This window comes from Stegodyphus dumicola, chromosome 2, assembly GCF_044657685.1.
Source record: "Stegodyphus dumicola isolate Sdum_Otavi_A_Nest chromosome 2, ASM4465768v1".
NCBI classification, from domain to species: Eukaryota; Metazoa; Arthropoda; class Arachnida; order Araneae; family Eresidae; genus Stegodyphus; species Stegodyphus dumicola.
The window spans coordinates 56,700,583-56,772,671 of record NC_140769.1 but is presented as its reverse complement, the minus strand read 5'-3'; the positions used below and the strand labels follow the sequence as shown (position 1 = coordinate 56,772,671).

General features: G+C 34.7%; 2 protein-coding genes and 1 non-coding gene across 4 annotated transcripts; all 3 read right to left on the bottom strand.

The window, feature by feature from the left end:
- Window positions 1-23,012: 23,012 nt before the first annotated feature.
- Window positions 23,013-24,358, bottom strand: LOC146998447 (PI-PLC X domain-containing protein 3-like). Its single transcript, XM_085810673.1, has one exon. The coding sequence runs from the start codon at window positions 24,341-24,343 to the stop codon at window positions 23,432-23,434; it is 912 nt and encodes a 303-aa protein (XP_085666799.1). The 5' UTR covers window positions 24,344-24,358; the 3' UTR covers window positions 23,013-23,431.
- A 2,147-nt stretch (window positions 24,359-26,505) lies between these two features.
- LOC118195682 (PI-PLC X domain-containing protein 3-like) lies at window positions 26,506-63,405 on the bottom strand. Of its 2 annotated transcripts, none has more exons than XM_035367011.2 (4): window positions 63,187-63,405; window positions 44,679-44,797; window positions 40,699-40,939; window positions 26,506-27,619 (listed from the first exon to the last, which is right to left on the bottom strand). In XM_035367011.2, exons 2-4 carry the CDS (start codon window positions 44,785-44,787, stop codon window positions 26,626-26,628), a joined length of 1,344 nt encoding a protein of 447 aa, XP_035222902.2. In that variant the 5' UTR covers window positions 44,788-44,797; window positions 63,187-63,405; the 3' UTR covers window positions 26,506-26,625. The 2 variants fall into 2 exon arrangements, with proteins under 2 accessions (XP_035222902.2, XP_035222901.2); XM_035367010.2 differs by lacking the exon at window positions 63,187-63,405 and adding an exon at window positions 51,680-51,836.
- Window positions 63,406-67,279: 3,874 nt separating this feature from the next.
- On the bottom strand, window positions 67,280-67,352 carry TRNAS-CGA (transfer RNA serine (anticodon CGA)). Its single transcript has one exon. It is a non-coding gene; the product is annotated as a tRNA-Ser (tRNA).
- Between the last annotated feature and the right edge of the window lie 4,737 nt (window positions 67,353-72,089).

Here is a 72,089-nt window from a genome sequence, read left to right as displayed (position 1 = left end):
TTTCCTCTTTACCAAAGCTTCTTTACGCGGCGGCTTTGCTTTCTTGTATTTCTTAATTGCTGGAGTCTGAACGTTTTCATTTCTTCTTTTCGGTACCGTCGCATGACTTGTAGAAGGGCTAGGTTTCTCTTCAGTTCTCTGCTTCTTGGGTGGTTGAGCGGGTGACGTTACTTCTTGACCTTCCACTTCTTTTACGCTGGAGTCCTGCAAGAAACTTTTAAGGATTTCAAAATCATTTTGATTATAATATTTTTTCACCTGATCGGGACTTGCTTTACAGATTTCCCCGCTCTCGTTCTTAAAGTACAATACGACTCCCTTCATTTCCTGAATTACATAGGGGCCTTCAAATTTTGGAGCTAACTTTGCAGTAAAATTGTCTGGGGCACTTGATAAAGAAAATTTCCGCTTCAACACTTTATATCCAACTTTAAAATCTGCTTCACGGCGTTTTCTATCATAGTATAATTTTTGTATATTGCCGTATCCGAGCTTTTAACCGCCTGGTCAATGAGTTTTTGTACATCTTTTTGTTTAAATTCTTGCTCTCTTTGTTGCACAAAGAATAATTTATCTAATGGCGTAATTAACTTCCGTCCTAAAAATAATTCTGCTGGAGTTTTTCCCGTAGTATCGTGATTTGCCGTTCTTAAAGCATAAGCTAACTCATTTATGTAGCCATCCCAGCGCTTGTGATGTGTGCTAACATAACTTAGAATTATTTTTACAATATTTTTATTAACTCTTTCTGCTATGTTTGCCCGTGGTCTATACTGAACCATTTTGATATGGCGTATGCCAAGTCCAGTGAAAATATTTTCAAATATTTGGCTAAGGAATTGTTTACCGTTATCGCTAATGACTTTTATCGGTGCACCGTATTTTAAAATGGATCTGTGTAAGAATGCATCTGCGACTGTTTTGGCTGACGCGCGTTTAAGTGGAACAATTTCTGTCCATTTTCAAAAATGATCTACAATTACTAAAAGAAAACGATTTTTATTTAACTCACTTTGGGGGAAAGGACCAAGAAGATCTATGCCTAAAATTTCAGTCGGAAATGTAGCGCGAATGCTATTTAAGTACCCGGGCGGCTGTAATTAATATCATTTATTAACTGACATTGATTGCAGGACCTGACATACGCAGTTACTATTTTGTATAATTGCGGGAAATATACCGCCTCGCGTACCCTTTTAAAAGTCTTTCTGACCCCTAAATGACCCGCTGTTTTCGCGTCGTGTAATTCCTTCAAAATGCTTAATGGAAGCGAGACTGGGATGACTGGTTTGTACTCGAGATTTTCGTTTATTGTTTTCGTATAAAATAATAAATTATCTATTATTTCATAGTTTTCTGCTCTATTTCTTATCGCATCGATATCTGTGTGCTCAAAGCTTTCGGGGTCTTTCAAATATGCATAGATACTTCCAAATTCAGAATCTGCTTTCAATTCAGCAATAATTGTATCTCTAGAATCTAAAATTTTTGCAGTCAACACTGCGCATTTGAGTTCATGTCCTTCATCGTCCAGTTTTATACGAGAAAGTGCGTCAGCTACATTGTTTTCCTTACCTGGTTTATATTTAATTATGAGATTATATTCTTGGAGTTTTAAAGTCCATCTTATTAACCTGGGCGTTAGGTTTTTCCCCGAGTAAAGTCTACCAACAGCCGCATGATCCGAAAAGACTGTTACTGGCGCTTTGCCGAAATAAACTCGAAATTTGTGTACAGCCATTAATACGGCTAATGTTTCTCTCTCTGTAGCTGTATAATTCCTTTGTGTAGGATTCAACGTTTTACTAAAAAATGCCAAAGGATGGCCATTTTGCATGAGAACAGCACCTACAGCATAGTCCGACGCATCTGCTGCAATATCCAGGTTTTCGTCCTCCTCCGGGAATTTCAAAACAGGGGCATTGATGAGCGCTTCTTTTAACCTTTCAAATGCGGTATTTGCTTCTGCTGTCCACGTGAATTTACTTTTCTTTCTTTTAATTACTAACAAGGGTTCAACAATATTAGCAAAATCTTTTATGAATGACCGATAATAAGAACATAACCCAAGGAAAGAAGAAAGTTTCTTGGCGGTATTGGAAGGTGGGAAATTCTTGATGGCTTTTATTTTTGAATCTTGAGTTTCTATACCCTTTTGCGAAATTTTATAACCCAGATATTTAAGTTCTTTAGTTGCGAACTTGCATTTTGAGTCGTTAATTGTAAGATCGGCCTCTTTTAATAATTTAAAAACTTTTCTAGGTCTTTAATATGTTGTTCCAACGTACTACTCGTTACAATTATATCATGTAGATAGATTAAAGTCGATTTTCCTAGGACAGGCTTTAGAACAATGTCCATAGCTCTCTGAAATGTTGACGGGGCCCCACACAACCCAAAGGGCATGAGTAAAGATGCATAAGTGCCCGATTTTCTTATAAACGCGGTTTTATGTATGTTTTCGGGTCTCATAGCTATTTGATAGTAGCCAGACGTTAAGTCCAACGTAGTCATGTATCTTGTAGAATTAATCTTTCTAATAATTTCCTCTATAACCGTCAAAGGGTAAACTGGGAATTTATTAACACTATTAAGTTTTCTGTAATCGATAGCAAACCTCTAAACCCTTCTATCCGAAGGAGGAAACTCGTTCTTTTTCCTACATAGTACGACTGGACTTGCGTAGTCACTATTTATGGGCGTTATTATTTTGTTCTTTAACATTTCCTGAATATGTTCTTCGATGATTAGGTGTTTTTGTTTATCATAACGATACGGTTTAGTCCTACAAGGTTTTTCAGCAGTTAACTGTATCTCATGCGTAACTATTTGACAGCTACCAGGCCTTTCTCAAAACAAGTTTGAAAAATTACTCACCACTTGCTGGATGGCTTGACTTTCATGGTCATTCAAATGGCTAAGGTCAACTTGCGGTTGTTCCACGGGTTCCAACACCCTCTGGTCCATCTCCAGCACAATAGAACTGTCCTGAAAATTCAATTTGGCCCTCGCGGCCCTTAACCCCTTAACTGCCGCGGGCGTATATATACGCCTTGCTCAGCCGATGCGTTAACTGCCCCAGGCGTATATATACGTCCTTCCAAACTGCTATCATTTGCTTTGCGCTGCTACAACTAAAATTATTCGCAAAGTTAACGCATCGGCTGCGCATCTGGGGCAGTTAACGCATCGGCTGAACAAGGCGTATATATATGGCCGCGGCAGTTAAGGGGTTAAAAACTCCATACCTAAAATAAGAGGATTTTGCAAATGTTTTACTACAAAAATTAATACTTTGAGGCTTTCCTCTTTTACCTGTATGTTTAATGATAATTTCTCGATGCAGTGACAGGTTTTTCCTTGCGCCGCTATAATTTCTGTGTTTTTGTTTTTAAATAATCATAACCTATAAAATTTCTTTTTGAAAAATGTTTCGCTCATAAAATTACCTTCTGCTCCTATATCGATGAGGGCTTCTACTGGTACATCGCCAACCAGGACTTGTATAATTGGTAGATGTGAGTTCTTTACGATGACCGTATTTAAGTGTCTTTTTGAGGGTTTTTTAAAAACTTCCGGGGTCTGGACCCTCGCTTTCACAGGCCCCTCTACTCGTGTAAAGCTTTCCTTTCAACATCTGCCTTCTGGGTACGCGGACGTATGTTTTCGAATTTCCTTTTTGGGCCTTGACCTTCGAGGTTCGATGAGTTAGCTTGATAGCTCTTTCCCCCATAAGAGCGGTTTGCATTTCTGGTCTGCTCATTTGAAGATTGCCTTCGGGTACTTTAAGAATACGATGCCCTTCTAGCTTTTTCCGCTATTCTGCGATTTTGAAACTTCACCGCCAATTCGAAGAGCTCCTGCAATGTGCTTGGGTTTCTAATTTCCAAGTAGTCTTGAACAGCAGGTAACAATCTTGGTAAGATTATTTCAATAATCTCCGCGTCGGGTTTCTTCCCATACAGCATATCCGTCAGTTTAAATTTTTCGCAGAATAACTCTTCTATATCCCGTTGATAGAAACTATATAGTTCGGCTTCTAGCCTTGCTCGATCTTTCACTATGGGGAAGGCCTTTAATAACGATTTTTTGAAATTTTCAAATGTATATGTCTGGCTTCCAAATTCCCCTAATAAAAATTTGCCTATATAATCTTCCACCATAGCGCGCCTTTCCTCTTAGTGCAGATGTGGCGATAGCAACTTTTTGTCTTTCAGGCACAGGGTAGAGCTGAAAGTGATTGTCGAGGTTTTCTAGAAATATCGCCACCGAATTTTTTCCGTCGAAATTGACGTTTGGCTTGATTGACGCTCTCAACGTCTGGACCAGGTATCCAAATCCTTCCAATTGGGTTGCCATTTCTTGTTGTTGTCCCTCGGCTTCCATCCGATTTTCGGCCATTTGAGTTCGACAAGTGTTCGGGCGCCAATGTAAAGTTGCGCGCCTCCAACCTGCACGCAACAAAGTGGTGACTGCTGAAACTGGAAATTAGACAGAGTCTTGAGAAGGGTTTAAGTCCCTTTTTATTCAACTTTAGAAATTACAAATGCGTGCTCTTGACGCTCACAAACTACGCCCACCCGGCGGTAAAATAAAGATAAGAAACTAAAAAGAGATACTAACAAGTAACTAACTACGAGGCTCTCTAAACGTAACTAACCTCACCGCGTTCTAAAGTACCGCTGATAATTCAGCAAACTCTGAATATTACTTTGAAAGATTAACAATTTGCCTAGGCAAGTACACAGGCCGAAACGCGTGGTTCTTCAATTTCTGACTAACTACTTCCGCGCTCATGAAGTAAGAAAAGCACACCTTCGAACTCGTTTCCTTTCTATTTAACTCAGAATACTTCCGCTGATAATTTGAATCCTTGCGCGTTCTACTAAAATTTACATACTCTGGCATTGGCAGTTCCAGGGGAAAGTAAGGCTTGACAGGAAAGATAGTTTAAACTTAAAATAAATGTTAGTTAAAATAAATATAAACCCTACAAAGTAAAACAAAACTAAGTCTCAACCGAGACAAATTGACTTCCGTCAAAACATAGAACTTCGTATTTACGCATAACATTTCGGAACAAAAGAAAAAAAAATTTATAGAAGATTTTAACTTATCTTTGAGTTTTTGATGATTGGAACTCCGACATCCTCTTCTGGCAGAACTGCTCCCACGATATGGTATTCATCGATGTCAGTCGTCTGCTTTGTGTCCTTCGAGTGTCGTCCATGTTGATATTTCTTTTTCGCCCTCTGCATGCTGGCCTCTTGGAGTGGTAGTCGTCGGGTTGCTGTCTTTTCCGTTTTGCCCTGGACGGCTGGTCTTGGAGTCTTCCGGTCTGGAATCATGCTTGAATTTCTTCTGTTGGTGTTGGTCTTTTCGTTCCTCCTGCTGTCGTTTCGTTGTCGGGAACGGCGGCCTTGTTTGCACCTGACACTTTGGCCCTGGAAGCGTTTTCCTCGATGCAGAATTTCTACTGCCATACGTTGTAAGTGGTCTTTTCCTCTTTACCAAAGCTTCTTTACGCGGCGGCTTTGCTTTCTTGTATTTCTTAATTGCTGGAGTCTGAACGTTTTCATTTCTTCTTTTCGGTACCGTCGCATGACTTGTAGAAGGGCTAGGTTTCTCTTCAGTTCTCTGCTTCTTGGGTGGTTGAGCGGGTGACGTTACTTCTTGACCTTCCACTTCTTTTACGCTGGAGTCCTGCAAGAAACTTTTAAGGATTTCAAAATCATTTTGATTATAATATTTTTTCACCTGATCGGGACTTGCTTTACAGATTTCCCCGCTCTCGTTCTTAAAGTACAATACGACTCCCTTCATTTCCTGAATTACATAGGGGCCTTCAAATTTTGGAGCTAACTTTGCAGTAAAATTGTCTGGGGCACTTGATAAAGAAAATTTCCGCTTCAACACTTTATATCCAACTTTAAAATCTGCTTCACGGCGTTTTCTATCATAGTATAATTTTTGTATATTGCCGTATCCGAGCTTTTAACCGCCTGGTCAATGAGTTTTTGTACATCTTTTTGTTTAAATTCTTGCTCTCTTTGTTGCACAAAGAATAATTTATCTAATGGCGTAATTAACTTCCGTCCTAAAAATAATTCTGCTGGAGTTTTTCCCGTAGTATCGTGATTTGCCGTTCTTAAAGCATAAGCTAACTCATTTATGTAGCCATCCCAGCGCTTGTGATGTGTGCTAACATAACTTAGAATTATTTTTACAATATTTTTATTAACTCTTTCTGCTATGTTTGCCCGTGGTCTATACTGAACCATTTTGATATGGCGTATGCCAAGTCCAGTGAAAATATTTTCAAATATTTGGCTAAGGAATTGTTTACCGTTATCGCTAATGACTTTTATCGGTGCACCGTATTTTAAAATGGATCTGTGTAAGAATGCATCTGCGACTGTTTTGGCTGACGCGCGTTTAAGTGGAACAATTTCTGTCCATTTTCAAAAATGATCTACAATTACTAAAAGAAAACGATTTTTATTTAACTCACTCTGGGGGAAAGGACCAAGAAGATCTATGCCTAAAATTTCATTCGGAAATGTAGCGCGAATGCTATTTAAGTACCCGGGCGGCTGTAATTAATATCATTTATTAACTGACATTGATTGCAGGACCTGACATACGCAGTTACTATTTTGTATAATTGCGGGAAATATACCGCCTCGCGTACCCTTTTAAAAGTCTTTCTGACCCCTAAATGACCCGCTGTTTTCGCGTCGTGTAATTCCTTCAAAATGCTTAATGGAAGCGAGACTGGGATGACTGGTTTGTACTCGAGATTTTCGTTTATTGTTTTCGTATAAAATAATAAATTATCTATTATTTCATAGTTTTCTGCTCTATTTCTTATCGCATCGATATCTGTGTGCTCAAAGCTTTCGGGGTCTTTCAAATATGCATAGATACTTCCAAATTCAGAATCTGCTTTCAATTCAGCAATAATTGTATCTCTAGAATCTAAAATTTTTGCAGTCAACACAGCGCATTTGAGTTCATGTCCTTCATCGTCCAGTTTTATACGAGAAAGTGCGTCAGCTACATTGTTTTCCTTACCTGGTTTATATTTAATTATGAGATTATATTCTTGAAGTTTTAAAGCCCATCTTATTAACCTGGGCGTTAGGTTTTTCCCCGAGTAAAGTCTACCAACAGCCGCATGATCCGAAAAGACTGTTACTGGCGCTTTGCCGAAATAAACTCGAAATTTGTGTACAGCCATTAATACGGCTAATGTTTCTCTCTCTGTAGCTGTATAATTCCTTTGTGTAGGATTCAACGTTTTACTAAAAAATGCCAAAGGATGGCCATTTTGCATGAGAACAGCACCTACAGCATAGTCCGACGCATCTGCTGCAATTTCCAGGTTTTCGTCCTCCTCCGGGAATTTCAAAACAGGGGCATTGATGAGCGCTTCTTTTAACCTTTCAAATACGGTATTTGCTTCTGCTGTCCACGTGAATTTACTTTTCTTTCTTTTAATTACTAACAAGGATTCAACAATATTAGCAAAATCTCTTATGAATGACCGATAATAAGAACATAACCCAAGGAAAGAAGAAAGTTTCTTGGCGGTATTGGGAGGTGGGAAATTCTTGATGGCTTTTATTTTTGAATCTTGAGTTTCTATACCCTTTTGCGAAATTTTATAACCCAGATATTTAAGTTCTTTAGTTGCGAACTTGCATTTTGAGTCGTTAATTGTAAGATCGGCCTCTTTTAATAATTTAAAAACTTTTCTAGGTCTTTAATATGTTGTTCCAACGTACTACTCGTTACAATTATATCATGTAGATAGATTAAAGTCGATTTTCCTAGGACAGGCTTTAGAACAATGTCCATAGCTCTCTGGAATGTTGACGGGGCCCCACACAACCCAAAGGGCATGAGTAAAGATGCGTAAGTGCCTGATTTTGTTATAAACGCGGTTTTATGTATGTTTTCGGGTCTCATAGCTATTTGATAGTAGCCAGACGTTAAGTCCAACGTAGTCATGTATCTTGTAGAATTAATCTTTCTAATAATTTCCTCTATAACCGGCAAAGGGTAAACTGGGAATTTATTAACACTATTAAGTTTTCTGTAATCGATAGCAAACCTCCAAGCCCTTTTAACCGAAGGAGGAAACTCGTTCTTTTTCCTACATAGTACGACTGGATTCGCGTACTCACTATTTATGGGCGTTATTATTTGGTTCTTTAACATTTCCTGAATGTGTTCTTCTATGATTTGCTCTTTCTGTTTATCACAGCGGTAAGGTTTAGTCCTACAGGGTTTGTCGGCAGTTAACTATATCTCATGCGTAACTGTTTGACAACTACCAGGCCGTTCTGAAAACAAGTTTGAAAAAGTACTCACCACTTGCTGGATGGCTTGACTTTCATGGTCATTCAAATGGCTAAGGTCGACTTGCGGTTGTTACACTGTTTCCACCACTCTCCGATCCATCTCCAGCACGATAGAACGTTCCTGAAAATTCAGTTTGGCCTTCGCGGCTTTTAAAAACTCCATACCTAAAATAAGTGTACTTTGCAAGTTTTTTACTACAAAAATTAATACTTTAAGGCTTTCGTTTTGAACCTGTATTTTTAAAGATAGTTTTCCAATACAGTGACAAGCTTGTCCTTGCGCTGCTATGATTTCTGTGTTTTTATTTTTAAATAATCGTAACCTATTAAAATTCTTCTTAAAAAAATATCACTCATAAAATTACCTTCTGCTCCTGTATCGATGAGGGCTTCTACTGGTACATCGCCAACCAGGACTTGTATAATTTGTAATTGTTAATTTTTTTACGATGACCGTATTTAAGTATATTCTTGAGGATTTTTTCAAAACTTCCGGGGTCTGGACCCTCGCTTTTACAGGCCCCTCTACTTGTTTAAAGCTTTCCTTTCAACTTTTGCCTTCTGGGTACGCGGACTGTTGTTTTCAAATTTCCTTTTTGGGCCTTGACCTTCGAGCTTCGATGAGTTAGCTTGATACCTCTTTTCCCCATAAGAGCGGTTTGCATTTCTGGTCTGCTCATTTGAAGATTGCCCTCGGATACTTTGAGAATACGATGCCCCTCTTGCTTTTTCTGCTGTTCTGTGATTTTGGAACTTGACCGCCAATTCGAAGAACTCCTGCAATGTGCTTGGGTTTCTAATTTCGAAGTAATCTTGAGCAGCAAGTAGCAATCTTGGTAAGATTATTTCTTACCTTCGGGTTTCTTCCCATACAGCATATCCGTCAGCTTAATTTTTCGCAGAATAAAGTCCGTCAACTCTTCTATATTCCGTTGATAAAAACTATACAGTTCGGCTTCTAGCCTTGCTCGGTCTTTCACCATGGGGAAAGCCTTTAATAACGATTTTTTGAAATTTTCAAATGTATATGTCTGGCCTCCGAATTCCCCTAATAAAAATTTTCCTATATTTTTCCACCATAGCGAGGCCTGTCCTCTTAGTGAAGATGTGGCGATGGCAACTTTTTGTCTTTTAGGCACAGGGTAGAGCTGGAAGTGATTTTCGAGGCCTTCTAGAAATATCGCCACCGAATTTTTTCCGTCGAAATTGACGTTTGGCTTGATTGACGCTCTCATCGTCTGGACCAGGTATCCAAATCCTTCCAATTGGCTTACCATTTCTTGTTGTTGTCCAGCAGCTTCCATCCAGTTTTCGGCCATTTCAATTCGACAAGTGTTCGGGCGCCAATGTAATGTTGCGCGCTCCCAACCTGCACGCAACAATAGTGGTGACTGCTATGAACTGGAAATTATAAAAAGTCTTGAGAAGGGTTTAAATCCTTTTTTATTCAACTTTAGAAATTACAGATGCGTGCTCTTGACGCTCACAAACTACGCCTACCCGGCGGTAAAATAAAAATAAGAAACTAAAAATGAATAATAACAAGTGACTACCTACGAGGCTCTCTAAAACGTAACTTACCTAACCGCGTTCTAAGATACCGCTGACAATTCAGCAAACTTCTGAATATTACGTTGAAAGATTTAGCTATCTACCGAGGCAAGCACACAGGCCGAAACGCGTGGTTCTTCAATTTCTAAATAGCCACCTCCACGCTCGTGAAGCAAGAAAGCACACTTTCGAATTCGTTTCCCTTCTATTTAACTCAGATTACTTCCGCTGACAATTTTGAATACTTTGCGCGTTCTACTAAAATTTACATACTCTGGCATTGGCAATTCCAGGGGAAAGTAAGGCTTGACAGGAAAGATAGTTTAAACTTAAAATAAATGTTAGTTAAAATAAATATAAACCCTACAAACTCTCCGTTGCTACTGACACTGCTCCGGCAATGGGTGGACGACACTGAGGATTTTTGGCATACTAAAACAAGCTATACGGAAAGGATATGTACATTGGAGCATTCATTGACAACATTTCTTTGCTAAAAAACGTAGTGAACGCTTGCATGGCTCCCTATATTATGTCATTTGAAAAGCGTAATATCCCCATTTTTTGGCAAACTTTTCTTAGAATAACAATACTTGGGGAGAGGAGAATGCTCTCAATTTCGAAATTTTTCAGAGTTGGAAACACGAGATGAAGATTTGCTTGATTATTGCCATCACTTAACGGCTCTTCGTTCTGACATCAGCCAAAGATTTGAAGACACTTGGTTATTCCTCATTTGGTTGTTGGACCCTATTGCAAGTTGACTCACAAACTCAGATGAATCCATACTGATAGAGGAGAAATTTATTGAATTATTTACAAATGAGGAACTGAAAATAATATTTGACAAGAATACTACAATTTCTGATTGTAAAAACAGATATGAAGAACAGATTTCATATCCTGCATTACGATTCTCTGTAGCAAAGCTGTTGATTGCTTTCCCATATTTTACTGTCTAGTAGATGGGTTTAATGCAGCTATGAGCCTTATCACGAAAAAAAGAAACCGGTTTGAAATTAGTGCTTATGGAGACTTACGAATGTTATTCAGAAACATACAGCTAAACATAAATAATCTCATATCTTCCCATGAGATTTACCCATCTCATTGGAAATAATAATAATAATAATAATGTGTTTTTGTATTTTAAAACAAAAATTATAATATTAATAAATACTACTGTAAATATCATTTTTTTTTTTTTTTTTTGTTTTTTGTTTTTTTTTGTTTTTTGTTTTACACCAGCATTTACCATTCAAGACATCAAAGTTAAATTTGTAATTTTTCTACTATGCATTTATGTAGAGTTATTTCATTTGGGGTCGAAGGTTTGTTCAAGTTTGGGAACCAAAGGTTCAAACTTTTTCGCTTGCAACCAGTGCCGGATTTACATATAAGCTACACAAGCTATAGCTTAGTGCCCCCACTTTCTTGGGACCCCTCCCAAAATTGTACCCTATCTCATATAAAATAAATTGACTTCATAAAGGGCCCCACATCTCAAGAAGCTTAGAATTTTGTCAAATGTAAATCCGGTTCTGGTTGCAACCAAATCTGGACCACTAATATGTAAACTTTTAACTATTGGTTAAACTCAGATGAAATGTCACAATTTCAGAAGCAAAACTGGGGATGCGAGCTGAATAAGTTTCCCTGCTCAAGAGATTCTCCAGCCTTCTACTGGTATGCCACCGCTATACTCTTAAGGCATCCCCTGAGGCATTCGCAGTTGCTAATTTTCCGGACGAGAGCATCTTTAGTTTATCTGCCTTGCAACCCACTCAGATGTAAAGCTTTTGAAATGCAATTTTGTTAGTTCTCCTGCAATATTATTTGAAATTCCATTTTGTATGTACTCCAGGAGGTTTCCCCAAAATATAATGATAGTAACAATTCTTTTGCTAAGTTTTTAACTCGTTTATTAACGGAAGTGATTTATTTTTGGATAGCGACTGTAATATGCTCTAGCTCTTCACGAAATTTTCACATGTAGCTGACATTTTCTCATTCATTGAGCCTCTGTCATCCTGCTTCAATTTCTTCATCTCCCGTTTTCTCGCTTAAGAGCTAGGCAGTCGCAGTTTTTTTTTTTTTTTTTTTTTAATTTTAATTTCTGTCTACAGTTTTGTTACTTTAGACACATAAAATGATCTTTCATTCTACTAAATACCACCTTTTTTTTTATCTCAGTTTCGTTTTTTCGTTGGTGGCAACAGTCACATTTATTAGCACTTCCAGTTGTTCTTGCATTCAAGTGAATCCTAATTTCTAAGATCATTTGCTATGTTTAACGTTTCTTATTAATTGTCTGATTTTAGGCAGGGAAAGGAGGACAATTTGTATCTAACGTCTCATATTCAAGTGATAACAGATATTACAAATAATGAAGACAGCTAAAGATAACTTCAGCAAAATTGAAGGTTATCACTCTTAATTATCTTAGCACAATCTTGATAATTGTAGATTTCAAGTTTCAAAATATGCAATCAATTTTGTTTTGATAAAGAAATTCTTACTTTTGTCTACCTCCCAGCAAACAGTTCGCTAAATAGAATTCATAAAATATAATAGTTATAAAAAAAGCTCGAGAGTAATTTCTTTCGAAGACTTAAATAATTAACATAGCATTTCACTGAACAAATAGAGGCTATGCATTGACTATTAATTAGTTTAATCTCAATATAATTATAATAAAAAGAATAATGAAAGTTTGAATTATTTTTTAATCAGAATGTATTACAGAGACATGAAGGGAAAGATTGTCGTTGGAAAAATGGCGCTGATTGATTGACAGCATTTTCATGAAGTTCTGATTTGCAACGCATTATCTACACCAGCGAATATCTAGATGAAGCGCATTATCTATATCATTGGCCTGAATGACATGACGACCGAATATACGATCAGAAAGTAGCTAATGGGCCGAAATTTATATTTCAAATAACTCTAATGTGTTGAGTAAACCACTGTTAACTTACTTTTAAATGAAACTAAAAATAACAAATTACGAAAACTTTCTAATTGAGAAAAAGACTTGAGAATAAATAATGACAGCCTGTTTTCTTTTATTTATTAAGTTGTTTTTTGACGAGTACAGAAAAAGTGCATTTATATGTAAATAATTATAAACATCTCTATTTGTAACAGATACCCGCAGATTCCCATCTTTTTTGCGGGATGATAATGATTACTTAAAAATGATGATTCCGTTTAATGTTCAGAGAAAAATTAGTCTCTTTGCTAGTACTGTTTGGCTGTAAGCCAAAATTTTAATTTGGCAACCAACGGTAGTCTAATACGAAATTAAAAGAATTACAGATAGCTCTGTACTCTGCAACATAATTTCCCGGTTACCAGCAGAATGTTGGTAAATAAAGTATTTAACTGAATTTATATTTAACTTGCAAATAAAATATTTAACTCAATTTACATTTAAATTACAAATTCGGTTAAATTTAACTTTCTCCGTAAGACCAATAAATTTAGCCCGACCAAGGTTAGAGACGTATATAGCTGCGCATTATACTAAAATCTAACATTGATGCAGAGCACGTTCTTCCTTCAGAACATCAAAAATGAAAAATCGTTATCAAAAATTTGATATTAAATCTAAACTCGGAACTTGATGAGAAGCCTGTTTTATTCCCTCCCCTTTGAGAACTACGAGCTGTAACCCGTTTTATATAATGACAGCAAAACTAAAAGTAAACATACTTTTCATTCCTATTCCATCATGCTTTTTAAAAAAAGGTAGATTTAAAACTGATATTTAGCAATGCCGTTTTCGTTAAGTAGGCGTTCGTAATTAATTTGTGCTTCATAAATAGCACATAAATAAAAAATGTGCGCGAACAAATAGGGAAAGAAACACTTTGAAATCTGGCAAGAACATTATGGTATCCGTAGGAAGGGAAACCGAAATTTAACTGATTAGAGATTAATTACGAAAAATAAAATTTTAAAAAGGCTGTTAAAAATAATCTTGTACGTACTGTAATTATATTGCAATCATAATTTTATTAATGTAACGAATCGAGAAAACATACATTCTTGAAAATTAACTGACTGTGAAACATTTCTGCGTATAAACAAAAACATTATGAACCAACATAAATTTTCGTATTAGAGACTATTAGGCGAGAACTCATTAAAATTTTATAAAAGTATCAGCGAAGATATCTGACTTTTTGGAATAAGACCTCCATTTTTTTTTTTTATTTTGAACACACACAATCTCCCCGTGCACCACCAATGTAAAAAACACGAGGCTTACAAAAGTAAATTAACTAAAACATTAAATATTACATGCATAAATAAAATGAACAAAAGCAGAGAACAGCAGTCACGAAAACGTAAACGGGTAAGTTCACTGGCCAAGACTCGCCGAACGTATTCAAATGGTTCTAAGAGCATAATCTAGGATCATCGAAAGTTGGGAAGGAAAAAATTAAACGTTCCACATCTTAAGGAACCTTTTTTGAACACTCACATAAATGATTTGATCTTAGACTGAAACGAAACAGGTAACTTGCAAATTTACCGTGACCCGATAAAAAATGAAATACTTTAATAGAGAGGAAAGACTCGGAATGCAATCTATGGTAAAGGAAAGCACCTTTTTGTGCCCTTAGCACTACAAGATGAAATACAGAGTGCTTTGAAACTCATGGGCAAAAATTTGAGGAGTGATAAAAAAGATGGGTATTAGAAATGCCTTCACGAGTAAAGGTGCATTCTTCCGTGAATAACACATGTGCACCGAAATCAGGCTGCGCTGTTAGCTGTTACAAAAGTGCAAACTCGAAACGTGGTGCATAATCTGAAGGTATCAAGGCTTGCACTTTTCATACATGGTAGGGATGTAATCTTTCGTCCCGTAATAGTCGTCAAACAATTGAGTGGGGCACATTTATGCCAAGAGAAACCTCTCGCGTGATAATATCCGGAGAGTCTTCCCCCTCTTTGCAGCATGTCGTCTACAACTTGTGGCATCCGCACCATGGAGGTAAGAAAGGACTTCCTACCTCCATGGTCCTCCTTCCTGCTCCTCTTACTTCCTACCATAGAGGTAAGAAAGGAAGGAGTGGCCAAATCGGTATTAGAAGTGAAGCACTGCTCCGAAGCTTCGGTCACTAGATGGGTGTTTTTTGTTTACATTCAGACGCTCTCTTGACAGCGCTCTGATAGTATTTCGACTCACGACAGTTCCATACAAATCGAAAAACGGGACACTTCCGCATAAACGAAACATTTTTAGTATGATGGATAATAGCACTTTGTATAGTTTAGCGACATTTACGCAAAAATCACATCTGGGTTATTTTTCGATAACTATAACAATAGCGATTTTGATTACGAATTTGTTTCATAAAATTCTAAGCTGTTGAACTATAAAAATATAGATTTTAGCAATAAAGTTATGCTTAAAAAAAGAAAAAACCCTCACCGTACCTTTAAAATTGTATACATATTTTGATACCCTTAATACAGTATTCGCTACTTTTATTTTATGTTCCCAGACGCCAAAATGTTTTAAATAAAATAAATTGTTTTCACATCCACATATTATTGTAACATGTAATTTTTAAAATTAGTGTAAATTATTTTACTCGAAAAATACAGTGAATGCACAGAAATTAAAGATTTCTACATGCCGGAAATGAAAAATATAAAATATGTATAGGTATTTATACATGTGCTTCCAAAAAGCATGTATCTGCCTTTAACAAAATACGTAAATATTTATTAAATTATTTATAAATGTATTTGAAATGAAGGATTTATTCATTCATAAATAACTGTGAAAGTTACTGTGAAGAAATCTAATTATTAAATGTATCTAAATTTATAATGATTATAAATATTATCTAAATGTATAATAACCTTAACATTGAATTGTAAACATAAATTGATATCCTGTTGACATATACTTTATAAAACTATTTAAGCAAGAATTGTCCGTACTGGAAAGCAATCTGTTAAAAGGTATTATAAAGCAATTTCTATGAGATGCGTATTTAAGAAAGTAATAAAGAAGAGTTTTGGAATATGTATTGTTGAAATTAAGGGTAAAAAAATCTAATAAGTATAATTAAAAGAATTATTTCCCTTACATTTTATAATAAGTCAGTTAAAAGTTTTAAATAATATTTAAAAAATAATCCTTACTTTATTCCCTTTCAGAAACATTCAGAGAAAGTTAAGTACTATTTAAAGTATTTCGCTATTAAATTAAAAGGTGCTCTAATTTGAAATGGACTGAATAGAGCATTAATTATAAACTGACTGACAGTTTTCGATTTAAAAGATGCTTTAGAAGCTAAAAAATCATGTCATATTTGAGTATTTTAGGAAGAAGCTCTATAAATAGAAAAGAAATAATGCATAATTTTAATAATAGAATAAACTTTGATCTTAATTTTTGTAATCCTTAACCGAATCAAATCGAATTACCTTAATTTTTTTTCTAATTTAATTAACGAAAACTTTTAAAAATATTTAAAATTAAACCATTCTGAACAAACTGTTCTGTGAAAAGTATAGCATTTAATTCCGTTCAGAATGAAATATTGTTTAAAAATGTATTCTTTTCATATACTTAGAACTCTGAAGTATTGTAGAAAAAGAAAATATATACATTTATATGCATATTTACGACGTAATTATAAAATATTTACATCCGATCCTGTCAAAACCCATTGAACTCAATGGTAAATTACCCAATGTTTTGGTCACCAAAAAAGGGATCGGCAGTGCTTCAACGCAGGGTATGGGGAAACCGGCTTAGGGCCACTCCACCTAACTTCCTACCTCCATAGTCCGCACACTCCTTCTACGCCCTGTAACCTGCATGCCGGTGACACAGGCACCGATGGAATGGCTCGAATATTTTTCAGTCTGGCACGTGTCTTCTCGGGGAACGCTGCCTGTACAGTCTTTCGCCTTCCAGAGCATTCCCATTCGCAATATAAATATACCATATATAAAATGCATATCAGTCTTTTTCTGATTACTGTACGTCGTACTTCTGAAATTCAGGATGGAAATGATGATGAGTAAGAAAACTTGCGTTTTATGCTTCCCATTACAGCGCCGTCTAGCGATTCAGCTCTTGCTCTCTGCATATATATTGTATGGTGAAAATTGCTTGTTTAAATCTTTTCTATCATCCCTTAAATTTTTGTCCATGAGTTTCGAAACACCCTATAGACCACTGGCATTTTGGAACAAAATTTCAACTAATGTTATGAGAAAATGGGCTCCTAGCCGCCGGTCAAAGCGTGCGGTTGTTGTTGGTGCATGATGAAGAGCGGAATATTTTGCGCTGAATGCTCTCACTTGCAAATATGACAATAAATGGATTGAATGAGATAGTTCCATCTCATAACCTGCTACATTCTTTGATACGAATCACTGAGAATATTTTTAAAGGAATTATATGAAAACCAAAGTTTGAATGCATCTCGTTGCTACACCAATCGAAGTCCAGTAGCGGACTGGAAGTACAAATTTTCCATTCTCTAGATTGAGGATGCTGTCATACATATACGTATCATTTCTGAACACTTTGAGTATATACACTACTCTGTGGTACGACGTTGTTTATCTTATATCTTTGCTGATCTCTCGTTTTATAAATATTTTTTGTAATATTTCATGTCATGCATTTCATTCTATGCAGTTCTTTATTAAAGGCTTCGCATGTTGGACACAAAATTTTGCTACCTTAACGCGTAGAGTGCCCTCCCAGAGTTCTAGAATTCAACTTAGACAGTGTGTATGAAAATTTTGTGCATGAATTGAAAATAAATTACGTAGATGAACATATGTTATGGAAAACCTTTTGAAACATATCGGTGTGCTGAAAAAAAGAAAACTTTCAATCTGTATGATTCATAGAATGTTAAATGAATCTGGCTCTTAAGAATTCCTCGAGGTCTAGAAGAGAATTGTTCAACACTCGATTCACGAATGCTGTGTGGAATTCTTTAAAATTCAGAGCTTTAAAAAACAACTGGTAGGCAAATAAGTCTCGAATTAAGAAATATCATGAGGGCAGATTTCTCCATCACAGGAAAGGTTGCAGTCAAAAATAGGATGGTTTTGACAAAATGTCTGTAAATACAGAAACTGTTATGCATCAGCATTTAAATTTTAAAAATTTAAGTCTGATTAGCGCGTTATTTTAAAAAACAAATGAAAGAAAATCAAACCATTAGGCATGAAAGTATGAAGCAACATTTTATGTGTTCAAAATAAAAAAAAGGGGGATCTTATTCTGAATACGTAGGATATCTTCGCTGATATCTATCTAAAATTTTAATGAGTTCGCGCCTTATACTCTCTAATGCGTAAATTTGCTCGAGCATCATCGAACAAATTTTGGTTCATAATGTTTCACAGCCAGCTAATTTTCAAAAATGTATGGTTTCTAGATTCGTTACATTAGAAATAATATGATAAATAAATAAATAATATATGTGTTTTGCACAGATGAATGCACCTTTACTCGTGATGGCATTTATAATACACATCTTTATGACTGTGATGGGGCATCCTCCTTATTCACCTGATTTGGCTCCATGCGACTTTTGTTTTTGTTTCCTAAAGTTAAATCTTACTTAAAGGGAACCCATTTTATCTCAGCTAAAAAGGTTCAGGCAAAAATGGAGAATCTCCTGAACGGTCTTCCAAAAACCTAGTTCCAGAACTGTTACCAGCAATGGCAGCACCGAATGCAGAAATGTATGAACGCTGAAGGGAACTACTTTGAAGGTAATAATTCAGTGATTGTGGGAGGCAAGGGGGTATATGATGGCCCGGGCGCCGCTCGCAGGGGGGCGCCAAATGGTCTCCAAACAAGATTTTAATCATATCACTGTGTTTTTTTCGAGGGGGGGCGCCAAAAATGTATTTTGCCCCGGGCGCCAGTTATGCTCGCTACTGCACTGTAATAATATCACGGAGAACTGATTCTGTAAGTACAATGATCTATTGGACCAGTCCCTTTTTTTTGGTGTCATACCTTGTATGTTCTTTCAGTCGGCTATTACTCAGTTCATTTGGCATAGTAAAAGAGCCTTCATAATCCTCCAAAGGAATCATACCAGAAAAAAATTCCAGCAGACTCATATCGGGTAATCGAGTACATCATGAGTTGAATCCTCGTCCAGTTCGTTTGCTGCCGTATTTGCGACTGAGAACATTGGGTGCGAAATGGCAAGGGCTCCATCATGCATGTAATACATGCGTTGACCTTTGGATAAGAGCACGGTTACCACTAACACCAATTATTTTTGTACAAAAAACATAAACTTGATGTGGAGCACAGATGGTAAGAAGAAACGTTTGATAAGGATATTCCTGATTATGCTATGCCACATATTCGGGTGGAAATGTGCTTGATGTTGCTTTAGACCAGGTGTCGGCAACCTGTGGCATGCAGTACAATTCTCAGTGGCACTCTACAAAGTTATTAGATAAATATAAATCGCCCTTTGTCTCCTCTCTACGCTTTCCCACCTCACGCCTCATGCATTTTCTCTCCTTCCGTTCGGCTCGTCCCACCGATACACGAGTATGAGTTCAGTCGAAAGTAGAATTTAGTTTGATGCACGAACGTGCGTTACTGTTAACGTCATGTTCTTAGTTTTATTGTGAAAACTTATACTTTATATCAAAATATTGTGACAACTCATACCTACATAAATCGAATGGGCACTAAAAAAAAGAAAGCTTTATGGTTCGTGGTTTTCAAGACTCTTGGACGAATGAATATGGATTCGTATAACAGAAGGATCGTGTACGCGAAAACGTCGTATGTTGCACATTAAGTGCACAAAGACATTTTCAACATTTCAAACATCAATTTATTTTTCAGAATTCGGATGAGAAACGTGAAGTTATAGAAAGATCTGTTACTGGATATAAGAAACAAATTGTATTTTTGTGTCAAACAATTGGAACCAAACCTAAAGCGACTGAATATAGTTTCCTAATTTCATGCTAAAGGAAAATCTTTCACATACATAAAGGACACATTTTTTTTAAAGTGTTGAAATATTGTTCAACAATTTACCATTATCCCGAATTCAAGAAATACCGGCCTCAGCGCGAACTATTGAAAGACGAATAATTTAAATGGCAGAAAGCGAACAGCAAAACAGAATTCTGGATTACAAGAACTGTTGTGTATGATATTGTGATAAAGATCGTGTGTTTATGAAGCACACAGCTATACAGCTTCGAGTCCTCTATCTGGAACAAATAAGGGACAGAATGTTCTTGCTTCATTTATAAATTATTTTAAAAGTAAAAGCATTAATATAAAACAATATCTTTTGTAACTACCGATGACGCTGTTGCAATGGTGGGCAAGGGAAGAGGATTTGACAAACTTTTCTTGAAAATCATATTGGAAATAAAGTACTGAATTCCATTGCATAATGCATCTCGAAAGTTTAGTTGCCAAAATTTCGTTTGTTAAAATAGCTAATTTCATAGCCTTTCATTCTTCATTGGTACACAGGCAATTTAAATCTCTTTTAGAAGAAATGGAAAGCGAATATATGGATCTCCCCTTATATAGCCATGTCCGTTGACTTAGTCAAGCTAATGTCTTGAATAAATTTGCGTTACGCATGGAACACATTAAAGTTTTTTAATGAGAAGGAACAGAATTTTTCCGGATTGAATGATAAGAATGGTTATGTAAATTGATGTTTCTTACTGATATAACTAAAAATCTCAGGGAGCTAATGATACAAGGAAAGGGCCAAACAGGGCTTAAGCTTTTTGAATATTGGAAAGGCTTTGCAACAAAATTAAATATATTTTCCCTTGATATTAATACTAGTACCTACAAATACCTTCCAAATATTAAAGCGCTTTCAAATACGTCGACCATAGACAAAGATAACTTCAAACCTACGTTGAAGCACTTAAGCAGAAATTTTTCAAAAGATGCAAAGACTTTGAAGCTTGTATGCCTATATTTTCTTTCCTAATCAAACCAGATTTAACAGACCTATTAATAATTCCATCCGATTTGTCAATTTTTGAATGGATAGAAGTTGATAATTTTGAAATGGAACCTATTGAGCTAACATCTTCAGAATTATGGAAAGCAAAATTTACCGAATTACGAAAAAATTTGGAAGTTAACTCTAACGACAAATCGACAGCTGTTTTAAATTGCTGGATGTCATTGCCAAAGAGATTAAATTGTTCGAAAAAAAGTGCATGTGCTCTGCTTTCCACTTTTGGTTCTACATATCTATGTTAACAAATCTTTTCTCACATGAAAAATATTTTGAGTCCACAAAGAAGTTGTTTAACAACTGAGCGTTCAGAATGTGTCAAACTGAAAGGCACAAATTATACCCCTGATATTGCGGTATTAAGCAGAGCGTTGCAACTAGTTGCAACTAGTAGTTGTGTTCTAGACAATGGCAAAGTGAAAAGCATTCTTCTTCTTGTCTTCAGTTGCACCATTCAGAGGTTCTGGTATGGTAGGGACTCTGATTGTCCTTCATCAGATTATTTCTTTCGGAATAATCTGAGTCTGTATTGACAAATTTTGCCTTTAACAATGGCTTTCACATCACGATCTGATCTTGTGACTAAAAGGAACTGGAAGTAGAGATGGAAATATAACATTAGCAAGAGCTTCTTCGTTTAGAAGAATTCCATGATACAGCATCGTGTTTCCTTATAATTGCCATTCTCTCGTCCATAAATAAAGTTTATATCAGCTTGATTTATGTGTCAATAGTAAAATACTATGAAGGTCGCAGCCAGAGCCTTCGATGTCTACTTCTTACGACAGTTATTCCACGGCGCACTATGGATATGATTCTACATGTTGCTCTTTAGCAACAGTAACCCTTCTGGGAGCCGGAAGTCATGCTTTTGTGTATGACTTGACTTGTCCTTTTTTTGGGGGGGGGGGACTTGTAAATGCTTCGTACCCAGCCGGTATCTTTTTTTGTATGGGTTTCAGGTAGCTTTGTTTTGCATCATGCCTGTTATTAATAAGCAAATTCTATAACTTGTTGAACATTATTAGCTCCCATACTAAAACTTCTTGAAGTATGGCCGCGTAAATCGAGGACATTATGTACAAATGCATACCGTGATTATAACATAAGCCTAAACTCAAAGTTTTATTGAATTAGAGAATACTGAAGAGGCATCAAAAGTTTATCGTGAGTTATAAAAAATAAATCTCTTCGCTTGAAATAAATTCAAATCAAACGGAAAATTACTATCATACGGACACTTTTATTCATGCATTCAGGTTTCACAGTTTGCGATTTCAACCATTTCTCAGTTAAGAGTTTTTCGTTATCAGTTTTCATTAAACGTTTTAATGCAACAAAAAGTTGATTTCTGATATTTAACTATTTAATTTATATAAATATATACACATGTTTTTACGCAATTTTTGTGCACTTAAGTTATCTTAAGATTTCCTGGCAATAAAATAAAGCCATAGTAAGTGAGAATTCTGAAAAGATAATTTTTGGTTATTACATATTCATGTTTTAAATATAACCTTTTTTTAAAAATATTATTATTCTTGTAAGAGCAACTGCTGTATAAGCCATTAATGTATTTACTATACACTCAGTTCATATGTAATAAAAAAGCATAATGTCATTACATTTTATTTTTCAACCGTGTTTAAAATAATCAATGTGATGCAATTGTATCAATGCACAAAGTAAAATTTGAACTTTCTGTTGTACAAGGTTTATCGTTATTTTTTATTCAAACAACACCGTCTTAAAAATGAGATATTACTCCTAAATTATAATATCAGAAAATTTCTATCTTAAATCTGAAATTAAAGGAGTGACTTATTCAATTTTCATGACGCAATATATGTTTTTCATAGATTTTAGCACATGGACCATCAAGTGCACAAATTAATTCATGGACGTTTTTTCGTAAATTTGTTTCCCAAAATCAAAATATATTCTAATCTCAAAAATAATCCTCACTTTCTACACATTTACTCGCTACCTGGCAACTTGAAAATCGCCTCTTTGTGGGAGGGACGGAGGTGGTAGCATTTGAGCTAGTAAAGTCTGTAATTTTTTTTTTTTTTTTTTTTTTTTTCATATTTTTCGGGTATGTTCGCCAAGGGCGGAATGACCGCAAAACATTAAGTGAAGGAAATTGATAATCTTAACGGGCTAGATCTGACAAATAAGTAGTTCAGTGAAAAATTCTCAACTTTAAGTTCCTTTCGCCGTATTCAACAGAACGTTATCATGCAGCCTTATTCCACTGCTATCATGCGATTTTTCAACGACACATCTTTACCTTCTCCCCCACAAAAAAATTCCTTCGTCTTAACACTGCGCTCAATACTATTTTGTGAGGTTATAGAATCAGCACAGTTACGCAGTGGTGTTTTCACATACAAAAGAGTTGAAACAGCGGAACTTCAGTTAAAATTTGAATTAAAATAAAGTTTACAGTTGATTAATTTCTAATGCCACAAATTAATTCGTATACTTAATAATGGTATGATGATTGACATCATTGGCCATGCTCCGAAGACCACCGTAAATATCGAAAAGAGCGCCAGCTGTAGTAGGGGTAAGCTGCGCCATTGCGGATGTTAACCTCCTTGCTGTCTGAAAACAAACTGTTTCGTTTAAATATGCTTTAAGACCGTTTACTGTATCTACGTCTCCCCAAAGATGTCTAACGGCGGGAAATAGGAGGAACCTCTGTTTTCTTGAGGTTTCATCTGCATAACCTACATAAAGTCTCTTGTCTTCAGTCCACAACTGATTTAATGTTGCCCAAGAAGTAAAATGTATTGGAATCATGTAATCTCCTAATTCGTTTTCGAGCATCTGGACTAGTTCTCTGTGCCTGGCAGTCGCTCGTGACCCTTGGAAACCTGTTACAAATCTATGAAAGTCCATTATAACAATTTCGTTGGTGGCGTTTAAAAATTGTTTCACTTGGTTAATGACTTCCCTCACTGGTACCTCTGTTCGGAAATTGCTGTGAGTTATCCAGAAACGTTCAGGAGAACTTTTTGATCTGTAGTATGCTACTCTCAAATCTAAGTATCTAATTCCATAAACTAACTGATTCCAAATAGTTTCTTCTTGAGTAAGCAAATATCTGTTGACTAATGTATCCTCTCTGGGATTAAAATCAGCATAACATCCAGCATTGTGGGTGCCAGGTATCATTAGATCTATCAAGGCGACATTTCCTATAAGAGACTGGGCTTGGAACATCCAGTTAGGCCTTGCTCTAATGCAGTTTGATGATAAAATTTCACTGTTGTGTATTAATGCAATCCAGAAACCAAGGCAAGCATCTGTAAGACTATCACCCTTGAAAGTCTGGACTGGAAATCGTATTGATGTTCTATTGAAGGGGAAAAAAATCATGGTCAAGTACTAAATGAAGTAAATGTATAACAATTCTCAACATACTTATACAATTAAGACACAAACACACGCCGAATAAGTACCAATTCACAAGTCAAACAACAAAAATCAGCGTTAATTTTCAAAATTTTCACAGGACTACTTTCGATGGTTTTACCGAATCACCATCCTCAGCTGCAAAACAGCAAATGAACAAGATAGGAAATAATGAGTAGATAAGATAAGAAAGCCTGGACAAGAATAAGCAAGTGGCGCCATCTGTTGGTGAAATCAGAACTAAAACATAATTTCTTTAAAGGCCGAAGGCAAATTTGGATTGGAATTAGGATCGTTAACTAGAACAGAAAGATTTTTATGAATGTGAAATACCTCTAGAAAATCCAGTTCTCCAATGGAAGATGTTTTTTGAATAATTTTGGCAGCAGAAAAATTGAAAGTGTGATTTTCAAACCAACAATGTTGAGCAAAAGAAGATTTCTGTGTTTCCTTTTTTCAAACATATGCCTCATGTTCCTCGACGCGAAATTTTAAGGCTCTCTTAGTTTGGCCAATGTAAATTAAACCACGCTGGCAAGGAATCCTATAAATACCCCAAGAATTCCTATCCGGAATGGGATCCTTGAGTATGGAACTCGGAATTTTATTGATGGGAGAACAAACAACTCGAAAGTTAAATTTTTGCAAAATATGTGCAACTTTATAGCTAATTGATGGAAAGAAGGGAATGACAATAGAATTTTTATAATATCCTAAAACAAGAGTGTGCCTTTTAGTGTGTTGAGATGAGAATTTTTTAACTGCTTGATTAATAATGTTGGGTGAAAAGCCCTGTCTATAGCTATTGCTTTTAAATAATTTAGTTCTTCATCAAGGGCTAGTTTGGAGGAGCAAACTTGAAGAGCACGGAAAACATAGGAATAAAATGAAGCTAACTTTAACTCAAGTTTAGTCGGATGACATGATTTAAAGTGTGGCGGAAGGTTTACGGTTTACGATGAAGGTTTACGGTAAACCGTAGTACTGAAGTTGGATGTGTCACGTGTGACCAGAATGTCGAGAAACGGAAGAGAATTGCAAGTCTCAAGTTCAAAAGTGAACTGAATAGCAGGATCAATAGAATTCATTGTTGAAAGAACTTTATTTAAATCATCTTTATTACCTTCAAACAGGGTAAATGTATCGTCTACGTAGCGGAATTATGCCGGGAAGTTTAAAGTTTCAAACAATTTTGATTCATAATAATGCATGTAGATATCAGCCAGGATGGGACTGAGGGGGCTTCCCATGGCTAATCCCTCAGTTTGCTTGTAATATTTGTTTTGGAAAACAAAGTGTGTTTGTTTCAAACAAAGTTGAGTGAGAGAAATTAGTTCATCAATTTCGATACAAGAGAAATGAAATTCGCGAAGTCTTGTTTCTAGACATCTTAATGCACCCTCCACTGGAACATTGGTGAATAATGATTTTACATCAAAAGAAACCATGAGTAAATTTCCAGAAGAAATGTTTTTAACCTTTTTTAAACTCTTAAACGAAGGACCATATAATCCGATCCCTAAAGATCCTTCACCTTCGGACTTGTCAAAAATAAAAACTGCGATCAAATCTTCACAAATCATTTCAAGCAACTTAAAACATTCCCTTATCCCATCTGTTGCGAATTGTGCCAGATTATATGCTCTTCCCAAAATTCATAAAAGTGGTATTCCTTTTCGCCCTATTGTATCAAATTTAGGTACTGCCTCGTATCCCTTAGCTAAATATTTAGTTTCTAGATTTTCAACTCTATTAGACAATAACATTTACACCATAAAAATCCAATAGAGTTTGTAAAAAAGGTTAGAAACATTTCTCCTGGAAATTTACTCATGGTTTCTTTTGATGTAAAATCATTATTCACCAATGTTTTAGTGGAGGGTGCATTAAGATGTCTAGAAACAAGACTTCGCGAATTTCATTTCTCTTGTATCGAAATTGATGAACTAATTTCTCTCACTCAACTTTGTTTGCAACAAACACACTTTGTTTTCCAAAATAAATATTACAAGCAAACTGAGGGATTAGCCATGGGAAGCCCCCTCAGTCCCATCCTGGCTGATATCTATATGTGTACAGTTCTAAAACTCAGTAAATGAATGTATGAAAGCACAAATAAGACAGACTTATTTATAAATATTTTAATAACATTGGTAAAAACAACTTTGATGGTAAAAACTTCAAATTTTTACAATGATCTTAATCATGAAATATGTGCTTAAATATATTCAGTTCTTTAAAAATACTTAGTTTACGGATGAAATTCTATTTTTATTCGTTTCAATTGCCACTTCTATCATATTATTCCCAAGGAAGAAATCGGTTGAGACGATATTTGCACAATGATTCCATGAATCTCGAAACCATCTCGTAACATGATGATTGACATCATTGGCCATGCTCCGAAGACCACCGTAAATATCGAAAAGAGCGCCAGCTGTAGTAGGGGTAAGCTGCGCCATTGCGGATGTTAACCTCCTTGCTGTCTGAAAACAAACTGTTTCGTTTAAATATGCTTTAAGACCGTTTACTGTATCTACGTCTCCCCAAAGATGTCTAACGGCGGGAAATAGGAGGAACCTCTGTTTTCTTGAGGTTTCATCTGCATAACCTACATAAAGTCTCTTGTCTTCAGTCCACAACTGATTTAATGTTGCCCAAGAAGTAAAATGTATTGGAATCATGTAATCTCCTAATTCGTTTTCGAGCATCTGGACTAGTTCTCTGTGCCTGGCAGTCGCTCGTGACCCTTGGAAACCTGTTACAAATCTATGAAAGTCCATTATAACAATTTCGTTGGTGGCGTTTAAAAATTGTTTCACTTGGTTAATGACTTCCCTCACTGGTACCTCTGTTCGGAAATTGCTGTGAGTTATCCAGAAACGTTCAGGAGAACTTTTTGATCTGTAGTATGCTACTCTCAAATCTAAGTATCTAATTCCATAAACTAACTGATTCCAAATAGTTTCTTCTTGAGTAAGCAAATATCTGTTGACTAATGTATCCTCTCTGGGATTAAAATCAGCATAACATCCAGCATTGTGGGTGCCAGGTATCATTAGATCTATCAAGGCGACATTTCCTATAAGAGACTGGGCTTGGAACATCCAGTTAGGCCTTGCTCTAATGCAGTTTGATGATAAAATTTCACTGTTGTGTATTAATGCAATCCAGAAACCAAGGCAAGCATCTGTAAGACTATCACCCTTGAAAGTCTGGACTGGAAATCGTATTGATGTTCTATTGAAGGGGAAAAAAATCATGGTCAAGTACTAAATGAAGTAAATGTATAACAATTCTCAACATACTTATACAATTAAGACACAAACACACGCCGAATAAGTACCAATTCACAAGTCAAACAACAAAAATCAGCGTTAATTTTCAAAATTTTCACAGGACTACTTTCGATGGTTTTACCGAATCACCATCCTCAGCTGCAAAACAGCAAATGAACAAGATAGGAAATAATGAGTAGATAAGATAAGAAAGCCTGGACAAGAATAAGCAAGTGGCGCCATCTGTTGGTGAAATCAGAACTAAAACATAATTTCTTTAAAGGCCGAAGGCAAATTTGGATTGGAATTAGGATCGTTAACTAGAACAGAAAGATTTTTATGAATGTGAAATACCTCTAGAAAATCCAGTTCTCCAATGGAAGATGTTTTTTGAATAATTTTGGCAGCAGAAAAATTGAAAGTGTGATTTTCAAACCAACAATGTTGAGCAAAAGAAGATTTCTGTGTTTCCTTTTTTCAAACATATGCCTCATGTTCCTCGACGCGAAATTTTAAGGCTCTCTTAGTTTGGCCAATGTAAATTAAACCACGCTGGCAAGGAATCCTATAAATACCCCAAGAATTCCTATCCGGAATGGGATCCTTGAGTATGGAACTCGGAATTTTATTGATGGGAGAACAAACAACTCGAAAGTTAAATTTTTGCAAAATATGTGCAACTTTATAGCTAATTGATGGAAAGAAGGGAATGACAATAGAATTTTTATAATATCCTAAAACAAGAGTGTGCCTTTTAGTGTGTTGAGATGAGAATTTTTTAACTGCTTGATTAATAATGTTGGGTGAAAAGCCCTGTCTATAGCTATTGCTTTTAAATAATTTAGTTCTTCATCAAGGGCTAGTTTGGAGGAGCAAACTTGAAGAGCACGGAAAACATAGGAATAAAATGAAGCTAACTTTAACTCAAGTTTAGTCGGATGACATGATTTAAAGTGTGGCGGAAGGTTTACGGTTTACGATGAAGGTTTACGGTAAACCGTAGTACTGAAGTTGGATGTGTCACGTGTGACCAGAATATCGAGAAACGGAAGAGAATTGCAAGTCTCAAGTTCAAAAGTGAACTGAATAGCAGGATCAATAGAATTCATTGTTGAAAGAACTTTATTTAAATCATCTTTATTACCTTCAAACAGGGTAAATGTATCGTCTACGTAGCGGAATTATGCCGGGAAGTTTAAAGTTTCAAACAATTTTGATTCATAATAATGCATGTAGATATCAGCCAGGATGGGACTGAGGGGGCTTCCCATGGCTAATCCCTCAGTTTGCTTGTAATATTTGTTTTGGAAAACAAAGTGTGTTTGTTTCAAACAAAGTTGAGTGAGAGAAATTAGTTCATCAATTTCGATACAAGAGAAATGAAATTCGCGAAGTCTTGTTTCTAGACATCTTAATGCACCCTCCACTGGAACATTGGTGAATAATGATTTTACATCAAAAGAAACCATGAGTAAATTTCCAGAAGAAATGTTTTTAACCTTTTTTAAACTCTTAAACGAAGGACCATATAATCCGATCCCTAAAGATCCTTCACCTTCGGACTTGTCAAAAATAAAAACTGCGATCAAATCTTCACAAATCATTTCAAGCAACTTAAAACATTCCCTTATCCCATCTGTTGCGAATTGTGCCAGATTATATGCTCTTCCCAAAATTCATAAAAGTGGTATTCCTTTTCGCCCTATTGTATCAAATTTAGGTACTGCCTCGTATCCCTTAGCTAAATATTTAGTTTCTAGATTTTCAACTCTATTAGACAATAACATTTACACCATAAAAATCCAATAGAGTTTGTAAAAAAGGTTAGAAACATTTCTCCTGGAAATTTACTCATGGTTTCTTTTGATGTAAAATCATTATTCACCAATGTTTTAGTGGAGGGTGCATTAAGATGTCTAGAAACAAGACTTCGCGAATTTCATTTCTCTTGTATCGAAATTGATGAACTAATTTCTCTCACTCAACTTTGTTTGCAACAAACACACTTTGTTTTCCAAAATAAATATTACAAGCAAACTGAGGGATTAGCCATGGGAAGCCCCCTCAGTCCCATCCTGGCTGATATCTACATGCATTATTATAAATCAAAATTGTTTGAAACTTTAAACTTCCCGGCATAATTCCGCTACGTAGACGATACTTTTACCCTGTTTGAAGGTAATAAGATGATTTAAATAAAGTTCTTTCAACAATGAATTCTATTGATCCTGCTATTCAGTTCACTTTTGAACTTGAGACTTGCAATTCTCTTCCGTTTCTCGACATTCTGGTCACACGTAACACATCCAACTTCAGTACTACGGTTTACCGTAAACCTTCATCGGTTTGCCTTCCACCACACTTTAAATCATGTCATCCGACTAAACTTGAGTTAAAGTTAGCTTCATTTTATTCCTATGTTTTCCGTGCTCTTCAAGTTTGCTCCTCCAAACTAGCCTTTGATGAAGAACTAAATTATTTAAAAGCAATAGCTATAGACAGGGCTTTTCACCCAACATTATTAATCAAGCAGTTAAAAAATTCTCATCTCAACACACTAAAAGGCACACTCTTGTTTTAGGATATTATAAAAATTCTGTTGTCATTCCCTTCTTTCCATCAATTAGCTATAAAGTTGCACATATTTTGCAAAAATTTAACTTTCGTGTTGTTTGTTCTCCCATCAATAAAATTCCGAGTTCCATACTCAAGGATCCCATTCCGGATAGGAATTCTTGGGGTATTTATAGGATTCCTTGCCAGCGTGGTTTAATTTACATTGGCCAAACTAAGAGAACCTTAAAATTTCGCGTCGAGGAACATGAGGCATATGTTAGAAAAAAGGAAACACAGAAATCTTCTTTTGCTCAACATTGTTGGTTTGAAAATCACACTTTCAATTTTTCTGCTGCCAAAATTATTCAAAAAACATCTTCCATTGGAGAACTGGATTTTCTAGAGGTATTTCACATTCATAAAAATCTTTCTGTTCTAGTTAACGATCCTAATTCCAATCCAAATTTGCCTTCGGCCTTTAAAGAAATTATGTTTTAGTTCTGATTTCACCAACAGATGGCGCCACTTGCTTATTCTTGTCCAGGCTTTCTTATCTTATCTACTCATTATTTCCTATCTTGTTCATTTGCTGTTTTGCAGCTGAGGATGGTGATTCGGTAAAACCATCGAAAGTAGTCCTGTGAAAATTTTGAAAATTAACACTTATTTTTGTTGTTTGACTTGTGAATTGATACTTATACAAGTTATCAGTCTTGCAGTTAATTTTCTTCGTTCTTGATCACACTATGACTATGCTATATTTTAAATAGAGGCATTCTATCGTATCTAACAACCCTTCAGTCATTTACCAGATTCGTCTTGCTATCCCATTACAGAGAATATTTTGTTTCATACACTTATATTAATTATATTGAAGCCGATTATTTTAAAATACCTAACATGAAGAGGCAAAATCTTCATATTTTAAAAGGTGCCCGTATGAAATGCTGAGAATATGTATCTAAGATATTTAAGCCCAAGGTCTAAATCACGGGTTACCAGCCTAGTTGGTATTAACCCTGTGGAGGGCGATGACATTTTAAAGTTTGTCAGTGATGATCAAGGGGTCGACTAGGTGGTCGATAGCGGAACTTATAGGTACCGGCAATTGATCGGCATAATCAAGATTCCATTTACACAAAAAATATGAATAAAATAGGTAGTTAATTATTTCTTGATATAAAGCTATATCATACTTTACATCAATAAATTCTTATTCAGAAATATATGCGTATGCTAAATTTTGGAATCTAAAATCATATGAGAAAGATTCGAAAATAAAAGTTGTTATCGAACCAACATTACTGACTTTTTCCTCTACTTACTTAGTAGAAGCAGCTTTAGTCAAGTAAATCATTTACTATAGGATATTTTTGAACGAAATGATTTAGGAATTAAACATTCTTAAACAATTCTTAAAAAAAAAAAAAAAAAAACACTGTATCAATACATCAAACGCAGCTATCACACTATCACATTAATTGAAATAGAACTTTTATGCAACTAGAGTCTGTGATTTTGTTTCTGAAAACTTGTTTACATTTGTAATATGAATAATAATAATATGAAAAATAACAAAACATAATTTAATAAAATATTTTTTAAAAACATTTGTTCATATTCTCAGCCTCATTTTAAAGATATTTAAGATATTTATATGCAATTAATTGCATTATGATTATGTTATACGCTGTGTATTATAGAGGAAAAAATAAGGGGAATTGACGGAGAAGATCATTCATTTAAAAGGGGAAGATGCAAGAAAAGGCTTGGGAATGCGTCGTCTAAGCTATAATCCTGAAGAATAATTATGGAGCAGAAGCTTATATTGTGATATAAACTGAAAGGCAAAGTATCATGTGGATAATATTTAAGCTAAAACTAGCGCTCCTTACATCTAGAAGATTTATTTGATATGGCTTTCAAGTAGCCTACCAACCTCGTCTTACTTTTAGGGTAATTTTGCATACAGAATAGCTGTACTTCCGGAGTAATTTGGTGAAAGCTAAGGACTCTTCATTCTCATTTTTCAAGCTCAGAGTGGTTCTGTAAGTCCATAGGAACGCTCATGTTGTCTACCTTGACTTCTTTCTATCGCCTGAAGCAATCGATGATAGGTATTCGACATAATAACATTCTCATAGTTCATCTGCATACAATTTAAGATTCTTGAGTACCCTAATAATGAAATTTTTCAGGAAGATAACGTAATTTTTCATCAATCTTTGGATATCAAGAAGTAGACTGGAGATCATTCCACTGACTTCAGCGCTATGATTTGTCCCCGTAGACCACTGGTGGGAAATTTCTGACCACTAAAGAAACAATGTACTACGAACCATGAATTTAGCAACATCATGTACAGCATGAATATAGTCACATCACAAAAAGTTTAACAGCTATTCCTGCATAACGGCACAGACGAAGGATTGTTTTCAGGTCACGATGTATGGTTCAATATTAAGAGCTGGTATTACGTATTTATTTCAAAACCTGCATCGCAAATTATTTAAAAAATCGAGGGAAAACTGAACATATACCTAACCAAAAATGTATTTTTCACACAAGCATGGCTGAAATCTTTTACAAAGTATAATGGATCTGGAAATTAGGCTTACGTTACCTAAAGGGATCAATATGTTTAAGGGCATTGAACGAAATAATAAGTTTATAGACCATTATTTCGAACACAACGTTTTTCCACCAAAAATGAAATTTTATCATTCATTAGAAACCAATGCACGAAATGTATATTTGCTTAAAAATGTGTATAGAATTTTTACATCTGATTATTAAACGCATTACACAATAAAGTGTAATGGTATACTAAAATTAGTATGCAGGATTTTCAATGATTAATAACTTCATCGAATTTCTGCAACAAAAAGTTCCTTTAGTGAAATTAGATTATGTATTAAATTTTAGAAGATTAAATCATTGAAAAAATTTAAGACCAATGCCGTACTAAGCCATATCTTTGATTTATAGACATCATATATGTGGATTTATTTGATTATTAATTTGCATATAATGTATAAATAAATATTTTATCTGAACTAAGTTTTGAATTAAAAGTAGGACCCCTGCTTACATGTAGAATTTGGAAAAAGAGAGTTACAATTTGGAATGGAACAAGTTGTTCCTCTTTTTGAACTGCCTTTTGTTTTATGGCGCATCCTGTGAGCCGTAAAATTAAACTTTTAAGAAATGATTTAATGATTATTCGACAATTTTTTTTTAAGGAATCGTAGGTGTTAAGATTTGAATTTTATTATCTAGTTGGATATACATCTGAAAATACAACATCATGTAAAATAAGAGCTAGTGATAGAGGCCCTATTCCAAAGCGTATCAGTAAAAAAGATACAATTATTGAAGAAAAAAAAGCTCGTGAGTGATTCCTGAACACTAAAACTTAAATTAACTGATAGCTAATAATTGATACCACTGAAAGAAATAGATTTAAAGAATTTTGATGCGGAAATTCGTTCCCCATAAGAGTATCGCAATAATCTATTAGAATACAAGAGTAAGCTAATTGTCAAAATATAGGAATTATCAAAAAGCACCAGAGATGTAATTACAATGAATCAATAAAAGTGTCCAGTTTTAATTATATTCCGCATTGAAGTATGAACTTCCTATAAAATTAATTACCTAAATTGACTTTAAATAAATTTTATGGTGATCCTTTGAATTAATTAGAATTTATCGGTCAATTTAAAAATGTGATTGATAAAACTCCGAACATAAAAAAAATAATTTACTTCAAAAGTTTACTTGGCGGCTCTGCCGCCAAAGCTATTTCTGATTTCCCTCTTACTGAAAATAATTACAAAACTGCTTTTGAATCGTTAGATTTGGACATACGAATATCTTAATTAATTCGCATTTAGAACAATTCTGAAGCGTTTTCCTTGTTAGAAATTCTAATGATGTAAACGGATTAAGAAAACTTTTCGACCGCACCAAAGTGCAGATGTCTTGAAACATTAAAAAGAGTAGTTCCTACAGAAATATTTTAACGCCTTTAATTTTAAAACTGTTTCCTGATGAATCCGTTCAGAATTACAGCAGGAGAATTAAAGACGGAAATTGATATTTAAAAGGTTTATTATACATTTTTTGAAAAACAAAATACACAATAAAGAACGCGTGACTTCTATCAATTGTATACTCGTGTTCAAAAAATAAGCAACATATGCTAAAAGAAAAGGTACGAATGTGAAAAGGGGAATTAAAAACATACAGTTTACATATGAGACAGAGGTTGCATCGTCAGATGCAAACAGACAACCGAAATTGGTATTAAACGCAATCTCGCAGTTACACCGCAACGCCTTAAAAAGGGCATGCAGGACCTATGAGTCAGTTCACAAGCGGAGATAGTTCCGTGTAATCCGAGATAGCCAAAGCGGAAAGCAAGAGCCAAAGACACTATTTGCATGACGAAATGATTTTTTGGGATTTTGCTAGCTGTGGCAAGATCATTCGCTGTTGCAAAAGGGATGAATGTCCACCGTAGTGTCATCAACAGGCTGTGGAATCGTTACCAAAGCGATCAAAACCGCTGTAGAAGACGTGGATCTGGATGTCGGAGGATTACCAGAGCGGCAGATGATCGTTTTCTGTTGCTATGTGCAAGACGTCGTAGATCACAACAGCACGACAGCTGTCATCTCATCTCTCTGCTGTTGCAGGACGGTCCTTATCCTGTCAAAGTGACGCGTTGACTGCATGGAGGTGGACTGTACACCCGAAGACCTGTGGTTTGTGTGCCTTTGTTCCCACCGCTTGTCAGAGCGCGGTTGAATTGGATCTGTGAACATCGCAGTTGGGCACCAAAGCAGTGGTGTTACGCACTTTTACACGGATGAGTCTCGTTTTAAAATACAGAACGATTCTCTAAATGCTATGATATGGCGAGAGCTAGTAAACTAGGGACACACTACCGGACGACAAACATCGTCGAAAGAGACCATTACAGAGGAAGAGGCTTATTTGTATAGGCTTTAATATTTAACGAACAGCCGCAACGACCTGTAAGTGATTCCCGGACGTTCCATCATAGCCGCCCAATATTGCGACAAATCCGATATGCATTACTACAAGAATGGGCGCTACTGCCACAGCAAACGATCAACAACACTATTGCCAGCTTGCCTCGCCGATGTCAAGCATGCATTTTAGCTAGAGGGTATCATACCCGTTATTAGCGTGGTATGCCCATTCTACATTCTTCCGATCCATTTGGTCTTTCGCGATGTGATGGTCGTAATACATGTGTTTTTGTATGCCTTTGCTTTCTTGTTTGCTATGCTATGTGGTCTAGTAATGCCTCACAACCTCTCGAATTCACGATTTCAATCAATTTCACGCATATCCATTAAATAATTTGTTTTATTCCCTGTTTTGCCTTTGTTGTTTATTTTTTCAGCAGGAGGGTGATTAAAAAGATAAGTTCTAGCGATTAGAAAAACTCATAACACTATTCAAGCCGAAACTTTCCCCAGTCGATACAAAGAAGTCGCCGACAGTTGAATTTTTAGCGGCGTCAATCGATTCTCAGTGTCTGTTGCGCGGGATGCCATGAATCGGCGGACTGCGAAGTTTTAATTTTGAAAAAGAGCAAAGAGCCTCTGAAAAATCAAGGCAGATGTGTAGGGTTTTTTTTTTTTTTTTTTTTTTTTTTGTGTGTGTGTGTGTGTGTGTGTGTGTGTTTGGATAGAAAATGCAGTTTTATAATAATAAACATTCGAAAGCCATTTATTATTCATTTCATAAGAAAAAAAGATGGGGATAAAATTGAAAGAAAATGTCGGATTTGAATGTTATTTCCTGCAATTTCGTCATATAATCCCAATGAAAATAAATACAATAAAATTTTACTACAAATTGCTTTTGCTTCGATTCTAAACAATGGAAAATGTGAGAATTATTTTGATAATGTCTCAATGAGAACTTTCGTAACTAAAGGTGTACCTAGTGAAATTAATCTTCTGATTATTAGAAAAAATCACTTTCTATTTATTCACTTCGTGGTAAAGCTGAGCTAGAAATGGCATTTAATGCTGTTAAAACAAAACAAGAAAATATCAGAGATCCCAAACTTAGCATATAATGATGAACTACTAGAAACATCAAGTATCTCAATACTGCCATCTTCCCTTTAGATTTAAATTTTGTTAAAGAAAACAAAGTTAAAAAAAAATTTAAATTAGCTGACTGTTGTAAACAAAACGCCAAATTTAACATCCTCATAGATGTAGATTTTTACTAGTCGATAACTAGAGATAAACATTAAAAGAATTTAAAAATTGTAGTATTTACAGAATCATCATTTGGGTGGTGTTTGCAGAATAAAGTAAATAATTTTAGCGAACTATTAAGTAATGGAAAATGAAAACTTGATATACGATCAATTACAAAAGTTTTTCAAGTTAGAAAACTTAGATTTAAAAAAGTGACAGTCAAAATGGAAAAGAGTTTTGATTTAGAAGTTATGAAATTTTTAGAATCAGCTATTAAGTATTAAAACGGTAGATAATGATTTAAGAAATTAAACAGCAAATTTAAAATTGACAATCCTTTATTTGTTCAATAAAAAGAGGCTTTAAGAGATAACGGTTAAAACATATTATTGAACTACTTTAGAAAGATTATTCTTTCTAAAGTAGTTCAATAATATGTTAAGTCCTATGAGGTAAAGAGGGGTCTTATCAATCTAAATGATAAGACCCTCATTTACCTCATACGTCAGTCATCAGAAATGAGAGCAACAAGTACATTGAGAAAAGTTTATGATGCTTCAGGTCATAAACCAGATAGACGTTTTTTAAAAGATTGTTTATATGCTGCTTAGAACTCATATCCTGATACTTTTAATTTACTGATAAAATTTAACCAAAATTTGATAACCTTTTCGACTATCTACACAAACGTTTTTGGAGATAAAGTTAAATTAAAAAGATACGAGACATTACACATTCTTTTGGGAAGATGGTCCTTATGTCAGTAATGAAAATTGAAAACTTTTAGACTTACAAAAGTTTTCTTCGAAGTAAAATCTAGTCCCTCTCTGCTTGCTGTTACCATTAAACACCACCTTAGAAATATATCCTGAAACAGCAGAACTCTTAAACAGCTGCTTGTAAGATAACAAAATTTAAAAGAAGCATTGAAAATAAGTTTAGAAAGAATGAACATTTTCGACGAAGCTAACAGATATTTACATAGGTAGCATACTAATTCAAAAGAACTGAAAGACATTAGGCATTAGCAAAACTTTTAGATACAAGAATCTTCTGAAATTGTTCCGATCAAAGTGTTAGGAATTTCCTGGAATATGCATAACATTCATTTTTATTTTGGCACTCAGTATTTAACAAATTTCTTCTGTTTGCCAAGTAATTCAAAACGTTTTCTATTGCAAACCGCTGGCTGTAATTTCGATCCTGTCGGATTCGAAGTTCCTTTGAATGTAATAAAATACTTGATTTAAGACATCTAGTTTGCTAAAATCGATTCTGACGATGAATTACATCTGATCTTAATTGTAAATGGAAAGCTTGGTATGAAGAAATTGGAAAGCTGAGCCACCTCAGGATTCCCCGGTACTATTTAGTGGGAGTATTAGATGAAGATTTAAAACAAATATAACTCCATAGCTTTTCTGTTTGAAAGCTTATGGATGTGTAGAATATCTGAGAATAATTACGAACAATGTAACTTTTCAAACAGTTTTTATTACCTAGAAGATTGCAGTTGCTCCTAATGTAGACACTATTGAAGTAGAAAATTTGAAATGCAGAAAGAATTTTGCTAGTGCCCCACATATAAATGTATCGTACAAAAGAAGGACTAATTATGTGAAATTTCCAATTACAGCAATCTTATGAAAATATAAAAAATAACAGCTTGAATTAAACGTTTTACTTTGAAAACTAGTAAACTTACAAACTTATCAAATATTCCCTCTTCAGCAGAATTTAAAGATGAAGAAGAATCTTGGATTTGAAGAATTGTATCTTCTTGCTTCGAAATTCAAAATTTGCAGAACTGATTATTAAAATAGAACATTATAATTTTATGTAATGTAAAGTTACAGTCACTTTGACCAGACTTGGAAACTAATACTGGATACGAAAAGGCCGACAGCTTGTTAAGAAAATTCTTATAAACAATCTTATTTATAAAAAATATACAGTAGTAAAATCTGCACAACAGATGTTCGCTCAGCAACCAAAAGACAGAATAATTGAAACTTGGCTATTTATTGTCTCTGTAATCGACTTTACTGGTCCGATTTTGGTTAGATTTGCAACCCGAATTAATAAATCGTATACAGCTTTTTTCATCTGCGCTGTAACTACAGCCTTCATTTAAAGCTGGTCTTCAATTTGTCAACAGAATTTTTTTAATGGCCTTTAAACGATTCGTTTCAAGACGTAGACATTTTCACACAATTTATGCCATAACACTTTCAAAAGATAAATAGACATTTTTTTCAAAAATATTGAAGGATCCCAAATTCCAAGAATTTATTGCCTGTAAAAATATAAGCTGGAAATTTATTCTCAGAAAGTGCCGCGTGGTAGGAAGGTTTTTTACGAATGTTTAGTGAAGTTAGTGAAAGATTGTTTGCAAAAAATACCTACTAAATTTTGAAGAGTTTATAAGGTATTTCGTCCGCCTTCCCAGCTGCCTTCTTGGTGTAGTGGCTCTGCAAACTGGTCCGGTATTGCAGAGGTCCGTGGTTCGATTCCCGGCGAAGGCGATTGCTCATTTTTCATCTTGCCTGTTTCCAGTTAACTTATGTCTCTGCAAGTTGACTACTATTTTGACAGAGGTTGAATATGTAATAAATCAAAGACCCTTCGCTTACAACGACTTGAGAGAATCAGAGCTTCTCACACCAATATAATTTTTTAACTTTGAACAAAAAAAAAAAATCATAATTATCCATTTAATTTTATCGAGCTGATTCACAAGAATTCGAGAATCAAGTGCACCAAACCAGACTTCTGGAACGTCTCTGGATTGACTTACGAACAGCCCACCATTCCCAGTCTTAGTAAAGAATTAAAAGTTGGACATGTCATTCTTTTAGAGGGATATAGAAAATCCAAAATATTATGGAAGCTTGGTGTGATAGTAGAGTTATATAGAGGACGAGGTCAATATGCTCCTTCGCGTTTTATTAAAACGTCCAAAGGATAGTTGAAAAGACCCGCGCAACTCTTATATCCATTCCAAATTATAAACAATCTTAAACAGTTGACTTGTTCCAGCATTTAATCAGAATAATTTTTGAACTTATTGATTATTCAGTAATTTATTTGTTTAGTTGATTAATTTGCTTTATTTTATATTTTTAGAATTTTTTAAAAAATTTGTAACAGTAATCATAAGTATTTTCATATATTTAGATTTAATTAATCTTTTTCTTTACAGTGTGAACTCTACAAGTTTAAGTGGGGAGTGTAAAGAACTATAATTTCATAAATCAATCATAGCGTGAAAGAAAAGAAACGTCAGATGGATGCTAAACGCTAGACGGGAATGGCGTACTAATTAGTTTTGAATTAAATATTGATGTAGGAACGACGCTTACATGTAGAATTTGGAAAAGTTGGTTCGCTTTTGAACTGCCTTTTGTTTTAGTCTGGAAATCGGTCCAGCCTTAAATCTAAGAACTGAACCACGTCATTCCCTCTCAAATGAGCTTGTGCTTCTATAAGAATCATTTCTTTCTTAAAATGCACCTAAAAGTCTTTGCGAGAAATACTAAAAGCAAATGATGTGTTGGTCATCTTCATTCATATGCATAATCGAGCGAAAACTTGGGAGTGGTCTGAACTAAGAGGGTGGCTTTCGTGGGGGACTTTTCTAAGTGAAACCAGCTCATATCCATGTAGCACATGGAGGAAACCGCGAATAGCTCTGAATGCAGCCTGCCAGTTACCTGGGAAACAAAGAATTAGATGTCAGCGAGTTAAATTATAACAAATGCTACATGGATACTAATTAGTGTTCAGACCCATATAGCACATGACGTAGCAAAAACGTTACCCCGACCACTTTGCAACCTCTCGTACCAGTTTGCAACGTCTTTGCTACGTCATGTGCTACTTGGAGATGTTCTTTTATAGCTTATAAATATGTTTTACAATATTTCCGTTATGTGCATTCATAATTAAAATATTATTCATTAATAAATGGCATTTAATTCCATTTCGGTTAAGCTTCCGAAAAGGACATCATCGGTATTTAAGTAAATCATAATACGAAAATTTAATCTTTTCCAAAAATGATTTACCCATTTTTGTATTTCTCCTCCTCTCGCAATTTTATAGAGCAAGATTCTAATTAATTTTTACTCTGACAGGAAATGGTATTTTCTTCAATAGTATTGATATGTAATAGTATTTTCTCATTACAAGTACTAAAACTAAAGAAATAGATAATAAGAAAAAAATTCACTACCTGAAATATCCTTGTGGATTTGGTCTCGTAGATACTAATGGGTTACTAGTGTCATCAACTGGGTCGCGATCATACAATCCTATCCAGACATCACCATTCTCTGAAAGATTATGTGGTATGTGGTCCCAATTGAGTTCAAGTGTACGTGGTTCTTCATTGCGAGTGCGTGAAGCTAAAGAAGATACGGTAAGGAAAACCAAAGGCTTGACTCCGTTTGCGTCCGTTTCGTGGCTTTCAGTGTCTGTAAAAATATTGAAATTATCATTTATGAGTATGTAAAATAAGAACAATACATTCCATGAAATATTATCATGGACATACTTAGAAACAAAATCCTATAATACATTTTCCCAGATCACATCAAGAACTGCCATAAATCTACTTTTCTAGCATAAAAACGCAGCAAATCTATGTCAAATGAAGCCGAAAAATAATCCACTTTATTGGTCCTCATAGGTTAGGTTATCTGAATATAGCAAAGCCAATTAGAGCTTTCTGCTTGAGAGGGAGGATAGCTCTTACTTGCTTGGTCATAATCTGCTTTTCTAACGAAAGAGATGCCTTTGGTCGAATACTAATGAAGGGAATCGGGTTAGCATTCACGAAAATCATAAATTGAAATGATGGTAACATTATTAATGCTGCAGATTAACTTCTTAACACTCTAATTTAGTAAATGGCTAAGAACTTAAGGGGCGACTTATAGCCTCTCATTTCAGCTAACTATTAAGATTATTGCTCCCAAAACAATACATTTTCCCAGATCACATCAAGAACTGCCATAAATCTACTTTTCTAGCATAAAAACGCAGCAAATCTATGTCAAATGAAGCCGAAAAATAATCCACTTTATTGGTCCTCATAGGTTAGGTTATCTGAATATAGCAAAGCCAATTAGAGCTTTCTGCTTGAGAGGGAGGATTCTTTCGTGGAGGACTTACTACAGAAAAGCGCCTCATGTTCATCTTATACATAGGATAAACGGTGAAAATTCACCATGCAGCTTCCCGTTCAGCTGGGATTGAACCTGGTTCAAACTCCCAGTATTCCACCGATGAACACTGGTTCAAACTCCCAGTATTCATCGGTGGTAACTGCTTAGCCACTGGTGGCTCTCATTGGTCATCAATCAATGTAATAGCAAATTATTACGGTTTGAGAAAGGAAATATGAAACTACGATTCCTTTTTTAAAATAATATATAACAGCATATTTATTTTATTTATTTACATTTAACAGCATATTTATAACACAAGACTCTCAACAATCACTTAATAGACACTTTGGAAGTTGGTTGGCTAATAAAATAAGAACAAACGCAGAAGGTTTTTTGGTTTCGTTTATTTGATTACGGCAAAGCACACGAGGGCTATCTGCCTAAGGGAAGAGATGCCTTTGTGGAGGACTTTCTAAGGGAAGAAATGGTTCCAAAACACAAGGACTAGCTATTTAAAGAAGAAGTGGCTATTATAAAGGTTTTACTAAAGGAAGCTGGGTCACATTTACGTTACATATGAGGAAACCCACGAAACTAAACGCAGGTAGCCGTTCGCCGAGATTTGAACCTCCTTTGAGATACATCTGTTCAGCATTCTGATCCACTCGGCCATTGGTGAGCCAAATGCATTGGAAAACTATATTTTATCCTAGCATATCTGGCATTTCTCGGGCAAACTAAGTTCGCTACAATTTTCAGTTAATATCGATCACGCGGTTTAAGTATCAACTAAAGCTTGCTGATTTTGCGCATTTCACTACAATTTTTATATCATCCACTATATTACAAATGTGTACTTCCTAAGTCCGGTTATGAATATAATGTTGCGTGCGTAAGGGTTCGTAATCGATTGTATGCACAAGTTTGATTAAAAGTCAATAAAATTAATTTTTATCACAAGAAATAAAACAAAAAGCTGAAATTTTTCCTCACAGATATTCGTACAATATCACACAGTAGTTATATTTTAAACTACTAAAACGTTAAACAGAACACAATTCAAAGCGCAGAGAAAGCTAATCCAATCAAAATTACAGCAACTAAGTAAACAACAACAGCTCAATAAAACAACTGAACTGAAACGTTTTTCTCCGGCTTTTATAAGCTTTTTAATTAGTCGCGAGAAGGCTCTCGTAATTTCTGTTTTCTTGAGTTTTCTGGAAAGCAAAAGACTACAATTACGATATACTATTTATTAAAATGTTAAATACGCGAGTTCCTGTATTTTTACTTAAAATAAGTATCGTGCTGTACTACACGGGGATATAAAACAATTTTAATTATAATCCTACTAAAAATAGCCAACTAAATACAAAATCCGTAACACTATGTATGGCAGAATTCAGGAATTGTTTAAAATAGATGCTGAAGCATAATCGAATAGAGGCGCAATTAAAAAACTTAAAGTTGTGGTATATTTACATATTCCTTTTTATTTTAACTGACCAAACCTTTCAATAAGCCAACATTAATAAATTGGCCTTCATAAGCGGGCCTATCTCTTAAAAATTAAATGTTAAAGATATAATTTTGAAGAGAGCAAGCAAGATGCAGCAGGCTATTTAGCGACAGAATCAGAGCGATATGTGACGTTGTAGCGTCGTTAGGTTATTTTAAGCAGGTGATAAGGGAAAATGTGCAATGCCCTCACCGGGACTCGAATCTGAACCCCTCGAATACGCGCTGAGTGTGCTACCTTTACATCAAGCCAAGCTGGAAGGGGGAGAAAATACCTTATAACGTAATCCGAGATAGAGAACTATTTGAGAAGTTCGGCAGAAAAGGAGGTAAAATTGAAACATTCAAATTAAATTAAAGTTATTAAACTTAAAATGTTTATGACCAAATTAGATTTATTAAATTTAAAATGTTAAGTTTACTTCAAATTAAAGATAGAATTTTAATTTACATATTTTTCGTGTTTCATGTGAAGAGGTGATAAATGAACACTAAAGATTCAATAAAAGAATCAGTACTCTCAAATACAGGGTGATCAAAAAGTCAGTATAAATTTGAAAACTTAATAAATCACGGAATATTGTAGATAGAGAGGTAAAAATTGACACACATACTTAGAATAACATGGGGTTTTATTAGAAAAGCAATAATTTGATCAGAAAAGCAATAATTAGCATAACAAATTAAGACAAAGCAAAGATGATGTTCTTTACAGGAAATTCTCAATATGTTCACCATCATTCCTCAACAATAGCTGTAGTCGAGGAATAATGTTGTGAACAGCACTGTAGAGCATGTCCGGAGTTATGGTGAGGCATTGGCGTCGGATGTTGTCTTTCAGAATCGGTCGATCACGATACACTTGCGACTTCAGGTAACCCCAAAGCCAATAATCGCACGGACTGAGGTCTGGAGACCTGGGAGGCCAAGCATGGCGAAAGTGGCGGCTGAGCACACGATCATCACCAAACGACGCGCGCAAGAGATCTTTCACGCGTCTAGCAATATGGGGTGGAACGCCATCCTGCATAAAATCATACATTTTTTAAACTTTTTTTTTTTTTTTTTGGTTCTAATAAAACCCCATGTCATTCTAAGTATGTGTGTCAATTTTTACCTCTCTATCTACATTATTCCGTGATTTATTAAGTTTTCAAATTTATACTGACTTTTTGATCACCCTGTACTTTAAAACTTAGCTAATTACAAATCCAATATTAAATATCTGCGAGACTTAATCTGAAAATTTCTGTGTCTTTTAATATGAATTATTTCTTTAGAAAAATTGCCTCAAACTGATTTGTATAATATTCGGCATAAAATTAAACTGTCAAAAGTTAAACTTCATTTTTGGGGTTGATTTCAAAGAAAAGAGCATCCCTTCTCTTGAAATCACCATCAAACAAAGGTTTAATTTTCCAAGTTAAAGGGAATTCAAACCAAGCTGGTAGGCATCTCTTGCCTGCATTAATTTTTACACTGAATATGTTATAAATACAGCAATTCGGTTAAATTAAGCGTATACCTCTTTTAAAAATTCTTCCGAAAGTAGCACCGTTGCTGAAGAATGAAAGCTGCAGGAAAAGAAAAGCGGGCAATAAGAAAGTCTTATTCCCAGCTGCCATACTTTTCATCCAGCTGGTCCTGTAAAAAATAAATAAAAAAGTCTGAAAGCTTCCATATTTCACATTACGCCCAAACAGGCTTTTTTTAACGTTTTGTGTGTTACTTTATTTATGAAGTATCATGTTCTTCGCACTTAAATCATAAAATTCAGTTCAACAGCAATATCGTAAAATAATTTTAAAATCAGCATATCTTTAGAATTTCCGATACATGGTCTCGCGCGCTGGAGATAAGTTTCCCCCCCCCCGTACAGCAACTGATCGCTTTGAAATCGCTGAGTTTGTTAAAAAATAAAAAACTTATAAACTCCATAAAACTTAATAGTCTCTATATACGATAAAAATTTGACCATTACCGAAAACTTTAAACAAACTCGCATGCAATCAGTAGATAAAGTCGTTAGTTTTAGAATCAGTAAAGATATCGCCAGAAAATTCTCCTTGAAACAGACAATAGGTCTGCTTTCTCTTTGAAAATACGCCTTATATGTCAAGAACCTGCACTACTCAAAAACGTACACTGAAATATAGTAAATGTTGTACGACAAAAATTGTATTAAGATCACACATTAAATGCACAGACTTATGAGCAAGGATTAACTATGTAAAGATAATAGGGAAGTCCAATATTCCGTTTTCTTTATTCTATAGGGCAATGGCGATGAGTGATTTCCAAAAATGTTCTCATTTTGATTTTCATGCGCTTGGTAAAATCACCATATGGAAGATTTGCAAAACTTTGGAAAATGGCTGATTTCAGAGTCATTTTATTAAATGTCTTCAGACTGAGTACCTAGCCCAAGAAACTTCTCATTATTAACACGTTTTGAATGCTTATGTGCGTAAAATTTCTGACCTGAAAATATAGTAAAACTTTTGTATTTACGTCTTAAATTAGGTAAAAATTTTCTCTAATATTTTATAATGTAATAATAATGTGCATAAATGTATAACAATATGAAACAAAACACGCTAATATTTCCACGTCCACAATAATGGGTACATTCTTAGATCATAGCGATTACTGTTATGCCAGCACTTTTTTTAAAATCCTACGGAAGAACAATTCCTTCTTTTAACTTTTGATTATTACATTCATCTACTCAGTTTTTCAGGAGTCAAGCAAGTATAATTATAATACTTATTTGTCGATTTGTTCAAAAATTAGTTTATAAAAAATCGTTAAATAATATACTTCATATAACACATTTAAAAAAAAAATACGACTTAATGGATAACAATTTTAATAATTTTTACTCAAATACAACTTCAATGTTATGTACTTATGAAAATTAAAGTTTATCCCGGCAGAGGTATAGTTAATTATGTTAGAATATGCTTCTGTCTTTTACGAAAATGATTGTTATTAAATCTGAATTAAAAACAGCTTAAATATTTAAAAAATTAAAAATATAAAATATTTATTTAACTATAGAAACCATTCATCTGTCATTTAATTAAAAAAATAATTAATCTGAAAATTTCGGATTAAAATTTAATCTTCAGAAACGCCAAGTCCTTCAGGCATTAAAGATTTAAAGCGTAAAATCTCATATTTTAAAAGAACTGTTTAAAATAGAAAACTTAGGAAAAAAATTTATATGACATTATGTCATCGCAAATTAACGTCGTGTGAAGACTTATTAAAAAGGTTTATTGAGGACATGCTTTTCAAAGCAATTAAATAATTATTAATATTGCGATTATAACGATGTTTTTATTCCATATACTTATTCAACAATTTCATTTCTAATAACAATACAAAAGACTGAAAGAAAATTCCTTGAAAATGATATTACACGCAGCATTTAAATTGAATCTTAGCAAATTTATACTTTAAAAAATTTAAGATAAATTAAAAATCTTCTGCTGTTTTTAATAAATAAGGAAGTGTCGATATTTTATTGCATGCTTATTAGGCTATATTATTACTTCCATACGTCGTGGTGGCATAACCGACTAAATTTTTTGTTCTATCTGGACACATTTTGTTCCATTCTTCTTCCAGAACACGCTTCATATGATCTCTGCCTGTTATTTTATGTTCCAGCACAGGGTTTTCGAGCATGGACCACAGAATTTCAATTACATTGAAATTCTAAAGCTTGGGAATTAGTATATAATAGCTGCTTTCAGAGGAAGAATAAATCTCATTTTTACATTATGCGCTATATTTGGGGGTCACCGTCTTTCTGAAATATGAAACCTGCAGCCAAGCCTAACTTAATAACACTTTCCTTCAGATTCTTTTAAAGTATATCTAAATGCATCATGTGGTTCGCAATACGATCAATGAAAACAAGCTTCCCAACTCTACTTGCGACCATACAATCCCAAACCATGTTTCACTGTTAACCTTAAGTTCCTTAGGACTGAGAGTAGTATTTGGCTTTCTCTAAAAATACGATGACCAAAATATTAAATGTGCTTTCATCGCTGAAATGATCTTCCAACAGTTTTATGTCTTAATTGGTGTGATTTAGGAAATTCTATACGCTTGCTTTGATTTCGCAAACTTTTGAACGGCTTCTTTCTCGCTACTCAACCGCTATAATCTCCTTTTCTGCTGACATTTCATACTGTTGGGCTTATATACGCCTGTCAATGGTTGCAGAGGTTTCTATAACAAGTTTAATGGCATTTGGACTCAGCTTGACCTTTCTTCTAGTACTTTTCTTTTTGCAACTAGGTTCAGAATTTTTCTTTTTTTTTTTTCCACTTTTATTTTTGAACAATCTTTCTTGTTAGCCCAAAAGGGAGGTTACTCCCGCACGAGATATTAGTCTCGAAACGGCATTTTGTGTTGAACCACTGTAAACTGTATCACTTTCCAAATTGTTGCCACCAAATAATATCGTCCTGCATTATATTTAAAGATATTAAATAATGAAGAATTTACATGAATGTATGCATGTTTCTCACACTGTGAAAATCCAACGGTACCTAGAACCTTTAAATCTTGAATAACGTAGTCCTCTATCCGAATATCGGCACTTGGAAGCCGGAATTTTGAATTTCGAATTAGTTTTATTATCCGTTTCATATTTTGTAAAACTGTAGCAAATTTTTGATTAAAAAACTCACCGATTTCAAAGAGAGCAGTGGCAACACTGTATGGGAAAAAACATTTGTATCTCCAGAGTGCGAGAATAACTATTGGAAATTCTTATGTTGTCTTTAAGTACACTCCGTCACAAAACATTATATGCACCCAGAAGGAAACGAACTACTATCACGAAACGTAAGATGCGTGTAGCGTATGAGAAGATAAACAAATGATTATAAATTCAGAACAAAAGATCGTTTTATTAAGAAGTTATGTCATGCAAAATTACAAATCAGTAAATAGTATAGCCACCTCTGGCAGCTATACAAGCCGAAACACGGCAAGGCATCGAATCAAGTAAGTCACTTTACCGTTACTTTTTCTCTCTCTCTCTTTTTTTTTTTTTTTTTTTTTTTTTTTTTTTTTTGGTTGCAGTATTTTACATATTCATGGTGTTACGTTATGTTAAGGTACCACAGAAGTATCCATATGGCATCACAAATCGTCTACTTTGAGAACTGTTGGCATTCCCGAGATAGGTCCAATGATTAAACGGAATCGATTTTTCGATTCACCGGTTTCTTACTTGATAACTTCAGTTTCGGCTCATGAAAGTTTTGACTTTACTTAGTTAACTATGAAGTTCATTACGGTTACTTCCTAATTTGGAATCTAGTATGCATCATGGATTAGTAAGATCTTATCTCAGCCAGATAATATTTCCGCAAATGCAAATCAGCGGTTTTTTTTTTTTGTTGTTGTTGTTGAAAAATTTTTGAATAAAATTAGTAAATTTATAATCAAAATTTTAAATGCGGATTGATGGACTAGAATTAAGTCAGAGTTATGATAAGAATGAGTAACAAAAAAGTATGATTAACAAAATGCATAAATACAGAAACAAGGAAAGTAAACAGTACTAAATACGGTACATCTTAAGTAGAAGTCGCCAAATTTTCAAATGAGCCAAACTCTGGCAACCATGATCACAACTATCTCTACGCTTCAGTCAAGCAATGCCTCTCTTTTAATCGCTTAATCCAGTGCGTTATGAAATCCTGTGCAGCACATTCAGTTCTTTCCCAATTGATTTCATACTCAAACTATCGGAGTATATGTATCCATATATCCTAATGATCAATCTGATTTCACCATTCAAGACCTCCTACGAGTGACACATTTCATGTACCATTCCTACTCAAGTTCGGTAAGGAACGCTAATTGCTCTGGGAAATGCAGCTTAGGCAACAGAGCCCAGCCTGAGCTAAAAGCAGTAAATATGCTACCATATCATATAGACGTGTGATGGCTTAGCGTCGGAAAAGTTTTGAAGAGATTTAATAATGGTAAAATCCTAGTATACGGTGCAGCCTTGGCGCGATTTTGAAAATTATCGCCAACACCAAAAAATGACCCAAAGAACGTCTATATATTTACTATACACTATATACTATGTATAACTATATATATTCCTTGAATACCCGTTTCTACTTGTCGTATATGTTCCGTTTTTACTGCTTATCATAAAAGTCGCCAGAAGTAGCCAAATCCCGTGTGCACCGGATACTAGGATTAAACCTTAATAATTTGTTTAATGAAATAGTAATTTCCTTGTGGATTAAAGACAACATTAATGACTTTCCTGAATTTCTACATGGGGAATAGTTAAATGATTTTTCGCTACTATTCGGTTTCGAGGGCCGTTAAAAAATTGCAGCGAAAATGTACGTGCAAAAGCGCCAAATCTAGCAACCGCGCCCATTTAACAGCGCGCCAAATCTAGCGTACGCGCTGATTTCAGATTGCGTAAGTTTGTATAGTTCTATATTTCTTAAGACGCTATTGAAATACTAGTTTAATTTTTAAATCCTTTTTTGATATCCTATGGACTTAACAATTTGGGAATTGCCCATGACGAAAACTCGGCAATAGAATTTTGGGTAAAGTGCAGAATCACCCCCTTTTTGATGCGTTTTTAAGAATTGTACATACTCGGTATCCATGTGCGCACATCGACCTATTTTCACTTTAAAAAAATCCTAGAATTGCACAAAAATGGCACTGCGCACATCCTTGACTTTATCTATGTGCACATCGACCTATTTTCACTTAAAAAGTAAAAGAAAATTGACAAAAATCCAATTGTTTTTAACCCTTGTAAAAAGCGGCAAGTGAGCTTTTCTAAGTGAGCGATTCTGCATTTTACCGAGAATATTTCAAAGAAAAGGCATCATTCATTATAGAAAATTACGTTTGAACAACCAACGAGATGAAATTATGCTTTAGCGATAAGTCGGTAGCGTAATAGCGATGCAGCCATCCATTCAGTTATGTTTAGCAATTTTTATATAAATTATAATAATGATCTGAAATAGTTATTTACTCTTATGCTTCCATTCAGTCATGTTTAGCCTATTTCATATAAATTATAATAATTAAAAAGTATTATATGAAATAAACCTTTCATCTAAATTAAAACATCAATCACAAATAGTTATTTACTATTATACTTCCTTTCTTGCCGCAATTATTAGGGTTGCCGCAATTATTTTTGGCAGCATTGGCATCAACAATAGTTTGGCAATTTTTTACGGCCCTCAAAACCGAATAGTACCGATTTTTCATGTTCTGTTGATATACTAACTTATCTGAGAGGAGTAAATGTTACACTGCAATAAAAATGGAATGCGTTTATAATATGTACTCAAAAATCAAAGCATTTATGGCAAAACGTAATTTATTTGCTGAAAATTTAAATGAGAAGCAGATAAATTACTTTTTAATATTGGAATCAAAACGAGAAAAATTGAGAAATGATGACTTTGTTAATTATGGAATAATATTAAAAGGAGTTACATGCTGAAATTGGAAGAACATGTGAAGATTTTAAACAAATTTAAAAAGATTTGTTATTAATAAGTACGCCGTTTGATTTTAATGTGTAGGATGCTCCAATTCAAATTTAATTAGGACCGATCGTCCGGCGGTCTGATCAGAGGAAAAATTCCCTTCAAGAGAATTAATGGTTTTTTTTATCCTTCCCTGAATGCTGATGAATTCAAAAATTTCCTGGGTTGTGTCAAAAAGGATTTAATTTTATTTCGATCGATATATTTATGTGTAAGAAGTTTTTCGTTTGAGAAGTGCACAAAAACATTGATCACAAAGCGCTGAAGAAAATTTACATTCGCTTTCAAGGATTGCTGCAAGTGAATTAGAATCTAATTTGGATGAAATAATCGTAAACTAACATTGCAGATTTTACGTCTTAGATTAAGTATCTTTTAATTAATAACTTATTTTACAAAGCAGTGTTTGTAATAAAAACGTATGAAAAGCTATAAATTTATAAAAATCTTTGATTAATCATCGATGCTTTTTCTTTTTGCTTCATAGTCCTTGAAATTTACTTGTACATTTTTAATTTCATTGGTTGATCCGCATGCAGGACAGTCGTAACATTGGATTTACCATCTGGGGGTTATTTTATTTTAAAAAAAATGAAATTAAATGCGTAAAATGCTGTTTTAAATTCTAATTTCTTTATCATCCTCGCATCCTGGCAAACAATAAGAGCACCGCAAAAGCTCGTAATGCAAGCGCCACTCACCTTGCGACAGCATTGTCCGCATGATATACACTAAAAAAGACCTTTTTGGTCCGACGTTAAAAGTACTTGTCCCCCCTAGTCTGGACTGCTTAAAATTAATATATCATATCGCGATATAAACTCTTCTAAAAATGTCCTTAAATAAATAAATAAATATGCTATCATTCAGGCATCAAAGCCACACACTTAAGGCGAAGAAAGTCCAGAACAAACCACGCGAGAGAAATAACTATAAAATAACTTACCGCGAAGGTAACTCTGAGCCTGCGGACGACTATCGGCCACTGGCAGGCAAATGAAGAACCGCTCTCACGCTTCGCCTGTACTTAAGAGCCGCTTATTCGACTGCAATCATTTCCTCTTTCCACGGCCGTTGCGCGCTCTCACTTGTAGCTATTACAAATAGTTCAGTTCTCTGAATAACAGAAGCAACTCTCAACCCTCTTTGCTTGCATGCTTTCATGCTTCTTTGAATTTATTCAGAGCTTAACAGCATCTTATTCAGAATCGACAAATAAAAATGGAAGTTTTAATTGGATTTAATTTTAAGTCGGTGGGCATAATGGCATAGTAATATAAGTCGTTTCAATGCGGTAAACGTTTTTAATCAACACAGCCGTGAACAGCAAAATGGCACTCCCTCTTCATTGTTGGTTACTGGATGGAAGCGATTAAAACTTAGCTCTTTATTTCTTGGTAAAGTAACTGCTGTTTGACCAAAGTAGGATTAAAAGCATTGCCACAAATCCATGTATAATACTTTGATTTCTAAAACATTAGATATTAATAATCCGCTCTTTACCAGAAGACTTACTAATAAACAACTAAAATGTTTATGTCGTTAATAAATTTAACTTGCCGACAAATTCGATAAGCTACTTATAAATATGTTTAATCCCTCTTTAAAAAAAAAAAAAAAAAAAAAAAAAAAAAAAATCTTAGGGATATCTTTGAGATGTGCTGAACATCGCGAAAAGTTTTAAGCGGAAAATCTTATTTTTCTTCAAATCAATTTTAAATCCCAATGTTGACGATATACTTCATCAAAGAATTAATTTTTGGAAGCGAATATATATGTATATTTGGTTACAATAGTATGATAAAATAGAGACAGGGTTTATTAGATTAATAACAAAGCACACTAGAGCTTTCTGCTTAAAGGGCTAGATGCCTCTGGAGGACTTTCTCAAGATTACGAAACATGAAAATGGAAAGTCTTGAGCAGGCAGTTAAGCACTGAACAAGCCAGTAAGGTTTTGGAGATTGTTATCTGCCATTGACAAGTTAGTTAATTATGATACAGTTAGCAAGAGCTATTTGTCTTAACAAGGAATGAAGCCCATCAGCGGTAACGTCGCTAAACACTGGTAGTTCGATCTGAGATCGAATACCGGTGAATGGAAAGGCTGCATGGTTGTTTTTCGTGGTTTTTCTCCATGTGTAAGGTAAATTCGAGCCAAATTACTTTAGAAAATCCTTCACGAAGGCATCCCTCATGGGCAGATGGTTCTCGAGTTGCTTTGCCTTAATCGATTAACTTAACCTAACTTTAACAGTAATGACTTCTTGGAAGACTGTTTAAGGGAAACTAATTCGTTTTCAAATTACACATGGGATAAAACATAAAATCCAACCTTTTTACAAGGCACAACATGGCCTGTTACAACACGGCCTTTGATGAGGCTGAAATTATTCTTAGAAATTATGAAAAGATATTCTTCGCTTTATTAGTTTCTCATATTGAAAAATTTTCAAACTTTATCCATTGTCAAAGAGAATCCTTTAATTTCACATTTATTAATGCAAGATAAAAGTGTTCATGACCAGAAATTGCTCAGCAAGTTTCAGTTGCCTTTCATACTGTTATCTAGGCTTTTCAAATATGAAAGCTAAAGGAAATCATTCTGTAGAGAATTGTCAATAATTACGAATTGCAACAGAATAATTTAACAATTCTCAGCACGCTATATTAACGATGGCGATTTTTGCCTTGAATAATCCGAAACGGCTGTAAAAAAACCGGATTAACTGACCTTCAAAATCCCATTCAGAACGACTCATTTTTCATTTCATTACGGAGGTTTTGGATATTTATTTTATTTTGTGTATTTTCTTTTATTTTTTTGTCGGAAACGTTGTTAAACAAATGGAAACAAAATGCATACGCGCTTATTGAAACGAGATAAGCGGCACGAACATTATTGCTTTGAATATTTGTTCTAGGAACTGAAATTTTCGTACTTCTTGTGATAATGTTTGTCATAAACTCTGTACAATCTATTGTTGTCTCGGTTCTTGAAAGTTTATGCGTAAAATATACGGTGTTTTCACGCCAAAGGACATAGACTTCAATGCAAATTTCTTTTGCTTTTTAAGATAACTGAATTTTAAGTTAGCACAATTGTGTTAGGGTATTTCTAAGATACGTAATGCCGTTCAAAAACGGGATAGTTTTTGTATTTTGCAGCGTTGCTTACTATCCAGCAACTCGAAAAAGTACGAGTATATGATTTCTAATGTTTTTGCTTAATGCTTTTATATTTTTATTCAGAACTTCATACTTGTTAAATTGGAGTCTACAGATGCAAAATATGAAAATTCTAATATTTATGTATGTGAGCCGAGAATTGCGAAATGATATTTAGAAATGCATAGTTAAGGTATGTATTGTTGCGTGCGTACGGGTTCGTAACAGATTGAATGCAGATCGTACAGGTTTTCACAGCATCACAAAGTTAAAATCAGTAGTTACACTTACCAAGCAGTGAATACCGGCCGCAATGGGCGGAGAATACCTGCGGCAACAACACGCGAAAATTAAGATAGAGGTCAAGCTATGCTCAGGTGACAGGTGAGAGCGGATCCGGACACTCGGGCGGCTTACTAGCACTATTCGAGTATCATCCGGAATCCGCAACTGTACAACGCGATAATTCTTTGGCGCCCCAGAAGCCCGGCGTCAGGAGCTTAATCGAAACTTTTGTTGGTGCTGTATATTGAAATTTGAGCATTTTAAACTGATATTTAAACATTTTACAATAATTGTAATTTAAAATACAATAATTGTATACTGATGCCCACAGTGCAGCTATTGCATAAATATTATACATTAATAATTAAACGTTAACGTGGTGCATTTTATGTGCACCTAGGTTTAAACACTGGGAATAAATTGTTGCAATAATATTTGTTTTGCACATGCGTACGTTATTGCACGTACATAAACATTCCACACTAATAATTAAACATTTTACTCTTGGTTACAGGCCAGTTCTATAATGATACATACATATATACATAAATAAATAAACACACATAAGTCAGGAATATGTAGAGCACTAGGTGACATTTTTTGGAAGCTGGAGAGATGAAAAATTAGCAACCGCCTTCGCCGGGAATCGAATCACGGACCTCCGGAATACCGGCCCGCGTGTTACCGTTACACCACGAAGGCACGCTAGGGAAGTGGGAGAAATACCTTATAGCTATAAGACTTGGTACTTATGTATTAACGCAACCAGGCCAAAATTCGCATAAATCGCCAAATTTGGCGACCCTACTTACGGCAACCCTACGTGTTATACGTAGTTTTGTAAAAAGAATTTATTTGTAAAAAGAAAAAATAACACTGGGCGTGTACTACCACAGCAATGGGTTTTCGGCGGAATTTGCCGAGAAAAGAAAGAGACTTTTTTGGTTACTGTACCTAACAGAAGCGCCGTTACCCTCATGGAAAAAATTTGCGAAAATATCAAGGAAGGAAGCATCATTTATTCGGATTGCTGGAAAGGATACAATACAAGTGAGTTCGAAAATGCTGGATTTCTGCATGGAACTGTTAATCACAAATATAACTTTGTGGATCCCAACACGGGCGTTCACACAGAACATGTAGAGCGCATGTGGGGCTCAGCCAAATGGCGCAACAAAAAACAGAGAGGAACAGCCCGTCATCATCTTGACTCATACCTTATCGAATTTATATGGCGCCAAGCTCAAGCTGTTAATGGCGAAGACGGTTTTCAATCAGTGCTAAAAGCAATAGCCAAAAGATTTCCGCCGAAAAAATAATTCTGCAACTTATTTAAATTCGAAACCGGAAGGGTTTAATTGCTATTTTATATTTTAAAACAAAAATAATATAAAAAAACTGTATTAAAAATTATCTGTAATTAATAAATGTACATTTTCTTTCTATTCATACTTTTTTACTCAAACTTACAAATCGCGCCAACCTGGTTGCGATAATACGTAAGTACCTAAGACTTTTACAACAAAATGGATACCCCTCGAGGCTTTGCCATAATCACACACACATACAACAAAATGAGGTCAGTAGTTATCTCAGGCGACGCTTAGTTGTTACACTTCAAACTACTAAGAACGTTAAACGCAATGCAATGCAAAGCGCATTTAAAGATGAAGCTATCACGGATATCTCAATACTCCAAAGTTACGCTGAACTAACAACTGAGAAACTGATGTTCTGTCTGGGTTTATATAGTTTTATCCCGGCCGCCGATAAATTTTTATTAATTCTCGAAATTACTGAAGGCATAATACGGCGGATAAGATTATAATCACATAGAAGATGAACTATAGTTATTTAATTACAATACACAATTACATAGGGACCGGACCAAAATGTTGCGAAATGAACACCAAGTTTGGCCATTTCTAGTGAAATTTGGCGACAAAAATTAGTTGCCCAAATCATCGCCAGCTTGGCAATATCTCGCTAAAATAGCAATTTACTCAATGTTAGACTTGTATTCTTATTTTTACCGGAAGAGCATTGTTTCTCCAGCTTTTCCTGTTACATTATGCAGAAAAGAATACAACAATTTCACGCATAATTTCGCTCAAATTATCTATTTATATGTACAAAATTCGTTAAATTGCCCCCTTCCCAAAGACTGCATGTCCTGTGCAGAACATTCCCTGGACAGGACGCCGTGCTTACAGCTAAAGAAAATCAATGAAATACTTAAACGATTAATTGTAATAAATGAAATAAAACAAATCATATGCTAAACCAATAAACAAATGCATAAAGTTACAAATTTATACACAAATGTGGCCTTAGTATTCTATTTAAATTATACGCAATGGGGATAAATGGCAATAGTAAGTGCTAGCCTGTCCTAAGGAACCACTTTAGGCTTAGAATTTGATGACTTATGGATGCGAACTACGACGTCGTTCAGCTTGTTTAGGGGTGTCTAAGGACCGTCCCAAGGCGACTGTAGTTTAGGAAAGAATTTTTTTCCATCGAATCGGATTTCTCAAACACCTTGTCTCCTTCGTTGAATCGATGTCCTGTAGCTCTTGTGTCGTATCGGGTCTTCATCTTCTCCGTCGCCAAGTTGGCTCGCTTCCGTGAAAAACTGTGCATCACTTCAAACCATGCCCGGAAATCTTAGATATACTTCTCCGATGAAGGCTGATCCGAAGGGCGATAAAACAAGAGACAAAGGTCTCGATCGAAGAGCATCTGGGATGGGGAATAGTACTACGATAGGACAGCAAAACCAGAGATAACGTCTTGTCCTAGTCCAGCGAGGATTAATAAGGATGGTTCGAATACAGCTGTCTACCATGCCGTCTGACTGGGGATGTAAATATGAACTTGCGGTTTATCGATGCCTAGTAGCTTTCAGAGTTCTTTAATTACAGCCGAGGTAAAATTTCTTCCTTGATCGGAATGTAACTGAAGAGGTACTCAATCTGGAAATCCAGTGCTTATCATTACCACAGTGAAAGCCTCTTGATCAAGAATAGTATACGCTTCAGGCCACTTGATGAAGTAATCAGTGACAACCAGGATGTATTTATTGCCATTAGCAGTTCGTGGCAGAGGTCCCAGGATGTGAAAAGCGATACGTTCGAAAGGTGGTCCTACACTGTAACATTGCAGCTTGCCTCGGCTGCGTTTCTTCGGTCCTTTCCGACTCGAAGCCACAATGATTGGTGGACTATTGGGTCATTTAATACAGGTCACTGGAATACATGCTGCTACCACTTTTCTAATGATTTTCGCTTTATCTCTGACATTAACAATTCTTAAGGATAACGGTCCTCGATAGGCCGACGAGTGTCGAAGCTCCTTTGGACTAGTAGTCCTTTTGGGCTGTTAACAGTTCTGGGGATATTCCATTATACCGTACCGGAAATTTCTGTTTTCGGCTATGGATCCAGGAAGTAAAAATTCTGTGCTTGCTGGTATTCTGATACAATCTTCAGCTATTATTGAGTAAACGGCTACCTCGCCAATTTGCCAAGATAACCGTTTACACAATGTTAAAGAGATTTGGACCTATATTCTTATTTTACCGGCACAGCATCGTTTCATTGGATTTTTATGTTACATTATACAGATAAAAAATACAACAATTTCACTCAAATTATCTACATATGCACAAGTTTCGTAAAAGTAGGATCTTATCAATTGCGAAAGTTGGCTACCATCTAACCATGAAAATTGGCTTAGATACTGTCAAAGCTGCGCCAATCGTTTGTACAGAATTCTGAAGGAAATTTGCCTCTTTATTTAATGAAGAAGTAGAGGCATTAGAATGTTTTGATGTTGGAGACAAGAAGATTGTGCAATGCCCTCGCCAGTACTCGAACCCTAGACTTCTCAAATACGCGTCGAGTGTGCCTCCAATTACATCAGGAAGATAAGCGGAAAAGAGGGAGAAAATAAGTTACAAACAGTCAATATTCGACTCGCTCCGTTTTTGCGATTCGTAAAAAAACTTTCTTCCATTTGCTGTATTTTGTTAGACCCTTTAATTTTGCCAGAAGCTCTGTTTAGAACTTCCCACAGGTAATTGTTCCAATTTATTATTGTTTTGTCTGCATGTTGAACAAGCCGAATCGTGTCCCCAATTTTCTGATAAGACCCCATAACTTTGAGGATAAGCTAGTTCTTTTGTTCTGCAGCAGGCATTCCCAGATTTGAATCTCTCTCTTGTGTTTTTTTTTCCCCAAAATCAAGGGAAAAATTCAACAGTAAGAGTTAATGTATATCTTTATTCATAAAAACAAAAACTTGGCTCAATACGTCAGAGTTACATCAAACGAAAGCGCAGATTTTGTGCGTGGCTGCTTCGTTAGTTAGAATAATTAGTGGCACAAAACCAAAAATGATTACATTGCGCCGATCACAAGTTATATATCAATTTTGTTTAGTTAAAAACCAGTGAACTGATGGATGTAGGAAGATGCTAAGGATTGAAACTCAGTCAATGAATACACGTTTAAAAACATGTAAAGATATTTATTGTTTGGTATTTGATTTATTTTATTATGGAAATGCACTCAAGGGTTATCAGCAGGAATACCATCATGGAGATATGTCACAAATACGGAGAAAATGCTTTTGTTTGACTGGCCATTTAATTGTCTGTTTTTGATATTGTGTATCTGCACGCATCGAAAAATCACCAATTCTTGAAGTACATAATTTGATATCGAATAATTCTAACTTTCTGGCTAGAAACTCCTAAACCGTTAACAATTATGTGAATTACTTTTCGCATAAGGTAAACACATTACTAACTTCTTTGCAACTGCAACAGGTCAGTTAATATGACTGCTATTCAAAGCTCAAGTGACTCGATTCGTACGCACTGAAGCACACACAAGTTGCCTTAGAATTAAAAAAGTAGTCTTTTTGCTCTGTAACTTCCTAGTTTTGATGAAGACACTAAAGCCTTTCATGTAACTAACAAGATTTCATTGTTTGTTTAATTTTTATGTGTGTATGGCGCATAGCGTAATGTTCCGGTGCAATGATTGCGGTTTTTATGTGTCATTATTTCTACTACAATAAAACACAAGTGATAAAATGCATTACTCAACGGGTAAAATGTCGCAAATCAAGTTGTATTTCTTGATCAAAGGACACCATATGCAATCTAAAATTGTTTCACACTAAAGAATTGGAAAACTAGGATTTACTTTAGTACTCTTAGTCAAAAGATATCCAGACACCGTTCTACCAAAAAATACAGAATAAAGGGCGATATATTTTCATTCATAAAATAATATCAGTTTTTCTAGGATAAATATTAATATCGTATTGTACATAAAGTGGAAGAACGTAATTTCTTCATTATTACGTTATGCAATTCACTTCACCTCCTATCATTACTGAGTTCTCTCGAAACTTACATCAAATACAAACTCGAGAACATTCAAATTGCATACTCAGGAGAGTTCTTGAAAGAAGACGAAGAAATACTCCATCATTTAGTGGATTATCATGTTAAATGCCAAGTCTATTTACCAAGGCCCATTACCTCTCCCAAGAGACCGAGTGGCATTTGACTCTGATCAGGGGGAAGGCCCTTCTAACAGCCTTAAATTTTTAAGTATATGTACTTATATATAGGAGTATAAAAAGGACGAAGCTATAAAGTGGTCTGCATTGAAAATGTTAAAATTTATTGTAGAAATGGATTTCAAAAAAGAAGCCTCGAACTTATATTTAGCACTAAAGACTTTTTTGACAATGTGTATTTCCGTTTTTCTTCTTGTGAGAGAAGCTTCTCGAAGTTGAAATTGATTCAAAGCTATATTCAGTCAACAATGAACCAAGTAAGACTTAATGGTTTGGAAATCCTTTCCATCGAAAATACAGTATCTAAAAACATTAATTTGGATGAAGTCATAAAAAAATTTAGAAGTCAAAGCAGTTTTAGCTTTTTTATCGACAGAAAGTAAAAAAATATTTTTTTAATCACCAAATTTGCAGATTTCTAAGCTTCTTTAAATATATGTTTGTTTTCTAGATGCAAGTTTATTTTTAATCTTAAGAGTTTTTGTTTTTCAAATCATTTTAATTACTTAATTTTATTTAAATAAATGTTAATTATGTATTTGTGTTGACATTTTGCATAATGATTTCCACCCGGTGTCACGACAGGTGATTTTGCCGTGCTATATTCAGGATTGTCGCAACCTATGCACAGATGCATCTCATTGAACTATTGCAGCATTTCTCCAACAGTCTGAAAATGAAGCATGGAAATCTATAGCATTTTGTTAAAAAAAATTAAGTTACAGTCAGAAAAGTAGAGTACTTACGACTACCAGTTATTAGGAATATAATCTAGCAATTAGCCATTTTAAACACACGACAGAAGGTCGCAATTTCTGACCATAAACCATTAGTATTTGGTTTTAGACAAGACAGAAAAAAAAAAAAAAAAACATCACCAATACAAAGGCTACAACTACAAAACATATCTCGACTCACCAGCGGCCGAGCGGTAAAGTCGCTGAACACTGGTAGTTCGGTCCGAGGTTCGAATCTCGCGAACGGGCTGGATGCATGGACGTTTTCGTGGTTTTCCCCATGTGTAACGTGCATACGAGCCAGTTCCCTTAGAAAGTTCTCCACGAAGCCATCCCTCCCCTTAAGAAGATAACCCTCGAGGCTTTGCCGTAATTAAATAACCTAACCAACTGCATATATTTATTTGTTAAATTTAACATTTTTTAAACTCTAATGTTAGCTTACGCTAGATTTTTTTCACTACCAGGACATTTTAAATCATAGCAACGTAACTAGTTGAGGAGGAGTAATGTAAAGACAACATAATTTAATGTTTTTGTGTAATTATTATGATTTGCTGAGTGGCAACATCAGTTAATATTCTTTTATTATTGTTTCCTAAACCTTATTCTTTAAAAACCTATATTATATTTTTATTGCAAAAATACGTAATATATATGAAAACTATATAAATATGAAATGTTCTTTTAAAGGCTAAGAAGAAATATTTCTTTTAATGATAAATCTTTGGATTTTTTTGGCGATTCTTAAATATTCCTCTAATGCTTATGGGATCATCAGTTATTATTTTATGCTATGGAACTCTTAGATCTTTCCGTTTAAAACTTCTATCTCTGCCTGCTTCGATAAGATCGAAATTTGTAATTTGCTGCAACTGATGTGGAAGCGGTGAAACGTAACATATTTGACTTACACTAATTTAATTTGAACAGCTTAGACATAGCCTTTTATTTATCAGTTATTTATAAGAACTTTACCTGAAAAGTTACCATAAACCTGTATATTGTGTGTTTTCTAAGTAAAATCAGGCACTTTCTAACTTTTTTATGAAAGCTGAAACTCCCCATATAATGCTTTCAATTAAATGCTCGGAATCTTTAAAATTAATTAAGAGAGATAGTAATATAAGTCTTACTTAAAAGCGTAAAGTATCGCCTTTGAAAAGAATGATATTTGTATTATAAAATTAAAAGGCAGAGAGAAGAATAAAAAATTGTGAAACTGGCTTGAATGAAAAACGTTTGAATGAAGTTTTCGAAGAACTTGAGCATGCACAAAAATCAGATTTAAAATAACTGAATTCAAAATTATTTTGTTAATAATTTTAAAAACAATGAAGCTGAATAAAATCTAATTTATATCCTTAATTTTACAGGCACAAAGGAACTAAGAGAAAAGTTGTTTTATCGTTTATTATAATTATTGCTAAAGAATTGCTAGTTATTTCTTAATCACATGTACACACTAACTAATACGAAATATAATTAAGACACAATAACACGCCGAATAAATACTAATTCAGAAGTCAAACAACAAAAATCAGCGTTAATTTTGTAAATTAACGCTGATTTTTGTTGTTTGACTTCTGAATTAATACGAAATATGTTTTAATCCTGAATTAAGTTTTTGAAAACTTCATCATACATACTATTGCATTTAACTGAATATTGTTAGAATGATTTTAAAAACAAGTATATTAAATTGTAAATTTGAATGATGAAATATCTAAAACTTTACGAACCGTAATTTATTAATGAAAATATACTTCTGTTTGACTTCATTTGATTGCACTTGGTTTATTTTTTGTAACGGCTGATAGAATTATTTTTGTTAATTTCATGAAAATAAATCACCTAAAGGAAACCATACATGAAATTTAATACACCATTTTTTTTATTTCATATATTTTTTTCGAAGATTAGCAATGTGTTTCGAAATTTTTTGCAAAATTTCATTTACTTCTGTGTTAGAGCTAGAATTATATTAAAAACTAAGAAAGAGTTATTTAACAAGTACTAAAGAACTTCCAAATGTTCAGATGGTGGCTTATCTATTTGTATTGTCCTTTTCAGTCAGTGCATATTTATTATAAAGCAAAAGGTTAAATTTACTTTTTCGGTTATCTCATTTATTTTTAAAAAGACTTTACAGTTAAACAATTCTTATTTCTGTAAAAGTATTTATGTATTATTTTGCGACCAAATTAAGCAATGTAATTACTTTTTATTTACCTACACGTGTAACCATTTGCTTGCCGTGTGTTCTGTTTCAATTGAATACATATATTTTTTAACGTAAGGCCTAGAACTAAATGTATAACCTATATATTTTACATTTTAATGTGCTAAAATTAGATCATGAAATCATTTTTTATTTTCACAAAACAACATGATTAACAATTTATGCGTTTCTGCTTAAAATAATTAAATTAGTTACTATTTTTTACTGATATAATAGAACTACTCAAGGAAAAAAAAACAGCAATACAGTATGTAAACTACATGTCATACATTTGCTGAACATACGTCAGTAGGTAAATATCATACTAATCGAAACTAATATTGTCTTAAAGATATGCATTGCACTATATTATGTATTTACACTATTTAAAATAAAATAAATGAATCAAAAATTAAATAAATAAAATAACAAGAAATTTAACTTTACTTGGTCAGGAAAGGAACAACGATTCGGATATCATAAATCCGGATAACTGGAATTTGGTTGTACTTAAAATACACACAAAGAGTAATGAAAGTAACACTGGAAGTTATTACGATAATGATAAATAAGAATTAATCTTGAAATATCCGCAGTTAAAAACCTCAGCTTTCTTTCTTGTACATTGCGCTACGGTGCGGGGATTTTTAGACAGTCATAAACTGCTGTGACCGATATCTAAAGAATAAATTGCTAGATGCGATTTCAAAGTTCTCTATATCACTCATCTGTCTATGTAAACACAGGATGTGTTATCATCGTAGATTTTTTGTTGAAGAATCGCTATAAACTTTCCTTTTTTTACCTTGGCTTGCTGGAAAATGTTTCTTCGTTTTACTTTACTTACTGCAGTTGTATGAGATGTATATAGGGCAGCGATTCTCAACCGGTGGTACGCAAGAGAAAAATAGGTGGTACGCAAAGAAATAAAGTATTTTTAACTATTAAATTCAAAACTTAAATACCACAACAACCTGTTTGTTTTTTCTCTAACACTTGTAAATTTATGTGATCTGAGCTTTTCTTATGGTCAATAGCCGCTTATAGATTTTAGAAAAATAATCCTTTTTCTCCCCTCAAATATTGTTTTAGACATAGACATAACAAAATTTGTCATAAATGATGGATGTTATGTTTAGTAGGAAATAAAAATAAGTTTCTATAAAAACATAATAGTGTCTCATTAATTCTTTTAGAGTTGATTAATTTATTAGCATGTCTACACTTTATGTCCAGACCATTTCTGGACTTATATTGCTGTATTTTCAATTAGAATAATTTTTGAAGTCGAATTGCTGTCTCTAACAGCAGGTATTTTGTCTTCTGGTTGCTTTGCGTTCCTTACTTTTCTACGCGATTTGAGGATATCGGCGTTTGTTTTTGAAGAACTCGTAATATAGTGTGCATTTAAATATTAGTGAAAACATGATAAAGAAAACCTCGCTTTTTCAAAATGGAAAAATGGCTAGGATTGTCTAAACGGAAAAGTGATGATTCACAGGTGATGGATCCAGCACAATCTTCTAGAACTAAGATATTGAAAAGAAAAGAAAGATTGTTTATAGAAAATATAAAGAAACTTATTGATCATTTGAGTTTATTTAAAATGGAGATGAAATGGACCCTCAACCTCAGTGTCTTGTTTGCGGTAAGCTATTATCCAATCAAAGTATGAAATCATCGTTTCTTAAAAGACACCTTTAATCTAAATATGTTAATTTAAAGAATAAATCTGAAGAATATTTTAAGAGTAAATAATCGGAGTTAACAAGTAGTGAAAGGTTTTGTTACTTAAGTGAAAAAGCTTTGAAAATCAGTTACCTAGTAAGCCTAAGAATTGCCAAGACTAGGTAGGCTAACACTATTGGAGAAAACCTTATATTACCAGCAGGTAAAGATATCGTTTTAACTTATTCAATGAAAAAAACGGCCAATAAACTTGATAATATTCCGTTATCAAATGATTCAGTAAGTAGACCAATCCATAAAATGACAAATTCCATAAAAAAAAAAAAAAAAAAAAAAAAAAAAGAGACTTATTCAAAAAAATAAAACACAGTGAGTATTTCGCATTACAGTTCTTTGAAAGTACTGATTTAACGAACTTTGGTCAATTATTAATTTACATACGTTTAGAAAAAGATAAACAAATTGCCAAAGAGTATTTATTTTGTGAAGCTCTTCATGATAGAGCAACTGCAAATGAAATTTTCAAAGTAACTGACAATTTTGCGTCTGAGAATGATATACCATAGAATAAGTGTATGCAGCGACGGATCTCGGGCTTAAACAGGAAAACGTTCCGGTGTTATTGCTGACATAAAGAAAGGTCGCATCTGAAACTAAATTTACTCACTGCTCCATTCATCGTGAAGCTAAAGTAGCCAAAACAATATCCGGAGACTTGAAAATCGTTTTGAATCAAGTTATGAAAATTGATAATTTTATTAAAAGCGGAGCTTTAAATTCAAGAATATTTACGATTTTATGATAAGATGGGCAGTGAACAGGAAACGCTTCTGTTATATTCCGAAGTAAGGTGGTTATCCAGAGCCAAAGTTTTAAATCATCTTTTTAAACTTCGATCAGAAGTTCACATTTTCCTCTGTGATTCAAAATTTGAATAGCAAAAATATTTAGTGAATTATGGTTAGCGTGTTTAGCATATTTAGCTGATATTTTTGGAAAGTTAAATGACTTAAATTTAAAATTACAAGGGCAAAGTTTTAACTTGTTTGCCATTAGACATAAAATAAATGGAATAATAAAAAAAAAAAAAACCCTCGAGCTAATAATAATTGGATAATATTAATTTTTTTCCCTCTGCTGGATGGTCATTCTGCCAGTGAGCAATAGTCTTGATACTTTTATGTCTTTCATTTTAATTTTATTTTAATAAACTCTCCTTATTTATTACACTGCTATTCACCCCAGTTTTGCCTATTTGCCGGTGGCCGTCAACCATAGGTCATCAAAAAATTACCAACGTCTTTGATGATCACCTATGCTATCGGTTTATTTTATTAATCTACTTAAATTTTGTGCTGCGCCCTGTACCGTTCGACATTAATCTATGATCAATGGCCTTAGCGGTTCTGTTCAGTTTACTTTTATTGTAATAATCTATCTAAATTTTGTACGCAGAGTCACACCGAACTCCATTAACTCATAAGTTACGGTGAACCAATGGTCCTGTCCCTTGGATTAATTTTATTTCTGAACTATTTTTATTAAACTATTTATGAATGGGAAAACGAAAATAAATATCATTTTAAAATCTTCCACAAATTTATAACAACAGTTGTATTACTTCATAAATGTCCATTCTGTTTTTGTAATAAAAGCACATTTCAATGCGTAAATATTATTTTTATTAGCTGCCTTAAATTGATGCCTAGAAATGATCTGTTTTAATTTTAATCAAAAGCTTAACATTCAATATTAACGAGTTCACGGTGGGCAAAATATATTTTGAAATTTTGAACTAGCTTCAGAATATATATATATAACAACATTTTTCTAAAATCATAAATGAATGTCTTAAATACTATTTTCTGCAATATAACACAGCTAGCTTGTTCTTTTACAGTGGCTGGTTTTGGTTCACTGACTGTAGATTACTTTTTCCTCAAGGTTTTTCTTAAACGCTTCGGTAATTTAAAAGCAGAAAATTTCTTGAAGTAGCACGGAAATGGTGTGAAGTTTTTCGATTTCTATTTTTCATGTAAAAAAGACCTTTTTGGTATGAGAAACATTTACAGTGTGGACAAAACTTCTTCAAGTAACGTTGCGTTTAGTTATGCTAACGTAATATTATTCAACTATAAGGATTCTATTGGTAAAAACTTCTAATTCTTGGAGTCGTTACTAGTATTCTGGAAGATGACGGACGGAAAGGATTCGTGCGGACTGGGAAACTGTCAAATTTGAGAGCTGTGACCAGAGTTCAGAAAGAAAATATTTATCTTTTAATTCTGAATAGTATATTGAACATCAAGGCAATAAATTTCGATTTGGAAAGGGGGCGGAAAGAAGAATAAAGCGATCTGAACATGAATTGAATGATTAAACTACCAATGTTCAGTGATTTTACCACTCGGCCGCTGGCAGGCGGTGCTTGGGAGCTTTCATGGTTTTTCCTGTGTGAAATGTAAATACGAACCAGCTTCCCTTAGAAAGTCCTCTATGAAGGTTTTCATCCCTTTAGGCAAATAGTCCTATGATACTCTGCCGTAATCCAAAACAAAGACAGTACATCAGTTAGTAGAGACATGAAAAATGAGCAATGCCTTCTCCGGGAATCGAGTCACGGACCTCTCGAATACACGCCGAGCGTGCTGACCACTACACTACGAAGACATGCTAAAAAGACGGGAGAAATACCTTATATACGCTCCCTTTTAAAGGGCGACTGGGGATTAGGGGCCTCAATCACAAAATCCTGGTGGTGGAGAATCATCATCCACCCCCTTTTTTAGTTTGGGCGCCAATGTAAAGACATTAGGTTTTTATGAAAGCAGTAGATGTGAAAAATTAGCAGTGCCCTCGCCGGGACTCGAACCACGGACCTCTCGAATTCGCGTCGAGAGTGCTGACCACTACACCACGAAGACATGCTAAAAAGGCAGCAGAAATCGACTCAATAAAAATCCTGGCACAATGAGCTGGTTGCATACGAATTTTTCTTGCTTTCTTTAGTTTATTGAAGTTTGGGGGACACCCGTTAGTCACCACAGGTCATACAGTCACATCTCCCGTACTAGTAATCTAACACGAATGACATTCCCATTGAAACACACTCACGCTCCCCGTAGAAAAGCAAAGCCCTCCATTTTTCTAGTGTGGACTGACAGGACAGGCGACGCTGTGGTACCCTTAGCTTGCATTCCAGCTAAGGATCCAGCTTCAGCTGGAATGCAGATTGATCATTTACTATACAGTGTTTCCTAAAGTTTGTTCATTGTGTTAGGTGCTCATCAGGCCTATTGTATCTTCTCGGTGGAATTAAAGAAAGTACAATAGGCCTCCGAGACCTGACTATGTAAAGTGAGGAACAGTGAAAGAAGAACTGGAACAAGGAAGGACAGTACATGGTGGGGATACTGCTATTACTGTATAAGTTAGGCATATAAATGTAATAAGGCTAGGATGTAGATACCGGTACAGATGTAAAAATGAAATCAGTACAAATATTTAAGTACTAGAAAGCCTGGCGGTCATACGAAATGACCGCTGTTCTGGATATTATAAATTGTAATTAAAATGATTTGTGCAAGGTGTCTCCTAATTTAAACTGAATTACCCAGGGCAGGCGGCGAGGACGCCCCTTTGCTTACTGCTCCACGGGGTTTCCCCCTTCTACTTGCTTAATTTCTTAAAGTAGAGTACAATGAAGGAAACCACTGGCGGTACATTTCTTAAGAGCCACCGCTAGCTCAATCAGTAAAGGTGATTTAAATAATGAAATGTTAATTCACATGTCAAAGATCTCTTTGTACACAATATTTCTTGCGTAGATCTTTATATCACTTTTAAGCTCGCCTTGCAGAGGACCATTCATTATTTTTAATTCTACGCCCGTTCTTTCACGAACAGGCAACATAAAGTTGCCCGTGCCCAAATGCAGGCTCAGGTAAAAAAATGCCAACACGCTTAAGCGTTTGGCCCTGAGACTTATTGATGGTCATAGCAAAGGCAAGTTTTACATGAAATTGTCTAAGTCTCAATTGAAGCAGCAACCCTGTGCTGTGGCAACTTCACCCCATTGGCTAGTACAGCTACGAAAGCAACCAATAAACTATCGGCGACAAACAGACACTTAAGCCGCATATATATATGGGGTGAAGTAACATCATCTCCTCCGAAACGGCTAGCTCCCGGGCATAGCGAAGCACACCTTTGGATTGCGCAGGTCGTGGCTCGCCATTTCGACCATTCGCGTCTTTTTGGAACGATTAGCCGAGATATTAATTAAAAACTAATTTTACCTACATTTTCCACTTTCTTTCTTGGGTTTTCCCTATTAGAGGGATTTGGCTACTTGCCAAATTCTTTTTTCTCGAATATCTACGGAACGGCGCCGAGTTGAACTTCGAGATGCGTACCCTCGGTTTCCAAAAAATTCTCCGAATCCATCGATATCGTTCTAATTTTCGTACGACTTTAATCGGTGGAGATATTAATTAAAAACTGCGGAAACGTCAATTTCCGAGCTCACTTTTCCGAGTGGCAACAATAAACTATCGGCGACCCACACTTTAGCCGCTTATATAACTTATATAAAGATTACACATCATAAAATTACTTCATGATGTGTATTGCTTAAATATTTGTATTGACTTCAAACATCATGATGCGTAATTGCTTCGTGGTTTGTGATGCTAAAAGTTTCGTTGCCATCCCCATGTACCACGGGAATATGACCTACTTTCCTTTTAATATCTTTCTACAAAGGCATCTCTTTCCTTAGTCAGATAGCATCCCTAGCATGATTTGTCGCATTCTAAACAATGGAATCCAATGCAAAACAATGCTCAGCACAAAGAAATCTGCAGCATTTCTCTTTACCAGTGTTCTTTAGCATCAAGTGAAGAGACGTACAGAACTTTACTGCAGTGTTCCGCTACAGAATATATAGCACATCCTTGATCGCTGTAGAAATTAACAATGATGGTTGCCATACCTTTCTTTGGATCTGGGTTCGAATTCTTGCACAGTTAAGACGGTTCGGTTGTACCTGCATGACAAATGGTGAAATTTTGATGTTCAGCCCACTTCTATGTGTACCTGCAGAGTATGTCTATAAATACTTTCTCGGATTCTATAAATACAGGGTGTTTATAAAGTCCCGGACCCATTTTGATGTTTAATAACTCATAAAATAATAAAGATAGATTAAAATTAATAACATAAATGGTTAGATAGACTCAAAACGTTTCATGACTCTGGTCAATGAATTTCCACGTGTGCCTCCTTCATCTCACAGAGAATATCAAATCGATATTCAATTTCACGCCAGGTACCGGCAAGCATTTCGGCATCCACAGAGGCTATTGCGGTTGTAATTCTGGTTTTTAGGTCATCAATGTTCGACACTCTCCTCCTGTAAACGTTGTCCTTTACAAATCCCCAAAGGAAAAAGTCCAGCGGCGTTATATCAGGTGATCTGGGTGGCTAAGGAATTGGACCTCCTCGTCCAATCCATCTTCCTGTAAAATGGTCATTCAAAGAACTACGAACGATGGTATCCCAATGAAGGTGGTGCACCATCTTGTTGCAAAAAGACATGTGGCTGAAGCTCTTCTAATTGTGGAAATACAAAGTTTTCCAACATGTCTAAGTATACGACTGATGAGACCGTCTTTTCTGTAAAAAAGAAAGGCCAATGACTCGGTCGTGCAATAGTCCACAGCACACATTAACCTTTGGGGAATCCCTTTGTGCCTCAACGGTATTCATGGGGGTTTTCAGATCCCCATATGCACACATTATGGTGATTAACAATGCCAGAATGATGCTAAAAACAAGAGAGAAAAATGCAATTAATAAGCAGACGATATTTAGAAAAGTATAGATATTTAGACTGGAAAATGAAATTATCTGAAATTAACCACACGCGCACACGATATTTACAAAAGTAAAGATATCCAAACCTAAAAAGAAAAATATATAAGTTATTCCATCAATAAATGCCATAAGTTTGTTTATATCTTCATTATTTTATGAGTTATTAAACATCAAAATGGGTCCGGGACTTTATTGTAGTTTAATGACCTGTATTTTCAGTTTTATATGTAGCCAGTATGAATTTTTCAGTGCCTCTCCAAACAGCTGTAAAGTTAATGGGAAAAAAAATCGTTCCTAATTTTCAAGAAAATGCATTTAAATACGGTTAATTGTTATTTCTATTGATTTAAGAAATTTAAATGAAAGTCTCTACAATTCATATATTGCATAAAATACGCAAAATTATGTTAACTGGTTAGGCAAGTACTAAAATTATTCATATGCCTTTTGTTGTAATATAAAGTGACTTGAAGCGAGATGTAATTGCACTTTCCTAATGCAATAAACTGTTTGGAAGTATTTATATCTGAATGTAGTTACATTTTGATTTTGTCAGTTATGACTAAAATAAAAGATAAATATTAGAAGAAAGAAAATGAGTTTTTAAGATGGCGAAAGAAAAAGCTACAGTGGAAAGGAAACATTTAAAGTTTTGCTACAATTTAAAGTTTAATTAAAATAAGTATGATATACACAACTCTTCCAAATAAACCTCGCAACGGACGTCTTCAATAACTAACGCCGAGACGTGAAGACTTATTCTGGGAAAAAAAGGAAGGGGGGGGAAGGAGAATCTGAAAGGTTTTCCAGATTTTAAATTACGTCCAAAGGGGCTTCTTTTTAACGTTTTGTGTATACCTTTATTTATTAAATATCATGCTCTTCTCACTTAAACCATAAATTTCAGTACAATAGCAATGTCGCAAAATAATTTTAAAATAAGCCTATCTTTATAATTTCCGATACATTTCCGCGCGCTGGAGACAAAAAGGTTTTTTTTCCTTTCGTAGATTGTTGCCATTGCTCGCTTTCAAATCGTTGAGTTTGTTATTCAAAAATTCGTTAAAGTTTTACAAATATGAAATCGATAATAAAACAAATTCCAAATTTCAAATTTGGGCTTCCACATGCCTATATTCGCAGTAGGATTACGTCATTCAATATTCGATGGCTCTAGGTACCGTTGTTTTATCACAATGCGAGAAATATACATACATTTATGTAGATTTTTCATTATTTAATTTCTTCAAATATAATGCAGGACTCTAGCATCTTGTGGCAACAGTTTGAAAAGTGAAACGGACATTTATAGTGATTCAACGTAAAATCGCAAAACGAAAACAATAGTTTTTCAGGAACAAAGCCCCTTTGGACTAAAAAAAAAACTTTTTTAAGCTCTAGTTCTGACAGCGATGTAGAACAAGAATCGGGCATTGTAGTTTCTAGTTCAATAATCAGAATGACATTAAATGAACAAGATTTTTCAAACGTCTATCTGCTCGGGAAAAAAAAAAAAAAAAAAAAAAAATACGTGGCGCTCAACAACATCACACATGTGCAGCTTTATACAGACAGTATGTCGACACTGCTTGCTCTTGACAAACATAGTCACGCCTCCCCGCTGATCATACGACTGCAGCATATCCTAAAAGATAATCGGCACGCACATGTTGACCTAGTATGGATTAAAGCCCATGCAGGTAACATGGGTAATGAGACAGCGGATGAACTCGCTAAAGAAGCTGCTTCGAACCAAAATGCCAGACCGATATCAGTATCAGCAC

Bases quoted from the DNA above. Each gene is read 5' to 3' on its own strand.
- LOC146998447 (XM_085810673.1), bottom strand. From the start codon at position 24,343: ATGATTTTTTTCCCCTTCAATAGAACATCAATACGATTTCCAGTCCAG.
- LOC118195682 (XM_035367011.2), bottom strand. From the start codon at position 44,787: ATGAAAAGTATGGCAGCTGGGAATAAGACTTTCTTATTGCCCGCTTTT. The intron at 40,940-44,678 runs GTATACGCTTAA...ATATTTTTACAG, and splicing joins CGGAAGAATTTTTAAAAGAG to ACACTGAAAGCCACGAAACG. The intron at 27,620-40,698 runs GTAGTGAATTTT...CCCCTTCAATAG, and splicing joins AATCCACAAGGATATTTCAG to AACATCAATACGATTTCCAG.